Source organism: Lathyrus oleraceus, chromosome 1 (assembly GCF_024323335.1).
Source record: "Lathyrus oleraceus cultivar Zhongwan6 chromosome 1, CAAS_Psat_ZW6_1.0, whole genome shotgun sequence".
Lineage (NCBI taxonomy): Eukaryota > Viridiplantae > Streptophyta > Magnoliopsida > Fabales > Fabaceae > Lathyrus > Lathyrus oleraceus.
In genome coordinates this window covers 28,911,821-28,983,909 of record NC_066579.1, presented here as the reverse complement: position 1 = coordinate 28,983,909, position 72,089 = coordinate 28,911,821, and the positions used below count along the sequence as shown (strand labels likewise).

Sequence of the window (72,089 nt, the reverse complement as noted above, 5' to 3'; positions counted from 1 at the left end):
CAGATCGCTCAAGAATGTTATCAGACTAGCTTGACGACAAAGAGGGAATAGTTCGCCCTTGTGGGTGCCCCCTTCCTATAGCCTCAAATGAAGATATCGATCATCGATATCCTAGGTTGGGCATAGACAATGAGAGACTAACACCAATAGAGGACTGGAAGGAAGTCAAAATAGACTTTTAAGCCTATTAGGTGACGAAGATAGGTATTTCACTTACTGAGGAAAAAGAACATGAGCTAGAGAACCAACTCATTAAAAACGTCGACTTATTCGCATGTGTCCCCTATGAGATGCTCATAATAGACACTAAGATGGTGAGTCATCACCTCTCTATCCAACTCTTTACCAAGTCAGTGGTTTAGAGGAAGCGAAAAGTTGACGAGGAAAATAGGGTTGCTATTGACGAGAAAATAGGCAAGTTATTTGACGCTAGTTTTAGTACAAAAATTAAAAAGCCTACGTAGCTAGCCAACATGGTGTTGGTAAGGAAAGAAAATAACAGATGAAACTTGAGTGCATACTTCACCGACATGAACGTCGCTTGTAATAAGGATCTGTATCCACTACCAGAAATTGATCGCCTTATCGACAAGTCCTCAAGCTACCACAAGTTAAGCTTCATGGATTCCTACTCGGGGTAAAGTTAAATTTAGAAGGATCTCCTGGAAGCCCCCCAAAACCGCCTTCATGTCGAACCACATCAACTACTACTACAATATCATGCCTTTCAGCCTTAAGAATGCTAGCGCCACCTACCAGTGACTCATAAACGCCATGTTCTCCCACCAAATAGGGTTGAACCTATAGGTTTATGTTGATGATATGGTAGTGAAGACTACCGAGGGGCGCAATCATGTTGAAGATTTAGAGGATATCTTGCAATCAGTTAAAAAGTATAATATGCTCTTGAGGGAAAATTTCTAGGGCTCATGCTGACAAAAAGAGGCATTAAAGATAATCTAGACAAATTTTATGTCTTCATCGATATGAGAAGCCCCACCAACGTCAAGGAAGTGCCATCTCACTAGTCGCCTCACTGCCCTATCTCACTCCTTATCATGTGCAGAAACAAGGCTTTCCTTTTCTTTTCTGCCCTGAAGAAGAAAGATAGATTCGAGTGGACAATAATGTGCAAGAGGAATTCTCAAAGTTAAATGACATTCTCACATCGCCTCCCATTCTCATTCTCTTAAGGGAGTAATCACCATTACCCATCTACCTCTCAATCACAAATCAAGGATGAGTTCAGTACTCATCCAGGAAATAGATAAATATGAAAGGCCCGTGTATTTCGTAAGCAAGGTGTTTAGAGGTGAAAGAATGTGTTACCATAAAATTGAAAAGCTAGCATTAGTCATCATCTTCACAACTAGAAAGATGAGACCTTATTTCAAAGACCACAAAATCCTTGATAAAACTAATTATCTTAGAGATGAGAGCCTCTAGAGATGAGAGCCTTAGAGATGAGAGCCTCTAGATTGAAAACCAAAAGCACTCTGAATTAGTCAATACTAGATAAAAGATCCCTAGGTGACAATATATCTACAAAAGTTATGAAGTTTATCCTCTCATTTTACTTCTCTTGAGATATAACATGTTCCTCGTGAACAGAAGCTTTGAACATACCTTTTGTCCAAACTCGCAAACTCGCCAACCACATGGTTTAACATAATAGTGAGCCAATAGACTCTCACCTCCCCTAACATTGAGGATGGTAAAGTTTACTCCATAGAAGTTGTCCTTGAGTTTAGATGGAGGTTGCCAATATTGTGCTACTAGTAGTGGATAAAGGCGATAGTTGTCGCCAAAGTCACAGTAGAAAGGGTTCGTCACTTTTATTGGCAGAAAATTATGTACATCTTTGGGCTTCCTAGAGCCATTGTCTCTGACAACAAGACCAATTTCTCTAGCACTATGATCATAGAGTTTTGTCGAGATTTATGAGTACAAACAAAGTTCACATATGTTGTACATCCACAAGTCAATGGGAAAACTAAATCGGCAAATGAAGTAATTCTTAAGGGACTCAAGAAGAAGCTTAATAATTCCAAAATCTTATGGACAAAACTGTTCCACGAAATATTATAGTCATATCGCATCATCCCTCACTTTATCACCAAGGAAACTATATTCTCCATGGTATATGGAACAGACACCATGTTGCTCATGGAGATTGACACCCCCTCGTGGTGACGCTCCTAGTTTGATCAATGGGTAAACAAGGTGGGATTAAAATACGGGGAAAACTTGATTGATGAGTTTAGAGAAGTAGGTCATGTCCGAGAGCTCGTTGCCAAGCATAGACCTGCCAGAAGGTACAACTCCATAGTCAAACCAAGGGAGATACCATAATGCGATCTGGTCTTAAAGTAAGTCGTTTTTCCCTCACAACAGAAAAAATTACAAGCCAACTAAGAAATGATATATCACATATTCTATAAGCTCCCTCACTTAACATACAAGTCACAAGAATTAGACGGGCAACTCCTACCCAGAACTTGGAGCACCATTCATCTTAAGTATTATTATAGCTAAATTATTTGTATTTTCTTAAGAGACATAAGTATTTACATGTGAACAATTTCTTGAATGTTTATGCTAATACATTTTCTAATAATTTTTATGATGGACTTCATGGCAAAGATCTTTGTCGCCTTTTAAGGTAATATTTTGTATGTTGGACTTCACAATGAAGATTCTTGCTTCCTCTTAAAACAATAATTTGTATGTTGGACTTTATGGCGAAAATCCTTGTCGCTTATTAATGGAATATTTTGTATGTTGGACTTCATAGAGAAGATTGTTGTCACCTCTTAAGGCAATATTTTGTTTGTTGGACTTCATGGTAAAGATCATTGCAACATTTTAAGGCAATATTTTATATGCTGGACTTCTTGATGAAGATCCTTATCGCCTCTTATGGTAATATTTTATATTTTGGACTTCATGGTGAAGATCTTTGTCGCATCTTAAGGAAATATTTTGTATAATAAGATTCATGACAAAGATCATTTCCGCCTCTTAAGGCAATATTTTGTATGATAAACTTCTTGACGAAGATCTTTTCCGCCTCTTAGGGCAATATTTTGTGTGATGGATTCCCTGATTGAGATCCTTGTCGCCCTTCAGGGAAATACGAGTAAACTATTTAAACTTCTCACCTAAGAGACCTGAAGTTTCCTCGCCTGAGATCAACTATGTAAATCTCACTCAAGAGGTGAGATTGAAGTCTAGCCTAAGAGACTTAATCTCAAGTATTGTCTGATGGTTTGATAGAAGTCACGCCGAAGAGTTCCAATGCCTTGCATGTGGGACTTACAAGTCTCACCATCTAAGCTCCTTACAAAATTTCCGAAGGGACCAATATTTCCCAGGCTATGTGAACTTCTCGCCAAAGAGATCTGGATATTCCTCGGGGGGGACCAAACATGCAAATCTTGCCCGAGAGGCGCGACTAAAGTCTATCCCAAGAGAGTTAATCTTAAGTCTTGTCCGAGGGCTTGATAGAAGTTCCACCAAAGAGGTCTAACACCTCGCTTGAGGAACTTACAAGTCTTATCATCCAAACTCCATATAACTTCGCCTAAGGGATTAATATTTCCCAGGCTCTCTAAACTTATCATCCGAGAGACCTAGAGTTTCCTCAGACGGGATCAAATGTGTAAATCTCACCCAAGAGCTGAAGTGTAACCCAAGAGACTTAATCTTAGGTCTTGTATAAAGGCTAGATATAAGACCCGTCCAATAGGTCTAATGCCTCACCTAAGGGACTTACAAGTTTCATCAGTCATACTCCATATAACTTTGCCAGAGGAACTGATATTTCCCAGGCTATCTTAACTTCTCAACTGAGAGACCCGAAGTTTCATCAGGAGGGACTAAACATGTAAATATTACCCAAGAGACACGACAAAAGTATAACTTGAGAGACTTAATTTCAAGTCTTATTTAAGGGCTTGATAGAAGTCCCATCGAGAGGTCCAACGCCTTGCCCGAGGGACCTACAAGTCTCATTAGCCAGGCTTCATGTAATTTTGCTAGAGGGGCTTATAAGTCTCATCATCCAGACTTAACGTGATTTCACTAGAGAACCTAAAGCATATAGGTCTGGTTTGTTACATATAACACTAAAAAGCCTAAGGCCTCAGAATTCTCTAACTCTCTATGGCATAAAAAACACTTCGCCCTTTAGGAGGTATCACCTCGTCCTAAGTACCTTCCACTCGCCCTTATTATGGGAAATATGGGAAAAGACATTTATTGGTTAGAGAGAAATTAGGGTCAACAAATAATTCACATTTCCTTAAGAATATGGATTCAACGTTATAACATTGACTAAGTGGGTGGCGATGCTTCCCAAGGAAACTTAATGACATGTTGTTGTTACACGTCATTTAGCAAGAAAAATCAAACAAATTAGATAAAAATGAGCAAGTTAGAGGCAAAAGTGTGAAAAAAGTATGGAAAAGTCACAAAGGGTGAAGAAAAGGACTTACTGTGAAAAATGGTGAAAAAAAGGACCAAAAACACGCTGAAACTTCTAGAATTCGCACGCTCGCGTCACCTCATAACGTGATCACGTTTCTGACATCATTGCTCAATGCACCCGCGTTGCTCCTTAACGCAATCGCGTTAGGATACTTCTCGATACGTTTTTTAGGACTTTAAAAGGAAAAGATGGGGAGAAAAAAAGGGTTTGACTCTACAGAAAGAAAAGGGACGTATTTAGCCGATTTTGAATATTTTGGAGGTCCTTTGAGCCATTGGAGAGATTTTTCTTTAATGATTCTTCATGATCTACGAGTCTACACTTATGGTATTGATTAATTTTAACATGAGTAGCCATATTTCTCTTAGGTTAGGTCTTATTTGATGATGAACCTATTTGTATTTGATTGGGATATATGATTGGATGACGTTAATGTAATTATCTTGATTATTTATTATTATTCAGTTATGGACTATGCTCATTGCCTATTATTTGTTACGATATTCGATTTGATTTTGATAAGTAGTGACTACGGACCCTGGGGCTCTTTATCTGAACTACTATAACTATTGAATTCACTAATTGACAAGGGATAAGATAATTAGGATTTAGGACTTAGGGATTAGCGTGCTCTATTATCTGATTTGATGAGATAATTGGCCCAATGGATTAAAGAATTGACACCTAGATTAATGAGGTACATACCAAAGGATTAGGTGTAGCAGTAGGTTGGTATGTTGTGTAACTTTGTAGTCATTACATGTTTGTTAATGCGCGTTTCATCAATCAAGTAGAAATGGGGTATTTTTAATAATAAGACCTGACTTCTTTTATCATTATTGTTATAAACACTTATCTCTTGTGTTTCGAGTAAAAACAACCTAAAAAAAATTCATTTACTGTTTTTACTTACATCACACAATGAACCTTGTTCTAAATTTTATATCCCTGTGGAGACAAAATTATTTTATTACTTCGATTACAACGCCATTACACTTGCTAGTAAAATTGTCATCAATTTTTGGCGTTATTAACGGGGATTATTTATATTTGAGACAAGGAAATAGTGTGCGATGTTCGAAAGTTTTATATTTGGTTATTTTTAGTTTTTGATTTTTTGTAAATAGTTTTCCTTCTTTTCATTTTAGTTTAGTTTCCAAATTGTTGTTCTTATCTAGTTTGATCAATTAGTGCAGTGTTACTAAGGTATTTGTATTTTGATTGTGTATGTTAGGTAAAAATGGAATGTACAATGGAAAGGATCTTCTACATGTGCTGTTAGTACGGATTGAAACCTTAAAAAAGAAAATTGCAGCCTCGACTCTGAGTTCGACAAATGTTAATTCTCTCTGAGTGTTATAATGTGATTTCTTTTAGTGTATTAGGAATTAATTACTTGATATTTCCTTCTTATTTGCTAGCCTTAGGATTTAATTACCTATTATTTCTTTCCTTTTTCTAGCCTTATTCTCCTTCCTATTTAGGCCCTCCTAATATAGCTGTTGGAGAATATTCTATCATAATTCTCTCATGTAATCAGCTATAAGTTCATGTAATCATTCACCTTTTGATCAATAAGAAATATACAATTATTTCTCTAATATGGTATCAGTGATATCATAACAAATTAACACCCTTTTTTTTTCCCAATGGCCGATGAAGAAAATTCTTCATCTTCCTCTGATGAAAACAATAATTCAACTACTCATCACATCAAAGATTCCTCCCAATCACACTCATCACCTTATTACATTCATCCGGGTGAAAATCCAGGATTGGTTTTGGTCTCTCCACAATTAAACAACAACAACTACCATACTTGGAGTCGTGGAATGAAGCGAGCCCTCCTTGCCAAGAACAAACTACAATTCATCAATGGAAAGTTACCTCCTTTACCAGAACTTGATCCTCTTTTTGATGCCTGGGAACGGTGTAATGGTCTTGTTATCTCGTGGATAACTCGATCTCTCACACCTTCGATTGCTCAAAGTGTCGCTTACGTCGAAAACGCTAAGGTTCTTTGGGAAGAATTGAAAGAACGATTCACCAAAGGAAATCACTTCCGCTTCTCTGATCTTTTGCAAGAAATTCACTCCACAAAACAAGGTGAACGATCAATTTCAGAATTTTTCAATTTTATGAAAACTTCTTGGGAAGATCTTGAAGATCTTCGTCCCTTTCCTTCTTGTACCTGTCACACACCTTGCAATTGTGCCGCTTTCAAAATCATCAAACAACAACGTGATTCTGAATTGGTTATTTGTTTCTTAAAAGGATTAAGTGACAATTATAACACAGTTCGTTCTCAAATTCTTCTCATGGATCCACTGCCTTCCATTAACAAAGTTTTTTCTTTGGTTCTTCAACAAGAATCAAGTCCTGCAAATATTGCTATTCCAAGTTCAAAAATTCTTTACAATGCCTCTGATAATGGTAACCGCTTTCAAAGTCGCGGTTACAACAACGGAGGACGTGGTCGAGGTCGAAGTTCGTCTGGCGTTCGTGGTCCACCCAAACAATGCACCTTTTGCACACGTCTCGGCCATACCATTGACACTTGCTACTTCAAACACGGATTTCCACCTGGGTACCAGCCAAAAACTCAATCGACCGTCAATAACACTACTTCCTCTAATGACAGTTCCTTTCCAACTTCTTCCAATGTTGCTGCAAATGATTCATCCATTCCACAATTGAGTGCTGAGACAATTCAACAACTTCTCTCATTATTACCAAATTCTTCCAAATCTACTGCAGCATCTGCTCACAATGTCAATACTGCATACACCGCTCCACTCCATTCCTCGATGAGTCATCAAAATACATCCATTGAGCCAGGTACAATTGATCCTGCAAAAGATTATTGGATTCTTGATAGTGGGGCAACTGATCATGTTACCCATTCCAAGAAATACTTTACTTCTTTTCGCAGAATCAATCCTATTAATGTTTCTTTACCCGATGGGTCGATTGTTGTAGCAAATTTTTCTGGCACAATTGAATTCTCTCCTTTTTTTAAATTATATAATGTTCTTTATTTACCTACATTCAAATTGAATATAGTCTCTGTTCATCTTCTTATTTTCAATTCTAATTGCAAATTAACCTTTAATGATTCTATTTGCAATATTCAGGAAGCTACAAGTTTGAAGATGATTGGTCTTGCTAGACTTCACAATGGACTTTACTATATTAAAGATCCTTTGCCCCAAGCTTCATCTGTTTTTCATGATATTACTATTAAAAGTATTATTTCATCTTTTGATACTTGGCATTTTCGTTTGGGACATCCCTCAAATAAGGTCCTTGAACAAGTGTGTACTGTTTTTCCTTATATCAAATATGATAATAAAAGAATTTGTGACTCGTGTCACTATGCTAAACAATGCAAATTACCTTTTCCTTTAAGCTCTTCTGTTAGTTTACACGCCTTTGATTTATTACATGTTGATATTTGGGGACCACTCTCTATTCCATCTTTACATGGCCATAAGTATTTCTTAACTATCGTTGATGATCATACTAGGCATACTTGGATTTTTTTAATGACTGCTAAGTCTGAAACAAGAAGTCTATTGCAAAATTTTGTTATTTTTGTCAAAACTCAGTTTAACAAATCTGTCAAATCTATTAGGTCGGACAATGGATCGGAATTTCTCTATCAAGAATTTTATGATAAATTTGGCATCTTATACCAAACCTCTTGTGTTGCTACTCCTCAACAAAATTCTATTGTTGAAAGGAAGCATGGTCACATACTTAATGTCACTAGGAACCTTCTTTTTCACGCCAAACTTCCCAAATGTTTTTGGTCTTATGCTGTTCTTCATGCCGTTTATCTGATCAATAGATTTCCTAGTCCTATTCTGCAAAATAAGTCTCCCTTTGAATTACTTTATAATAAACCTCCTACTTTTCTTGACCTCAAAGTTTTCGGTTCATTATGCTATGTTTCTACCTTAGAACAACATCGCACCAAACTTGATCCACGAGCTAAAAAATGTATCTTCCTAGGTTTCAAAGTTGGCATCAAAGGTTATGTTGTTTTTGACCTCTCTACTAGAGAAATATTCGTTTCTCGCAATGCTGTTTTTTATGAATCTACTTTTCCCTATGCTGAAATTACTGATTCTTCTCTTAGTATTGACTTTGTAGATCAAGATTATTCCATTTTTCTATTTGATGATCCTGATGACTCTACAAAGTATGACAGATCGCAACCTCATATCCAACCAACATCAATACAACCTATCTCCATTCCATCAACTCCATCCCTAAACTTGCCATGTGATTCTTCATCCTCCATTGTTCCTCCACCCAATCCACATCCATCTTTTGACACCACCAACCTAAGAAGATCAACTAGAACCACCAAAGCCCCTGGCTACCTCAGAGACTTTCATTGTAATGCTAAACTTCCACCTTCCTCATCTACCACTAACTCACTATATCCTTTGCATTCTGTATTATCTTATCACAAATTATCACCATCTCATCTTCATTACACACTTTCAATTACCAATGCTATTGAACCACAAACCTATAAACAAGCTATCAAATCCCAACAATGGATTGATGCCATGAACAATGAACTTCAAGCACTCGCAACTAACAATACTTGGTCCCTCACCACCTTACCCAAAGACAAGGTTGCTATTGGTTGCAGATGGGTGTACCGTATTAAACACAAAGCTGATGGCACTCTAGAACGCTACAAAGCCCGTCTTGTAGCCAAAGGCTACACTCAACAAGAAGGGGTAGATTTTCTTGATACTTTTTCCCCCGTTGCTAAACTAACTACTATTCGTCTTTTACTTTCTATTGCAGCAAGTGAAAAATGGATCATTCAACAATTGGATGTGGACAACGCATTCCTTCATGGTGATTTACATGAAGAAGTGTACATGGAGTTTCCACCCGGCATCATTCCTACCTCTCCTAATCAAGTGTGTCGTCTCAACAAATCCCTTTACGGTCTTCGTCAAGCTAGTAGGCAATGGTTCAGCAAACTGTCTTCCGCTCTCATTAGTCTCGGCTATCATCATTCAAAATATGATTATTCATCAAGTCATCTCTCAACACTTTCACTGCTCTCCTAGTATACGTAGACGACATTGTCCTCACCGGAAATGCATCAACAGAAATAAATCACGTTAAAAGCTTTCTTCATTCTACTTTCCGCATCAAAGATTTAGGTAATCTCAAATATTTTCTTGGCCTTGAAGTTTCTCGCACCAACAAAGGAATTCACTTAAGCCAACGTAAATATGCATTAGATATTCTTGCTGATACAGGGATGCTTGCAGCCAAACCTTCTACCACTCCAATGATGAAAGACACAAAACCTTTCTACGATACTACTTCTCCTCCTCATGATCCAACTGCCTTCCGACGTCTCATTGGTCGTCTTCTCTACTTGACTAATACTCGCCCCGACATCAGTTTTGTCGTTCAACGTTTAAGTCAATTTATGCAAAATCCAACCGCAAATCACTACGAAGCTGCTCTTAGAATTATTCGTTACATTAAAAATGCCCCTGGACATGGTTTATATTTTTCTTCTGATTCACCGATTCATCTCAAGGCCTTCAGTGACTCAGATTGGGCAACTTGCCCTATGTCTCGCAGATCCACCACCGGTTTCTGCATTTTCATGGGTTCTTCACTAATTTCTTGGCGATCAAAGAAGCAAACAACGGTATCTCGTTCCTCATCTGAAGCTGAATACAAAGCTCTAGCTTCTACCACTTGTGAACTTCAATGTCTTACATACTTACTTCAAGACCTACACATCCCATTCACAAAACCGGCTCTTTTATATTGTGACAGCAACTCTGCTCGACATATTGCTATGAATCCAACATTCCATGAGCGAACCAAACATATTGATATTGATTGTCACGTTGTCCGTCAACAACTACAAGCCGACCTTTTTCATTTACTTCCAATTACTTCTAACAATCAACTGGCAGACTTGTTCACCAAACCGCTGGAACCGCAACCATTTTCTGCTATTTTTGCTAAGCTGGGACTGTTAAACATACATTCTCCAGCTTAAAAGGGGGCTATTAGGAATTAATTACTTGATATTTCCTTCTTATTTGCTAGCCTTAGGATTTAATTACCTATTATTTCTTTCCTTTTTCTAGCCTTATTCTCCTTCCTATTTAGGCCCTCCTAATATAGCTGTTGGAGAATATTCTATCATAATTCTCTCATGTAATCAGCTATAAGTTCATGTAATCATTCACCTTTTGATCAATAATAAATATACAATTATTTCTCTAATATAGTGTTATAATGTGATTTCTTTTAGTGTTACGATGTGATTTCTTTGGTGAATGTCACAAAAATGGTTACTGTACACTAGAGAGTTATGTTGTAGATGCGCGGTATGCAAGAAACTATCATGAGCCAAACGTTTTCTTTAATACCTATCCAAGGTGGGACAAACATTTGAATTGTAACTGGGACAATATTCACATTCAAAGTTTCAGCCAAAAAGCACCTCAAGATCCAACGTTAAGGATATCATCTCAATTAGAAGAAGCCTTGGAGAGTTTTGTGCAAGCCATACAAGTAGGTTTTGATAGATTAAAAGATAATCATGAAGAGATGAAAAAGAAACAAATGACAATGAGCAAGAAAACTTAGGCCTCTATTAATATTTTAGACTTACAAATTGGTTAGTTGTCACGACAGATGGTGGCTCAGGCTAGTTCGAGCAGTGGATTTGTCGGTAATATGCTTAATAACCCAAAGAACGAGAATCATAGCTCCATTAAGTTGAGAAGTGGAGTGACGAGTTCTACCCAAAAGACTAATGGGGAGAGAAAATAAGACACGTGCACACCACTAAATGAAATGACTGAATCAAGAATTGAAAATTCTGAGGTGAAGAATAGCCTTAGGAAAAAAGCAAGAAGGCCAAGAGAAATTTTAAAGGCAAGAGTTTTCTTAGACATAGATATCCAACTTGAACATCTTCGACAACGTGTCTCGAGACCTATTTTGGCAACAAAGCATATGTAAGCGAAGAAAGTGATAAAGTATTGGACTTCATCTATGCTTTGTTCGCTATTACTAGGCCATATAAGATTTGAGAACCACATCATTGATTCCTTAAGTTCATGGGAATCCTACAAAACAAGAGGAAGAATAAGGACGGTGTCTTCTTTGAATAATTCATGCCTCCCAAATAGATGAGCAAATAGTCAAGCTAAAAACCTTAGATAAGCGTTGCGTGGGAGGCAACCCACAAATTGGTTTGCAGTTTTTAGTTTTTTCCAATTATTTCCCTTTTGTATTAGTGTCTTAGAAGTGGAGAACTAGCTTGGAAATTGTTCTTTCCCTCTTTTTTACTACTTATAGTTTTTAATTAATGAACTTGTTTTCTGTTGTTTATTCTTTTTCGGTTTAAATTGCTACCTTACCAGTGAATGAAAAGAAAATTCACAAGAAAAAAAACATAAAGTGATCGTGATTGAAGTACCTGGGCCGAGTGATGATTGATGAAGAAAAGGGACACCACTGCTTGTACTCGACCTCCATATATCTAAGCAAGTGAGGTTTCAACCCTAATAATTCCATTATTGACTTGTTTCTTTTTCTAAGAAAATTCATGCATTTGTAATATCTAGATTTCATATTATAATATTTTAATCAGTTGATCTAATAAACAAACATAGAAGGAGTTGTTTGTGAAAACTTTGTGGCCTTGTAAACCACCATTGCATGATAATTTATATCCCTTGTTAACCAGTTTGAGCCTTAACCTTTCCTTCGGTGACTTATCCAATTGTGAGTCTTTGACTTGAAACATAAAATCTTTCCACCCTCTTTAGAGTTAGGTAGATAGGTTTCATTTCCAGTATATGCTAATCACTAAGTTTTAGGCTGCTCTTGGAAGTTAGCAACATTTAAGTTTGGGATTGGGGGTACTAGAGAAATTGGTCAAATAAAAAGAAAAAGAAAGAGAGAAATAAGATGTCAAAACAAGACATTTAAAAACAAATGAGAAAGAAAAAATATGACCAAAAATAAGAAAAATCTATAGTACCCACGAATATTAAAGAAAAAGTTATATGAAAGGAAGAAGATAATAGAAGTACAAAGTGGTACCTAACTCCAAGGTTTAAGCCGATTATCCCAAAATTATTCTACGCTCACATAAGCCAAGTTACAACATCAAAAGTCCTTAAATATGTGTGTTTAATTATGATCTGACTGATTTTGCAGATGACTTAAAAATTCATTAAATTTTACTCTTGTATGTTATTTGAGTGAACACCTTTGCAATTGTGTGCATAATTGTCAGTAGAGAGATAAGTTGAGTATTTGTGTTGGAAGAACTAATGTGAGTTAATTGGATCAAAGTAGGGAACATGTGTCTCGATCTGCAAAAGTAAATGACATTCCATTGGTAAGGTTTACGATTTATTTTTGACAAAGTTTCAGTGTGCAGACAGGTTACTTGAGGACAAGAAACATAACAAGTTTGGGGTTGCGATGACATGCTGTCATTGCACGTCATATAGCAAGAAAAATCGAGCAAATTGGACTAAAATGAGAAAGTTATAAGCAAAAACGTGAAAAAAAAACATGGAAAAGTCACAAAGGATGAATGAAAGGATTTAGTGTGAAAATTGGTGAAAAAAGGAGCAAAAACACGTTGAAGCTTATAGAATACGTGTGCCCGTGTCACCTCATAACGCGATTGTGTTTCTAACAACATTTATTAATACGACTGTGTTGCTCATCAGCATGGTCATGTTAAGATACTTTCCTGACATACTTTTGAGAAATTTTAAAGGAAAGTGTGGATAGAAAAAGATGTTCAATTCCCTAGAGAGAAAAATTACATATTTTGGAAGTTTTAGAGTTTTTGAAGGCCACCAGAGCTATTGGAGAGCTTTTTCTTCGGTGATTCTTCATGACCTTCGAGTATACACTTATGGTATTGATTAATTTCAACATTAGTAGCTAGATTTTTCTTAGGTTAGGTCTTATTTGATGATGAATTATATTTGATTAGAAGATATGATCCGGTGACATTTATGTAATTGTCTTGACTTTCCATAATAAACAAACTTATTCCCATAAAAATAAAAATAAAAATTATATAGTTAACAAATGAGAGTATGAATCTCGCCAACATGAATATTAATTCTTCTTTATATCTTTGCTTCAAAGCTTTCTCGGTGAAGTAGTTGAAGTACTCTTATTTGACCTACAATTTCAAAATAATCAAAAATGAATGTACAAGTTTCTTTTTCAATACATTGTTTTGTATTAGAAAGAAACTAATATAACAAAAAGTGACATCAAAGTACAAGATGAACAAATATATATACATTTTCAAAACTCTTTGTTGCACAAAAATACTAGTTCAACTACTCTTAGAGTAATAACGGTATTCCCAACTTTTTACATAAAACACAATTAACATCCCATGACACTATATATCAATAGCAATCATGAAGAACACTTGTATAATGCATTATCATAAATATATAACTATTATAACAAATAAGCTACACTTAAAATATTCATACTACATATGCAAGAAGTTATAAAATCCTACTTACAATTTTTCTGTAGTCACGTTATTAACTTTGTGATCAGGTTCAGAAGTTATATTCGGTGTACTAGAAGATTGTCCACCATGTAAAAATATTCAAAATAACACTAATGACGTATTCAATATAATAAGTTAAAAGATTATATAAAAGCTACTAATTTACTATATAAAATCTCCAGTTTATTGTTTTTACTTACATCGCACAACGTACCTTGTTCTAAATTCACACAACCCCCAGTTTATTGTTTATTACTTCGATTATAGTGCTAGTACAATTGCTAGTAAAATTATCGTCAAAATCTTATGCACAAAAACCTTTATAAATACCTCTCCCTTAACGGATGAGACATTTTATACATACTAAAAATACCTAAATCACCATGCTTGTATCCGTAGTCTTTCATCTCACATAAACTTACCTCTCATATCATTGTAAGCATTATAACACCATCATATAGGGCATTTCGCCACTGCGGGCAAGTCCTAACTTCCCCAAACTGTTATAATCCTACTAAGTCCTCTAAGTATCTTCTATCCTTGTAGGGATACCACACACACTTGTATTGTTTGACTAGTATAAAATTGGAAAAATAATTTGATATTATCATATCAATTTATTTAAACTTATAATTAGTTATTTATAATATATAAATATTAACAACTAAAATATATAACAAATGTATTTAAGTTGTTTGAAATTTTATATAAATTATCATCATGATAATATAAGATAATTAAATGGTTGGATTGATTTAATTTAAATTTTAAAAAGATTTATTGAAGGTATAAATATGTTAAATTTGACATCTGATGTCAACGGGTCCTGACTCATATATCTTAATAACTTATAATCTCAAATGAATAAAATCAATCTGATTGTTAAATTGAGAGATATTATCAAGTAAATCGAGTATATGAAATTTACAGAATTTAAAAAAAAATTGACATTCTATCACATCAATTTATCGCAACATATAAAGAGTTATTTAAAATATATGTAAATATTAACTACATGTATATATGGCAACATGTATTTAAATTTTTCGAAATTTTATATTGATTTAAAGATAAAAATCTGAAAAATTAAATTATTCTTGAAAAACAACTTAAACGATGCACTATTTTTCGAATTGCATGCATCTCATAATTAATCCCTCGCTCTTTAACCTACAAAATTTGGTTCAATGCCCTAAGTTATTCAAAGAAACAGTTACTTCTCTTCTAATTTATTATGAAAAACAACAATTTGTTGACTAATTCAGATTCATCATCATCATTATCTAAAATGATGATGAAGATTATTATGATCATAATTAATAGAAATTTCTCAATAAATTTGATATTTTGTAAAATAAAATAGAAGAGAAGAGTCGTTGCTTTGAAAGACTTGGAGCATTGAACCAAATTCTATATGTTAAAGAGCGAGAGATGAATTGTAAGATGCATGCAACTTAAAAAAAATGATTGATTTAAGTTGGTTTTGAAAAATAACTTAATTTTTAGGTTATCATTTTCTAAATCAATTTAAATGAATGCATATGTTCAGTGAGGGGATAGTGAAACAAGAAATCTACATACAATATAATAAACTCAACTAGAATTGGAGTCGAACCAAATCACATATAGATGCACAATACAAGTTTGTTCTAAGACATACAAAAACATGACGATATAAAATATTTCATAAACGTACTTTTTATTGAAAAGATTCGTGGAGATTAAAGATAAAGATATGATCTATTTGTCTTGGAAGGACATCCACAATGAAAGAAGGATGAAAGTGAATTGAGAGGTGCAAACTTGTGTTAAATTTAAAAGGATATCATTTTGGGTCTTTTACACAAGTTTGCACTTTTCACTTCCGCTTTATCCTCCTTGTATTTTTTCTTCATAGCAACACAAATATTTTGTGAACCACACTTATATTGTGCATTTTATTTACTCTTTTCATCCATATTCCCTACAGGTCAAAATGTATTAGCATGGTATTGTAATCCTACAAACAACATGTTAACCAAATTTAATAACATAAACTAGCATAACATTATAATCCGAAAAACAACATGTTAACGGGATTTGGTAACATAAACTAACATAACATTGTAATCCTACACACAACATGTTAACCAGATTTGAAAACATAAATTAGCATGACATTATAATCCTATAGATAACATGTTAAACATAAACGGAAACATAAACGAGATTTGGAAAGTTTGAAAGAAAAAATTAAGAAAAACACATTTGGAAAGTTTGAAACATAAACGGAATTATTTGATGTTTGGGGGATTGACTTTATGGGGCCATTCCCACCCTCATTCGGGAAGAATTATATTCTGGTGGTTGTGGACTACGTCTCAAAATGGGTGGAAGTTGTTGCCCTCCCTACTAATGATGCGAGAGTAGTGGTAAACTTTCTCAAGCAAAATATCTTCTCAAGGTTTGGTGTGCCAAGGGCACTTATCAGTGATGAAGGGACACATTTCTTAAATAAGCTCATGGAGAACTTATTGAAGAAATATAATGTGAAGCACAAGATTGCCACTCCGTATCATCCTCAAACGAGTGGGCAAGTTGAAATGTCCAATGGATAAATAAAACAGATTTTGGACCGCACTATGGGCGTATCGAACCGCCTTCAAGACCCCAATTGGCATGTCTCCGTATCAACTGATTTATGGTAAGGATTGTCATCTCCCTCTGGAATTAGAGCACAAAGACTTTTTGGCATTCAAGTTCTTGAATTGTGATCTTGCAAAAGCCGGTGAATCCCGAATTCTTCAACTTCACGAGTTAGAAGAATTTCGTAATCAGGCCTATGAGAATGCGAAGATGTACAAGGAACAAACACGGAAGTGGCATGATCAGAGAATCATCAAGAAAGATTTATGGGAAGGACAACTGGTGTTGTTGTTTAATTCGAGGCTCAAGTTGTTTCCTGGCAAATTGAAATCAAGATGGTCCGGGCCATTTGTGGTGCACAAGGTATCTCCCCACGGAGCGATAGAAATCAAGAATCAAACCAATGGAGATATATTCAAGGTGAATGGCCAGAGGTTAAAACCCTATTACATAGGCCAAGAGTCTGGATTGATTGACCATGTGGGCCTCACCTAATGAGGTGGACGACCGTCGAGCCATGCGACGTTAAACGAAGCGCTGCGTGGGAGGCAACCCACGCGTTTGATTTCTAACTTATTTCATTTTTCTTTTTCTTTGTGTGTGTTAAAATTTGGTTGAATGTGAGGAGGAGAACTGAAAGGGTAAAGTCACAAACACCTCTAAATGGAAGGATACCACACAAAATGCAGCAAAACAACAAAACAAATTTCAAAAATTGAGGAAAACAGACCATTTACACGGGCACCCGTGTGTAGGAACACAGCCCGTGTTGAGTGCCATAAACCAGGGAAATGGGCGTGTGCAAGAGGAAGAAAACATATCATTTACATGGGCACCCGTGTGTCAGAACACGACCCGTGTTGTTGGCCCTGAACCAAATAAAGAAAAGAACAAAAACAGAGCATTTACACGGGCGCCCGTGTGTAGGAACACGACCCGTGTTGTTTCGTACGGGTTGGACTTCGATTTTTTTTGAATTTTGTTGTTTTTAATGGTGGGACCCCCTTGGCTTTTATCTCATCTCCACCACTTATTCTTCATTATTCTGATTGTGCAAGCTTCTCACTCTCTCTTCCTCAATTGTTAACCTAGCCTCCACCACCTAAAGCTCCATTTTTCACCAAGTTCCACTCCTTAAAACCTCATCTCCCTTTCATGAAAACTGTTCTACTCTCTGTCCTCTACATAGTGACGGTGACCGTTTTCACTAATCTGTTATTTGGGTTTTGAGAAATTTTTGTAGGTACCCATTATGCCCTCGAAGAGAGCAAGCAAAGGAAAGATTGTGGCCACATCTTCCAGGCCAAAGCAACTTGCGAGACGCACTCCGAATGCACATGGCATCTTGTTTGAGGAACCGGATCACCATGATAGGTAAAAATGGGTACAACCCGAGTTCGGGCAAGGCTTTTGGGATTCATAACCCTTGTTTCAGGTATGCACAAAAGGGGTTAGCCTACACCTTGTTTGGACGGGGTGATAGCACCAGGGTGGCCGCAAAGAGAGAGTTGTTCTTCTTACACTGCATGGCCAACAATGAGAGAGTCAATGCAGCCGCTTTTGCTGCCAATCATTTGAAACAAGTTGGCCATGCAAGCACAGGAGATATTTCTGTGGGTGGCATGATCACTCATATTACAGACCACTTTGGTTATGGTCAACTCTTGATGGAAGAAGCAACAGTGGCTGGTAAGATAAAGATCGACATGAACACTCTTGTCAATCAGCAGATGATTGCAATCATGCCGAATTATTACTCTCTGGTGATTCATAATGTGGAAGTACTTGCATTACCAGCAACTGGATCCATTAGTATTGCAAATGTTGCTAACTGGCTGTATACAGCTTTAGCCCCATCTGTAGGGGACAATGTTCAATATGACCAGAATTTTTCAGGTGATGAGATGGAGGAAGATGATAGACCAGAAGAGCAATTTGTGCCACCCCCACAGGATTCAAACCTACATGGTGAAGGGTCCTCTTCTATGTCTCAGGACCAGTGGGGTTGGATCCAAACTGAGATGGGTATCCTCCGCACCGAGCAAACCAGACAAGGTGTGGAATTGTCCAGACAAGGTGTGGAATTGTTCCGACAAGGGACGGTCATGGATGACATGCAAGCTATGATGCAACGTCTGATGTTACACTTCCCGCACGATCCTCCGCCTCCTCCACAACAGTAGTCGCTGTAAGTCCCCTTTGTATTTGGATTTAAACATTGAGGTCAATGTTTAGTTCAGGTGTGGGGGGGGGGGGGTCCTTTCATGTTTTATTTCGTTTTCAATTTGTTTATGTTTTTGGCTTTTGTTTTTATTTCTGTTGTCGTAGTATTTTTGTTTTTGTTGTTTACCTGTGTGTACCGAGTGATGAGAAATTGTTGGACGAATCCGGGATCGATTGTAGTGCATGAAAGACACCCCTCATACTTGTTCTGATAAGGTACTCCGGAAGTTGATGCAACCATGAGAAAGTAAAAGTCAGACACAATTTGGTGACACTGGACCAAGAGAGCGGTATGGTAGAACCGAATCAGAAAAGAAACCACATGACACTAGGAGACTTCAAAGCTTGTAAGTTTAACCAACATGGTGAGAATACAAAGGCCAAACACTAAATATCAACATGAGAGTTCAGCCAGGTATGACTCTACCACTCTGATTTTGCGTATGTTCTTTTGACACTTCACAGCATGACAACACACACTGAGGCAAGTTGTTTGTTTAGCCTAGAGCCTTTCTAGCCATCCCTGTTTGTATGTTTACCCTTCATGAACCCCGTTGAGCCTTAGCCTTTTTGTTTCATAATAAACCCCATGTTGACCATTAATCGTTCATTTCTTCCATCACTCAACATGATTGTAGTGAGTTACAAGATGTGCAAAAAGCTAAGTTTGGGGTGGTAATCTTGAAAGAAAGGGCAAGTGCATAATAAGAGATCTAAAAGTAATACAAAAAGAAGAGACATTGTATGTTCAAAAAGAAAAAAAAAAGAGAAAAATGCACTTGCCGAGACTTAAGACTCTAACACCTATAAAATGCTCACAAAGAATTGAGTTGAAAAGAGTCAAAAGTGAATAAACCCCCAAAGTTATGAGTTATGCACGGGAAAAAAAAGAGAAAATCAAACAACATGAATGCCGAGTTCAAAACTATTTGTTATCCATTTCTGTGTCTATCCCACCATACCTAAGCCCCATTCAAACCAAAAAGACCTCATAAAGTGTGTGGAATCTGTTGTTGTAGTGAAATTTGAATGTATTCGAATTTAAGAAGTTTGGTATTGCATGTTGTGCTGTGAGTGTAAACACGCTAACCATGAGAGATATTGTGAGTGTGTGAAAAAGCTTGCAGGTAACGAGGCTTCTGATGTGAAAATGTGGCGAACAGTCTGAGTCGGGAAAACCGGAAACTTTATTGGAAAGGAAGAACACAAGTTGTGAAGGACAAGGTTGCATTGTGGAATATGAATTCGTGGGTGACCTTTGTTTGGACTCAATACATCACTTGAGGACAAGCAATTAGATAAGTTTGGGGTTGTGATCGGTCACCATTTCCATTGAATTCCCACCTTTGATCCGACATATTTGTCATCACTTTGGTAAGATTTGTGGTTGTTTTTAGTTGTTTTATAGTCATTTAATATGTTTCGTGAGTTTACTATCGCATTGCATATTGTTACATGTTTTTGTCAAAAAGTCTCTTTTATGCTTCGATTTGGTTGTGTTATTGTTACAGGTTGTTGCATAGGTTCAAAAGGACTAATAGCTGACTGTTGGATGCTCAGAAAGGCAAAAATATGAAGATAAAGCAGGTCAACACGGGTCGCCGTGTGCATCAACACGGCCCGTGTTGTTTGTCAGGAAAAGATAGCTCAGAGAGTTAAAACAAAGCGTTAACACGGGCACCCGTGTGAATCCACACGACCCGCGTTGATGCCTCTGTAGCTTGCTCTGAAAATACATATGTTGAAGAGCACACACGGGCACCCATGTGAATCCACACGGCCCGTGTTGATGGGCGCGGCTGAGAAACTTTACTTTTTATCGTGTGGGTCTATTCTGCTCATTAAGGGTATTTCAGACTTTTTGCTGGGAGAAAATCCATCTGAAGCTATTAGAAGACTTGGGAGAGAAAGAGGAGGGCATTTTTTGACGTACGAAAGAAAACATTGCATTGGAGAAGATAGCTACTACGGAGGATTTGAAGACGACGATATTCAAGGGCATCCACCATTGAAGATCAAAATCTCCTAATTCTTTGTAATGTTTAATTTCCATATTATGATTTCTTTGAATACTATGAGAGGCTAAACCCCCAATGTTAGGGGGTGGTCCTGATTTGATCGTATGTTATGAATTCGAACAATGGATTTCCTTATTACCATGTGACGTATTTCAATTCAATTGTGTGATGTTATTATGCTTTTGTATCGGACAACTACAATTAGATCTATGACTATCAATAACAGGCTTGTGATTGTTAGGGTTTTCACACAATTGGGTTTATAATTGCATCACCTGGGACTAGGAACTTTTGTAAATCACCATAAACCTTGATATTATTTATGATTAAAACCAATGATTAATTGAATGGATATTTGAGTAAGAATTGGTAGTTTAATAGTTTCTTCTTTAAGGACTTAAGGAAGAACATTATGAGGTTAGGTAATTGAATGTTTCATGTGTATTAAGGAAATCTTGACTGAATTCATAACTGGTTAAATCAACCACTCACCCTAGCATGTTTTATATTAATCAATTATTCTTTACTATATTTTTGTGTTTATTATTATAAATTCACAAAACCAACCAAATCATTGTCTTTTTGTTCAAATAGAATCAGAAGTAAAATAAGTATTTCCTACGCAATCCCTGAGATCGATACTTGGAAATAAAACTCCTTATTACTACATCGGTAAAAATAGTACACTTGCTATTTTTCCGATCAAGAGACAACCCAAAAATCACAAAAATCATGTGAAAACAAAATGGAAGAAAGCGTATGGATGAATGACGTACCTTAGATGTTCTTTAAAAGTATGAATATTAGAACCTATACAAATAAAAAAAAAATCATATGAATAACATGATTACCTTTTAGAAGAAGAAGCTGAAGAAGAAGAAGCTGAAGAAGAAGAAGAAGAAGAAGAAGAAGAAAGATAAAGAATAAATAGTGTTGAACTTGATTACCTTTTAGTATAAAGAAGAAGAAATATGAGATATGTGGAAAAAAAAAAGAGACACATTTGTTGGATGTGGAAGAGAGTGATGTTAGGGTTTTATGTTTTGAGCGAGACGACTATTCTTTGTTAGCTTGATAACTTTGATATATATATATATATATATATATATATATATATATATATATATATATATAACGATTAGTAATAAAAAATATGATAAAACGTTAGTATTATTCACAATGGTTTTTGTATTAATCGTGGTGGTAGATATTTTAATTTTAATACATTTACAAGAGTATACGGACAAGCCACTTTTCTAAGGAAAAAAAATTGTTGGTGTTGGGATTCGAAGCATGTAACTTTTCATGTATCACCACAGTTGTTATTATGAATCATGATGAAATGTCTTTTAATAAAATTAAAATAAATTCAGGCACATTAAGATGAGTTATTACTATGGTTGCTTAAATGGTCATAGTAATATAATGTTACCAAATGTATATTTTGTAGTAGTGGATGACGAGCAACTATCATAAATCCATTTCCACATATCATTTGATATGAGAACTGGCTAAACATTATATGGAGTAATACAATCACCATCAACCCTTATACTCCAAAGTCATCAGGAGCATCAAGAATGTTGAGCACCACAATCAATGTCAACGAATAGCTAGGCCAAAAACAACTTGTTGAATACCCCCATCGATACCAACAAACATAGTGTTGATGACTACCATCAATGCTAACATAACATATTGTTTAGCATCATCATGGATGTTAACACCATCAAGATCTTCCATGGATAGTTAAATTTCCTTGTATACTTAAAGTATACATACACTATGCTTAATTTTTATCAAGTTTTCAAAAAACACACTTAAAGATACAAATTAATTCCTACAAAATAGAGTTTAGGTTTTCATCTTTGGTACCCAAATCTTTTTAGGTCCTGGTTTGCCAGTGGCTCTAAGAGGTTTAGAGTTATTATCTTTAGACCATTTTAGTTTATTATAGCAAAAGACTCCAGATGGCAAAGCTTATTATAAAAAGAACACTTGTAAAAAAGTTGATTAAATTTCTTCCTATTTTTAGTTATCTTTCCAAATGATCTATTTGGGTTAAAGCCTACGCCATTTTATTAATATAAGACCTTTGATTTTATAGGATAAGATTAGGGTTTTCTTTCCCCTTAGTGAATTTACTTAGGTTTTCATGCAAATTTACCTACTTCAATTTTAAATGAGTCGTAGGAATCACATTTAGGTGATTTTAAGTATTTGCTTCTTATGCTAGCAATTTCTTCACAAAATATTCATCTTGCTATTTTATGAGAACTCGACAAAATCCTTGAGATCCATAATGCTTTTCTCTAACTTATCATTCTTCTTATAGAGATTAACATTAAGCTTAAACAATTGATTATGATATAGAGAAGTCACCTTGAATTCATCTTCCTTTAAGGCATTGAGGCATGCATGACCCATCTCTTCTTTTTGAGGATGTGCTTCATAAGAGTCTTCGGATGTATCATCAAGTATATTTTTGAAGACGTTTTTGCAACAATCTCGGTAAGGGGTTATTGATGTTTCAACCATTGATACATCATTTTCTTCTTCACAAGAAACTTGATATGAATGATTTTTTAATATTTTTATAGAAGTTGACTTATCACGACTTCTTATGAATGTTAGCTCTTCATCAACCCTTCTTTCATTATATGAGGTTACTTCAAATACTCCACTGGATGAACCTTCTTTAATATTTATTTTGGAAGTATCTTCCTCATCATACTCATGTATGATGATTCTTTGGATTATCGTTCATCTATTGAAAATGGTTGTTTGAACCAAACAATTGAGTTGATTTTACTTCTTCTTCTTCAAAAGAATTTATTGATGAAGTTGGTGATGATTCTTATACCTTCATCCATTGACAATTTATTTAACTTATTGACCTTTTTAAGTATTTCCTCTTTCTTATATTTTTCTTGAAAATCATAAACATTATCATCTCTCGATTTAGGGATTGGATCAAGTTTATAATTCAAATTCTTAACTCTTAGATGTTTGTCAAAAACAAATGTTATAATATATCTTACACAGTTTCCAATGGATGAGCAACATTTATGAAGATAACCTCCATATTAATTTGATTTTTAACTTCCTAGATTTGTATGTCCATTCCCTCTTGCCTGATAATTGAAGAAACTCCATAAATCATTTCAAGAGTATCCCACACTTCCTTGAAAGACTCATAAGTAAACAAAAATAAAACTCCTTGGAACTTGAAGCATTTATAAAAAAATGTTTAACTTTAAACCCAAGTTTGACTTTTCTCAAATCCTATTTAGTCCAATCAAAATCATATTTATTTACTACCTAAACATTAAAGTAGAAGGTTGGAATAAACAAACCATTGTTTAAAATATCCCACATTTTAAAATCTTTAAGCTTTGATAAAAGGTTCAAATCTCGTTATTCATAAGCAAACCTATCACCACTAGGGGTGTTCATGGGTGTGGGTCGACCCACGAACCCATTGATCCAACACATAAATGACTTAAATCCATTCATTTACGGGTATACCGAATCCAACCCATAACAACCCTTATAGTTTTAGTTCGGATATCGGGTTTGAGTTTTGCAACCCGCAAACACGTTGACCCAACCCATTGATGTGACTTTAGTAATTTTTTATTATTTTTAATTATCATTTTAAATAAAAATATAAAATTAATATCTCACTAATAACCATAATTTTTCCAAAAAAAAATTATTCTCCACCAATAATACTATTAGACCAATGAGTTTACGTAATTCTAAGATTAATTGTTGTTTTTTATTTTCTCTTGTATCATTTCCAACTTATGTATTTTATGGAAATAACATGTCTTGTTGAATTTTATACTAGTATAAGGTGTTATATCGTGTTGATGCGTTTTATTAGACATTATATGACGTGTTTCATTAAATTCGAGTGTTATAAATGAGTATGATTGTATTGAGTTGTGTTATATTTTTTTTAAACCGACAAAAAGATCATAAAAAAATATTTTTTTATTTGAAACACAACCCGCAAATCCAACCCAATCCAACCCATTAATGAACGGGTTGATTCGGGTCAATTTTGACAATGAAATTACGGGTTGGATGACAGACCCAACCCATTGAAGTTTGAACGAGTTGGTAATGAGTTAAGCCAAACTCGGTCTAACCCAACCCGCATACACCACTACTTGAGACTTAAAATTAGAGCTCATATTTTTTTGGGCTATTTTAGCTCTATCCTAAAAAGCATGCTACCCATTAGAGCTAGCCTGTATGAGTCGTGGATAGCCTCTTAGGCTCGTATAACTATAAATTTTAAAAAAATTATATTACTTATATTGTCTTACTTCAGAATAACATATTAATTTGTTTACCTCACTAAATTCTATCTTTATTCTATTCAATGTTTCTCTTTTAAATCTTATACATTAATATAATCAACATTCTTTCCTTGTATTATATTAGTTTCTCTTATGTTAAATAATCGAGTATTATTTTATACAATTTAGACATGTGTTGTATTTAAAAATACATTATAGTATTTATAAAAGATAACATAGTACTTAAAAATTCATTATGTTTAAAATAATATATTTTTTTAATTTTATTATAATATATATTATGTTTTTTTAAAATTTTTTATTTAAAAAAGTCTGTTTAGGATCGGGTATCTCAAAGTCCATCTAGGGTCGTGCTCAAGTAGTAATTTTCGAGCCCATATTATAACATGGTTTATTAGGCTTAACCCTAAAAAGCCCGAGTTCCGCCATGGTTGACCCATTTAGGGTCGAGTAACTCATTTTAACAGCCATAGTCTTAATACCTACAACGTGTTACATATTCTTTCAAAAATCATATGTTATGCTTCACGCATAAAAACTCTCTGATGTACAACTAATAGACTCGTGATCTACTGCAAACTCCATAGAAAAACCATACTTTATGCTTCTTGTAGAATCATGATCTACTGTTGAGGTTGTTGTGAAATAAGATACACTATTATCATTATTGTCACTGTCTATCCGTAATTATGACAACTACTACAAATAATATTTTTCATAATAGTTGGAATAGACATTTAACCGTGTTTAAAGGCCTCTACTAATGTAAAGTGTGGTAGTAAGTGAGATACTTACCACCACCGACCTTTGAACATGGTAATAAATTAGAAAGCACATTACATATCATTATGGTTGAAATAAACAATCATACTGAAAAGTTTATATGTCATTGGTTCGATACCCAACAATACCATTTTTAAGTTGTATTAATCCAAATAGCATGCTACATATTGTTATATATGTGACTTCACACACAATTGGGGGGGGGGGGGGGGGGTGAATTATATGGTTCCAAAAACATGATTTTGAAAAAGTTTGCGGATTAAAATCATAGTTACAATTCATTTTGAAAAATACTTTAGAAATTAAGCAGCAAAATATCAAATTGGCATAATATAAAGAGCGAAAAGTAAAGATTTGAGGGAGAGAGAGAGAACACCAAGAATTATAGAGATTTGATCAAACAAGAAAAATACACACCCCTCTCCCCAAAAAATGATCTTGAGAGTATTCAATAAACTTAAGAGCTTTTAAAAGGTTATACTCACGAACCCTCCTTATATAAGGAAAAATAAATTTTAAGATTAACTCCAACCAAATAGTAAACAACAAAGTGAAGCGATTAGTCTTCCTTCCAAACGGCATATCGAAGCCGTTAGTCTCATTTCTATGAGAATCTTGGAGTGTTTAGTCTTCAAGCTTTTATCATGGAGTGAGCTCACAAACTTTAAAATCTTGGTGTTATCATAGGCTAACCAATAACCTAAGAGATTTTAACATCGAGCTAATCTCGAACCTTAAAACCTTGGTTTAACCACATACTAACCAATAACCTTAGAAATTTTAGCATTGGGCTAATCTCAAACCTTACCAAGCTTTTAATACAAGGCTAAGATTTAACCTAACCTCGGTTTTACCACGGGCAGACGAATAACCTATTGAAAGCTTTTATCACGAGCTGAGCATTCGAACCTAAACAAGGGTTTGATCACACAATCCCCAAACCAAAGCTTTTACAAGTTTAACTTCTAACCCAAACAAATAATTCCTAAATGAATAATATTCAACCAAGATGTAAATACAATTCCATTGGTGAATTTTACAAATACATCATTCTAGAATTACAACTTCTCTATTACAAAAAGGACTTTCTCGAAAAATACTTCGACTAAAAACTTAGTGAGAGAAAGTAAAAGAAAACTTTATATATACAACTTAGTGAGAGAGAGAGAGAGAGAGAGAGAGAGAGAGAGAGAGAGAGAGAGAGAAATATAGAATGAAACTCGGTTATGGATGAGTACCGACACTTGTCAATGTCACTGACCCACTAACAAAGCCTCTTGCGCAGTAGAAGCATGATGGCCATACTCGATCTATGGGTATTAGAGGTATACCAGATTGGCTATAGTGCTAGTGGGAGATTGTTGGTGTAAGCCCTAGATGCCAATAGTTTTATTATAACTTGGTACTTATATCAAATTATTTATTAATAATTAAAAAGTATTTCTTTTATTATTTTTATTTTTATAAAATAATAAAGTACTTAAAATAGCTAGTGTGTTTAATGGAAAATTAAACGTGACTTAATCATGAGATCCCATTAAACATATGGATAAAGAAACAGTCAAAAGGATTCTAAGATACATTAAACAATCTATTGACTGCAGAGTTCTCTTCTTCGCAATGAACAAGGGAGGAAAATGAAATTTACTCAATTTTGTCCAGTTCCAATTAGTGCGGAGATAAAGATTATTGAAAGTCCACAACAGGATACAATTTTATGTTCGGTGAAACACCAATCTCATGGTGTTCGAAGAAGGAACTAGTAGTAGCACTCTCTTCTCGTGAGGCCGAGGACAATGTCGCCTTGTTGTATGCGTGCCAAACCGTGTGATTAATAAATTTGTTGAATGAGTTAGGAATCAAAGAGGTTAACGTTCACAGTTGATAATGTTTACACTATAAACCTTGCTGAGAACCCAATTGCACATGGGATGAGCAAGCATGTTGAGACGAGATTTCACTACTTGATAGAACTTGTTAGTGAAGGAAGATTGAGATTGGGGTATTGTAGAAGTGAAGACCAAGTGACCGATTTGTTAACCAAGGGAGTCACGGTTGAAATGTTCAAGAGATTGAATAAGTTAATGGAAATGGAATACTTGGAGGACTTGAATTAAGGTGGTGTGTTAAGAATACAAAATAATTCAAGTCAGTGCAACATGTTGCAGTTTTATGTCAACAAATTGCACCCCTTTGTAAAATGTCAAACGACAAACAAAAGCAAAGTAGAACCAGTTGCACTAATAGTGCAACCGGTTACACCTGGAGCCTTTTTGGTTAAAATTGAAACAGAAGCAAAGTACAACTGGTTGCACTAATAGTGCAATTGGTTACACATGAGAATTTTCAATTTTATTTGTTAGTTAATTGTACCTCATTTCTTGTATTGTTGTATAAATATCATTGAGGTATCTTGTGAGAAAATTACTATACTTTTCACCCTCAATTACTCTTTCTATCATTCTCTCTCTCTAACTCCCTCTGCACACCCAACTACTCAATTATTTTTCACCAATCTTGTGGTTTCAAGTTCTGACAGTGGTATCATGAGCCTCTGGTTAGAGTCAAAGATTGACTCATTTGTATCGAAAGTCCTCCGCACATGGTGGTGGGTAGGAGGCATGCCCCGTTTGAAAGAATTTAAATAGCGATACAAGTGTATGTGGATGAAAGAGCTTCTGCTTGAGGGAGGACATTGTGTATAGACTCACACTTGAGGGGGAGTATTGAGAAAAAACTGTGAGTTAAAAGTGTTGTGTGAGGAAGTCCCACATTGATTAAAAAATTGGAGACTTCAACATTTATAAGTGAGAGAACCCTTATATCTATTACCTTAAAATTTTAGGTGAGTATGTGTTGTATTTCTCACAAGGTGTGTTACTCATAAAAAAATCCCCAAAAGTATAAATCTCTCTCTCTCTCTCTCTCTCTCTCTCTCTCTCTCCCCCTCTCTCATGTTTAGCACCCAAATTAAAACTCGAACATATTTGTCTAAGAATTTCAATAGCGATACACATGTATATGGATGAAAGAGCTTCCGCTCGAGGGAGAACATTGTAGATAGACTCACACTTAAGGGGGGTGTTGAGAAAAAAAGTGTGAGTTGAAAGTGTTGTGTGACGAAGTCCCACGTTGATTAGAAAAGTGGAGACTTAAACATTTATAAGTTAGAGAACCCTTATATCTATTACCTAAAAATTTTAGGTGAGTATGTGTTGTGTTTCTCACAAGGTGTGTTGCTCATAAAAAATCCCAAAAAATATAAATCTCTTTCTCTCTCTCATGTTTAACACCTGAATTAAAACTCGAACATATTTGTCCAAGTAAACAAAAATGAACCAAAATAAGGGAAAAATACCCTTTTTGGTCCTTTAACTTTACCTCAGCCTCCATTTTGGTCCCTCAATTTTAAAAAGTTTCAAGTTGATCCATTAATTGTTCAAACAAGGTCACGTTAGTTTTTTCCGTTTGCTCTGTTAATCAAAGTCAATATAGAAGATCACTTGGCATACACCTGGCACTGATGTGGCATATGCTCTTATTATTAGATCAAAACCATTCTTTCCCTCCATATCCCCTCATTCTCTCTCATGTTCATGAACATTAATCATATTCATTAATCAACCAAGAACAACAACAACAATTAATCAAAGATCAAACTGAACAAAGCTTAAAGAATAAAAATCATACATGGCGTAGAATACTGTAAGCACAACATCACACAACAACAACAACTTCACCAATATGTGAAGAACAATGAAACCCTAAAAGCTAAATTAAATGGCAATGGTGAGGAATTTGAGGCATGTAAGTATGGGGATATGATTCCGTGTGGTGCAGAAACAATATCGCATCAAGAAACTATAGAAATGATGTGAGTTTCAAGTTCTAACTGATGAAGCTCAAGAGCACGACGAAGATTCCAGTGAAATATGCAGATTCTGACGAGTCTCCGACCAAACTCCGACTAGGTGTTTTTTCAAGTGGTGCTCGACAGATCTTAATGCTGCAATTGAAGAAATTTATTATGCATTACAATGTAACTAGTCACAATGGAGAACGTGGCAAGAAACTAGCAAAAAACACGTCTTTACAAAAGTCGATTCAGTTGTTTATATGATACATCCAATTGTTGTTGTAGTCTGCAAATGAAAGATATAATATTTATATGATACATTCTCCAACAAAAAAGTATTTTAATAAGCAATACTTCTTCCGGTGTCTTGCAAATAAACAAATGAGGTATTTTAATAAGCAAACATATATAATTAAAGATGATTATTATGTAAAGAACAAATTTTATAGGTAAAGAATAAGAATGAGGTTCCCTAAAAAAAAGGATTATGGATTAATGTTATAGTCATAATTCTTGAGCTATAGTGATTCTAGGTTAATGTTTAATTTGAAATGTATTTATTCTTTTTCAATCTTTAAATTTTACATTTATTTCTCAACTATTTGCTTGATCAATTTTAATTGAATGAATTTGATAGAATACATTTGATATGCATCAGTTATGAATATGGTAATATATATTTTATTCGTGAAATAAATAAAAAAATGATATAGTCTAACGGGTACTATATCTTTTTAAGTAATTGTGGTGACCATTTTGGTGACTTGGTGATGAAGATGAAAAAAAAAAAAAAAAAGTAAAGTTAAAGGACTAAATAGGTATTTTGCCCAAAATAAATGTTAACAAAAGAAATAAAAACCAATAGATTTTTGGACGGAAAAACCAATAAAGGAGGAGTAATTACTACAGTACATATTTTAGTCTACTAGTACTAATTACTACTAGTAGTTATCCTTCTAAACTTTAATAAATGTATTTACATATTTAAGGCTGAAGTCACTTATTCTTCTCATCTCATAACTCGCTTTTCCATTCCCGGGCGTTTCCGACAAATTTGTTTTTAAATTTTAAGAACCTACCCCACACTGTCACTTTACTCTTTTGCCTCATTTCCATTTTTCCATCAACCATTGTTTATTGCCTCCAGGTCCTCTGTCCCTCTCAATATCCTTTCCACCTTTTTCATACCCACTCTCTCTCTCTCTCTCAATGCTACTAAAATTCAACTTCAGCTTGAGTTCAATTGTCCTCTTCTTTCACTAGATCTCCTCATTTTCTTACCAGTGCACAAGGTAAACCACTTTTCCTTTACCAACATTAGATCTCACCTATATAATTTCTTCTATGCACTTTAATTTTTTTTTTCTTATTCCCCAACTTTGAATTATTTCTATTTTTGTTTTTATATATTTTTTTTCAGGTTGAAATGGAAGTACCGTCGGAGTCCGAAAAGAAAAAATCTTCAGAAGCTGTGAAAACCGCTTCAATTGGTTCGGTTTCTTCGAGAAAGAGAGTCGAGGCTCGGAACATAACGGATTCAGGTTCGGTTACAAAGAGATCAGGTTCGGGTCCAGTTAGTTCGAGTTCAGTACCGAGAAGAAACAGTACTGGAGGGTTAGCACAACGGTCTTCGCTATCGTTATCATCAGATGGAAGAACTAGAGCTACTATTAGAGATAAAACTGTTTCTTCTTCTTCAGCTTCAACTTCTTCGGTTACTGAACAAGTCCGAAGATCTCTCCCGGAGATTCGCCGGAGTTCGATTTCTGCTTTGCATGCTGGCAAGCCGGTTGCCGCCTCGCCTGTGGGTTCGAGTAAGACGGAAGTTGTTAAGAGGCCGTTAAGCAAGCCAGCATTGTCGGTTTCTGCTTTCTCCTCGTCGAGGAGAGTTGGTTCTTCGACTGGTGATGTTAGTGGCGGTGGTACCGGTGGTTCTGTTAGGAAGAGTGTGGCGAAGGTTTCATCACCGTCAATGTCAGCACGGTCGCCAACTGTGTCTGGCGGGTTGAGAGCGGGATCTTTGTCATCTTCTTCTGATAGAAGTTCTAGTTTGTCCGGAAGGAGGAAATTGGGGACTCCTGATAGCCGTAATTCACGGTTTATTATTCTTCCGCAGATTGAGGTTAAGGCTAATGATGATTTGGTAAGGTTTGTTGTGATTAATGCAATGATGTTTACTTTTAGGTTACTGTTAAAAATCTTATTAGTGAAATATTTAGAGTGTTTCATTGATGGATGGAAATTCCGATTCCGGGAATATCATTTCTAGGAATTTCTACGAAAGGTTATATTGCCTGAAATTTTATTCCCATGAATTTGTTCGGGAAGTTATTAACATTTCTAGGAATATTTTTAAAATTTGTTTTATTTCTAAATTTGAAAATTTAAAATAAAAAATAAATGTATTAAAATAATGTAGAATTAGGTAATTATAATTGGTTATTTTTTATTCTCATGGGAATGTAAGATTTTCACCATTTAATATGGGAAGAAACATTAAAATTTACATGAGTAAATTAAATTCCTTGGAATAAAAAGTATCTAGGCATAATTTGTTAAAACTCGAAAAGAACATGAAAATATGAGATTTCCAACTTCACACCCCTATGTTAAACTCCTACCATTAATTTTGGAATATTGCTAAAAAGGAGGGGGATTATATGTATGTGATGTTGTGCATTATTAGATGTAGGTGCTTTTGTCTTTGAAAATAATTAGTGGTTGTTGGGTGATTTATTTTTAATTTTAGGAAAGAAAAAGCTCTATTATTAAGTTTTAACTTAATAGCTTGCATTTGTGAAAAGAAAAATATAATAATGGTGTGCGCAGTTAGATTGATTGTGTATTTTGTGAACTGTTTAACAACTAATACTAGTAATGTTTGGCACATTAGAGTGCTTTAGCTGTCACTAAAAGGATCCACCACTTCGTCTTCTTACTTATTTTGGGGGGATATTGAGGAAATTTGCTGTAAAAAACATGGCTGTCTGTATAGACATGGTTGCTGTCGTTATGACATATGAAACTGCGGCCATAATCGAGGTCGCAGTTTTTTTTTCCTTCGAAACCTCGTTTAAATTATATTGTAATCTTTCAGCCCCTTTTACTATCTAATTCTGAATCATATTGATGTTTTATCAGAGATTGGATCTTAGGGGACACAGGGTTCGCAGTCTCACTTCTGGTGGATTAAACTTATCCTCAAATTTGGAGGTAAGTGTGTCTTCTGTCTAGCACATTATGTTAGATAATATGTTCACAGTTGTTTTTGGCAATTTTGAAATGAAATGAAATTTATGGCAGGGGAGGATTTCATTTTATTTATTGAGTCCTATAACAGACGAGCATATGAGTAAATTCATATCAATGTGTCCTTTAATTTTATCCTCCACTCATTCCATAAAAACATGAGTTAGCTTCTTTGTCCATGTTCATTTACTAATTATTTTTAGGAAAGAGAATAGTTTGCTATGGTTGAACACACGCAGTAGTCTGTAAGAAATAGTTGGGAAATCTTTTCATTTGCAAGACAGAAAAGATAGTTGGAAAATCCTTTCATTTGCAAGAGAGAAAAGTTAGTAAATGCAGCTCTTTATTTGTGCTTGCTTTTGTATTACTCATATTTTAGCGAATTGCTAGATTGGTGTAGGCTTACTGTTTTCCTAAAGGGGCTGAGATGCATATTGTCCAGTTGCTGCTGTGCGAAATACCATGACAAGACTAGTGAGCTGATGTTGATTTAATTTCTGTTGTCTCTTCAATGGCTTTAGGTTTTGTTATTTAAGATTATGAAATAAAATATCTTATTTGCCTTTATTTATTCCCACAACTGCATAATGCCTAGGAGAGAATCTCAAGTTGTTTAAATTTTAACATACCATAGTTATTTTGTATTTTGAGGATTTTCATAGCATTTAACTTATGATTCTTATTGGCAGTTTGTCTATCTCCGTGACAATCTCTTGTCTACATTGGAAGGAGTGGAAATATTGACAAGAGTGAAGGTTTTAAATATAATCTGTGCTTGGTTATCATGTTTGAATATCTTCAAGTGGTCTCTCTACTAAACTAATTGAAAAAACCATTTGATTTATCAGGTTCTTGATTTGAGTTTTAATGATTTTAAAGGGCCTGGATTTGAGCCTCTTGAGAGTTGCAAAGTACTGCAGGTATACATATATTTATGTGGGCGCGCTTGCTTTTGCCTTATGTATGCAATATATACAAAATTTTAATGATGACATTATGGAGTTCATAACTTTTATGTAGCAACTCTATCTTGCTGGAAATCAAATCACATCATTGGCAAGTCTCCCGCAACTTCCCAATTTGGAGGCAAGCTTTAAAAAAACCTTGTCAGTTTTCTGAATTTTTATTCAGATTTTATTTTTTTGGTCTTCAACTTAAGTTTTCATAAAACATTTGTATATTCTATGCTTCAATTTTGCAGTTCCTCTCAGTAGCTCAAAATAAGTTGAAATCTCTCACTATGGCAAGTCAACCTCGACTCCAGGTTGTTTTGCTGTATCTAGTATTGACCATATAGTGTGTGTGCTTATTTAACATTTTACTGAGTAACAATAAAGTAATCTGATGCAGGTGTTAGCTGCCAGCAAAAACAGAATTTCTACACTTACAGGTTTTCCATATTTACCAGTTCTTGAGGTTAGTATGATATCATTTTTACTTGGCACAACATAACCTTAAACAGTTCATCATATGTAAAACATTTATTGGAGTAGACTTTTTTCATGGGTATAGTTAATCACTGTGTTATTGTCTGATAAAATTTCTGAGTCATTGGAGACGTCTAGTTATCTATTTGAGAATATAGAGAAGTGTCGCAATTAGTGATTGTTAAATGCTATTGTTTTTGTTTTAATTTTGTAGTTTTAATTGGTTTTTTGAGAAAAGCAGTAAGGATATTGTTTAGGCTGTCATGTGATTTTGCTTCTATCTTCATCATATTTATAGATAATCTTGAATTTTCTAGTATATCTTGGTTATTATTAGTGGGTTTTAGCATTTATACAGTCTAGAAGCAATTGTATCTATGATTGTAGCCATTGCTTAGACCGTACACAAGTTTATTTTACTCGAAGAGTTTTGTTTCCTGTATTGGAAATTTTATTGGCTCCTCTGAACTGAAGGACACACTTCAGAGAGAAACGTGCATATCCCCACAATCTTATCCGTTGGTTTTCTAATCAACAATTTTAATACTGCAATTTTCTCTCTAAAGTGATCCCCTGACCTCAAAGTAGCCAAATCATTGTCATAAAATTATATATTCCTGCTAGACAAGGGGGAAGTAAACCTTTGTATTTAGGCAAAGAGTTAATCTTGCTAACGCTCCCCTTTTCTCAAACACTGCCAAGCATTTGGTTGAAGAGGTCATGGCTGATTAAATGAAAGATAAATGTATAATAATGTGGCTGGCTGCAGTATGAGTTTAGTTTTTAATACTTTTTGTTTCCATTAAATCGAAGTGATATATGTTTTCATTTCTAATTTCTAATCGGGTTTGCACCATATGAAAGTGGACACCAATGGTCTCATTTAGAAACAATTGGTAATTATCAACACAAGGGTACTAGTTAAAAATTTGGATAAGATTCAATAATAATGCAGGAACTTAACCTAAGCAATTTTAAGTAACTTTTGAGTACTATTTAGTGTTGAATTGAATTGTACATGCATGGGTAAATACTTTAGTGTAGACTGATTTATGTTGTTTTCAATGATTTAACTTTAACTTTTTCTGCTTTAAAAAAAGTTGTTTTGAATGATTTATTTTAATGTAGCATTTGCGATTGGAGGAGAACCCTATATTGAAGATGCCTCATTTGGAAGCAGCCTCAATATTGCTTGTTGGGCCTACTTTAAAAAAATATAATGATAGAGGTATGGGCCATCAATTGTTAGCCTTTGGCTTGTTAAAATGTTGGTAGAGCTGATAGAAGAGTACATTCTAATTAAGTACTAGTTATTAGTTAAGGAGTACCCATTTGTTTTCTTTGAGTGATTTGTTTCGGTATCTTCAAATTCTTATGTTCTCATGCATTAAGATAGTTCATTGAATGTGAAAAAGTTTTGTAGATCTTTCTCGCGAAGAAATGGCAATAGCAAGAAGATACCCTGCACATACAGCTTTGTGCATTAGAGATGGTTGGGAGTTTGGTCGCCCTGAGCAAGCTGCAGAGTCAACTTTCCGCTTTCTAGTTGAGAAATGGAAGGATCATCTTCCACCTGGTTTTTTACTCAAAGAAGCCTCAATAGATAAACCTTTGGAAGAAGATGTGTGCCACAGTCACTTCACATTTGTTCATGATGGTGCAATGAGTACAGACCCTCCCTTAGTCTTAAAATATCAATGGTTTTGTGGTGATGTAACACTTTCGAATTTTGTCCCTATTCAAGAGGCCACTGATGAGGTATTTTAGCTGATTGTATGATCATCATTACTTCAAATTTGTTAGTATATTTGTTTAAATTATTTATGTATACGATATTGTATTTTTTTCAGTTTTACTTGCCAAAACACGATGAGATTGGAAAAATTCTGAAAGTGGAATGTATTCCCACTTTAGGAGAGACAGAATATCCTTCTATATTTGCCATCTCTTCTCGTGTTAAACCAGGTATGCTTACCTTGTACCTTATAAATGAACAACTAAATTTTGAGATCTTAGATGTGAAATGAATTTTACTAAATTAAGTGTAGCAAAGATGAGGATGTTGCGTTGGATGTGTGGTAAGATTATACATGATAGAATAAGAAATGACAACATTAAAAAGAGAGTTGGGGTAGCACCTATGGTAAAAGAAAAGATGGTGGAAACTAGACTGTAGTTTGGGTATGTAGAGAGAAGACCTACATGTGGATTCTATAGTATGGAGTGTAGATCAGATGGAGGATTGTCAAACTGCTAGATATAGCGGAATACCTAGAAAAAATATATGAGAAACTATTATAAAAGATCTCAAGGTTAATGAGAAGGATCGAAGTATGGTTTTTGATAAAATATTATGGTGTCGTTTGATACATAGCCGACCCCACTTAGTGATATAAGGCTTGGTTAATGTTGTTGTATAATTATGGTTCATTCTATTGTCTAATTTATCTAACCTATTCTAGGAAAGTAAATTTACAATAAATACCACCATCCATTTCTGATTAACAAAGAGGTTAGTCATTTATTAAGTTGAGTTAGTTAGAAAATATCCTGATTAACAAAGAGGTTAGTCATTTATTCAGTTGAGTTAGTTAGAAAATAAAGAGTAAGATGCATTACTTTTATATAGAAAGGAGGGTGGAAGACACTTCAAGAGCTGGCATTGTTCTGTGTTACCGATCGATATTCACCTTTAAATTGATAATAGTTGAATGACCTGTTAACTTTCTGACTCTGACTGGTTAAAAAAGGAGGCGTCTTACCTGTATTGTATAGATTGTAAATTAATATTAATAGTATATTCTTTCAATAATTTCTTAATGCTTACATAATTCATGTATTGCAAATGATTCTTTTACATTTCTACTTTTCACAAGGGAGCGGAATTCCTAGGGTTATAAATCTTGAAGTCCATGGGGAACTGATAGAAGGAAGTATCATCCGGGGTTGTGCTAAGGTTGCATGGTGTGGTGGGACTCCAGGAAAAGGTGTTGCTAGGTGAGACATCATTCCTTATACTTGTATGTGTCGTTTTGCATTGTGTTTATATGTCCTCAAGTCATATTCAACTAAAAAAGGTGTAATGAAACTATTCCATTTGTTTTTGTATCCGTGCTTTCTTTAGTTGGCTGCGGAGAAAGTGGAACAGTAGTCCAGTGGTTATTGTTGGGGCAGAAGATGACGAGTATCAGCCCACCATTGATGACGTTGATTCAAGTTTAGTTTTCATGTACACACCAGTAACAGAAGAAGGTGCCAAAGGAGAACCTCAATATAAATATACAGATTTTGTAAGAGCTGGTAATGATTGAAATTTGGTCATTTTTAAATTCTTTAATTTTCCCTAGATCCAATTAAAATGCTTGATAACATTTGCAGAATGCTAATCTAGATTTGCCCACAAGTTTAACACTTGTTAGACTATACGGTCAAGTAGTCAACAATAACTACGAAATATTCTGTGTTAGTGAGTTATTTGGCTTTTAGTTTGTCATGAATTTGTTTAATTAGCTCCTTGGTTGATTTGATTCCAGTCATACCTGGATAGGAGATAATTATGCAGCTTAGATACACCCTAGTTCTTCCAAATACTATTTGTTTCAACATGGTATCAGAGTTGTTCTATCCCTTATGATCCAATTCTTTCCCTATTTCTATATCTGAATTTTGAAAGTCTGGAATTACTTTTGTATTCTCCTGTTTCGGCCTCACGGGTCTCTTGCTGTTGGCAGTGTACTTCATTTGGTTAGTGGAATCTTTGATTTCCCTCACAATTGTTACTGCCATATGCCTTTCTAGAAACATGAGTGGCATTTTTACCTTTTAGGTATGTTTCTCCTACCAGCATTGCAAACCTTGCCGCCTTTTCCCTCCTGGTACGGTTGGCAATAATAGCCATAGCAGTTAGTGAACTCTTGAATGCTTATAGATGAGCACTTTGTTGAAGTTATAAGGTTTTAGATAAAGAAAGAAGTGAAAAAAAATAGACTTTCCACTAAATTTTTTATTTTAAAAGTTGTTGATTTATAAATATAACAACTTGTTTACATTAATCCATAAATATAAATAAATGCTGCTGCCATGGATTGAACTCAAAATCAGCAGTTTACACCCATTTAACTCAACTAGCATATACGAGTTGAGCTACCTCACCCGCCCTTTCAACTATGAATATGGTTTGATACAAAAAGGCTAAAAGTTACTTCTTAGTTATACTTATAGAGTTCTGTAAATTCTGTGTGTCTATACTCAGCGTAAATATTTTTTTTTCCTATTCTTATAGAATTCTGTAAATTCCGTGTGTCAGACCAAACATTTTTTATTGGTTTTGTTTCCCTTTGGCTAAAACTGAACCAAACTGACTCTTTTCAGCCTATTCTTATAAAACTGGCTTATTAGGCGAGGATATCTAAGCCTTCATAGTTTCCTTAGAAAGCTTAGGCTGATTGATTTTATTCCGACATGATGGAACCGTGTTTCTCTTTGTTTCCGACATGGTGAAGTGAAATGAGATTCAAATGATTTAATGGCTCATAATCATTAAACTGGCTTATTTGGAAGATTAATGTTGTCAATAAGGAATTAGTTATATTATATCATTGGTGAATAACTTCGCCTTTTTTAAATTCTCTTTATATAATTGTAATCATGTCTAACTCTATAATTTACTTTTTTGTTCATATGGCAGCTCCCCCTTCAGTCAGTAATGTTAGAATAGTTGGAGATCCTGTTGAAGGAATCACCATTAAAGGAGTTGGTGATTATTTTGGTGGACGGGAGGGACCTAGCAAGTTTGAGTGGCTACGAAAGAACAGGGATACTGGGTCAGTATTTTCTTCATCATGCTTTTCCGAAGGGCATGGAAGTATTTATTTAAAAAATAAAGCCTTGTATTCTTGTCTTTGATCTGTGCTTCCACTAATTGGAAAATGAATTGTTGCAATCATTTTGATGCTTTGGTGGATAGTTAACACCTTGTTTTTACCTAAAATTTTCTCTCGTTTATTGTCCCCTTATCTTTCACCACTAATCTATGCAGAGATTTTCTGTTAGTGTCAGCTGGCACATCTGATTATACCTTGACCAAAGAAGATGTTGGTTATTGTCTGATGTTTATATACATACCGATTAATTTTGAAGGTTTGGTATCTGGGCTGAACACAATCAATATATCCATTCTATTTATCTGTCATGTATTTCTATAACATCGTCATTGGTTTCCCTTTCAGGTCAGGAAGGAAAATCGTTGTCAGCGACGTCCTCTGTTGTAAAACAAGGTATCTTAAAGATTATTACCAATGTCTCCTGTACTTGGGTACTTCTGTTATGCATCCTTTCCATTTTATTATGCTTTTGGGGAATGTTTGTTTCTAGTCATGTAATTTAGTTTTTGCGATTTACTTTTCCTTGGAATATAATGTTGAGAATCTTATTTCTGTGTATATTAAAAAAAAAAAGAGTTGGTTTAACATTTATAGCATTTCATTGTATCATTAGTATTATGAGAAGTCAGCTCTTAATTCATAGAGGGAACGTGAGAAGTCAGTTCTTAATCCACAAGACAAAAATATTTACCGTGTTGCTTATTAGTTAGGTGTGTGTATTTAGTTCTTTCCCATTCTTCTCTGAACATGATGAAATGTTTGCTGGGGATGTTTTTAAGAAATAAAATTTCTGCTAATATATACTGAAAATTGGCATATGGTTATAATGCTTTGGTCTCAATTTCAGCTCCACCAAAAGTAACAAATGTCAAAATAATTGGTGATCTACGAGAGAATGGAAAAGTCACTGCGACTGGTATTGTAACTGGAGGAACCGAAGGATCTAGCAGAGTTCAATGGTACAAAACATATTTGTCAACTTTGGATGAAAGCAATCTTGAAGCATTAAGTACTTCTAAAATTGCTAAAGTGAGTGGTTTGTTGTTTTGGCATAGAGTTCGGGTTGTTTTCCATTGCGTTGCACAATTTCCCCCTCTATGCACTACCTTCCATTTTATTGTTTTGTTTTGAATTGGTCAGGCATTTCGTATTCCTCTTGGAGCTGTTGGCTGTTACATTGTTGCAAAATATACACCAATGACTCCTGATGGTGATTCTGGGGAACCAACATTTGTAATATCTGATAGAGCAGTTGAGAGTAGGTTTACTTGTCTCTATGCACCCCTTTTGTTCTTTTTCTGTCATATATTACCAAGTATATAAAGTTAATGTATTTGTGTGTTTGAGTTGGCGTTGGGAGAGGTCAAACAACTCTTTGAGTTCACAAAAACTTTGTTGCATTGACATCGGACGTGCTTTGGGATGTGGGTCATTGCTAAACCAAACACACCATATATCAACTGCTTCTTTTAAGTATCAAAATGATTTATTCTCAAATTAGAAGTCTATCTGAAGTTTGAAATAAAATCTTTTTGCATCTCATTTGCAGCACTTCCCCCAAGCTTAAATTTCTTATCAATCATTGGAGATTACTGCGAGGATGGAATATTGACAGCTTCATATGGATATGTTGGAGGTCATGAAGGAAAAAGTATATACAATTGGTATTTTCACGAGGTATGCACTTGCATCAAAGTTCTGCAAAATATGCTTATTTTTATTTTCTAAATGTGATGAGAACCTAATCCCTACGATGTGTCATGTCGGTGTCCTATATTTTTTACATTAGTAATGTCGACATGTCATGTTAGGTGTCTCTGCTTCCTAGCTATAACATTGAGGCTTTTGTCTTCTTCCCTACTTCATGTATTAGCAATGTTGACATGTAATGTTAGGTGTCTCTGCTTCATAGCTGTAATGTTGAGGAGATTTTTTTTGTCTTCTTCCCTACTTCATGTATTTTGGCATATTTTTGATGTAGTTATCGGAAAACAAGAAAATGTATCGAGAAATTTATCAAATGGGTTGGAAAACAGTAGTACTTTGCGCTACTAGCAACAAATATGAAAAGCAGCATTCCAATCTATGAAAACTGTCCTTCAGATAGAGAACTTAATCTCTTAAATATCATCTAAATTTCCAGGTTGAAAGTGATTTTGGTTCTCAGATACCGGGAGTTTCTGGATTTCTGCAGTACCATATTACCAAAGAAGCTATTGGAAAATTCATCTCATTCCAGTGTACTCCTGTTCGGGATGATGGTGTTGTGGGTGACAAAAGAATTTGCATGAGCCAGGAGCGCATTCGCCCAGGTAATACATTTTATAAGGTCTATGTGGCAAAAATTGTTTTATTTTTTTGTTGTTTTATACAAAAATGAAATTTACATTAATAACATGCAAGCTAGAAATTTCTGATGTTAGAAGTATTTATTCGTATAAAAGTTAAAAAATGGAGAATCAAGAAGCTTATTACATTAAATATGAAGGTCTCTATAATTTTGTGTATTTTCAATGAGTCTTTATTTTGCACACTGGTTTTTAATCTTTGCAATAGCAACTATCCCTCTATCTGCTATACCATTATAACATTTTAGGGAGCCGGTTCTACACGACGCTATCTGATATAAACAACATTGATGAAAATCTCTGAAAATAAGAAAAATAGGACTATCTAAGTAAACTAACAGTATCAAATGTAACGAGAAATATTAATCCTAATTATGATTTTAATTAACATAATCTGAAGTCATAGCACAAGGATACATGAGATTCAATGTCCAAGAGTGGCAAACAAGGAAACAAGATTGAAAGCCTCGTGATCATTCTGATCTGATATAAATAAGTTTCCATAAATTGGGTCCATACTAAATAGTTAAAAATGAAAGATTAGAGCATTGTGCAAGTTAGCAATGCCATACAAGCTTGTACATAAATCCAACTGGTAAATTTTGCAAATTTCTCTTCCCTCCAAGACTAGAAATTAGAATCATTTCCTACTTGAGGAGAACACAAAGCAATACAATTACAGTTATTAGTTTTAATCATATCTATAGTGAGCACTATTAGGTGTTAGGGATTCCGGTGAGAAGTTTGATCACCTGCAATTTAGTAGATGATTGCTTTGTTAGTAATTACTTTACATGAAATAAATACATACTTGTGTTGACCGATTAAATCATAGTTTTAACTCATACTTTCAAATTTTAAATAAGATACCATTATTGATACAAGCCCACCAAAAGGTCTCGTCTACACTGAATTACCAACAATGGACATGCATTGCCTATTTTTTCAATCATGCAATTTATTCCTTTTGCTTTATCTAAGATCATCCTGGATTTTGTATTGTGTTTCTTATGGTGGAGTTGTTTAATGATGATCAGGAAGCCCAAGATTGCTTTCTTTACGCACAGTTGGAAATGCGGTTGAAGGAACAACACTAAGAATTGAAAAAACGTATTGGGGTGGTGAAGAGGGAGATTCAGTTTACCGCTGGCTTAGGGTACTTTTTCTTTGAACCTTTTGCGCTGTGAATGTCTTTGTTTGGAACTCCAATTTTGATTTAAATTGGCATTGGCCTATTTTGTTTGACAACATTTTGTTTTCATTTCCTATTTTGAAATTTAATTACAAAACATCACTTTTTATTTTTAATTTGTTTTTGTTTTCAAATATTTGTAAGGAAAAAATTAAAAGATGTTTTTTGTTGTTTCCTATACAAATGCTAAACATTTGGGGTGGATTGAGCTTAACCTAATCCCACACTTGCTGATACGGAAAGGGTTGGCCTCACTGAACATTTACAGTGTGATTTAAGTTGCCTAAAATCACGATAAGAATTGGCCCAGCAGATCTACTATAGGCTATGTTATTGTAAATATGTTATTTTACAACAAAATAATATATGTAATTATTAGGAGAATAACATAACATATGTAATTATGGTTTTTTGTTTGTTTGTATTTCCTTATGTCTTGATTAGCATTTGTTAAGACTAGTCTATCTATACATTTAAATTAAAGCTTGTACAAGGTGATCCAATTGTATCTCAAAATATCATTTATGAAAGTTGACAATACCTGTATTCTAAATTCTAAATTTGAGGACACAGAGAACCCCAAAGGTCATAATGGACAATATCAAAGGGAGACATTGATCTTTTATTGACACTACTAGAAAAAGACATTGATCTTTTATTGACACTACTAGAAAAAGACACTATAGCATATTTGCAAAGCTAACGTGATTACAATCCTAGGAATTCAAATGTGAAAGATGAGGAATCAACACCTTTAACTTATCCAAACTTTGATGACCCCAACAAAGATGAATAACATCTAGAGATACAAAAGCAATGGATACACTGGACGAAAGTAATAGAGACACCCCATGATTCAGTTCGTGTTCTAACCATCTGTCCTATGCTGTAGTCTTGTATAAATAAAAGATCAGAAATAAATGTTGCAGAACAATTGAGAGAGAGTGTAAGTTGTTTAATTGTACCAGAACAGATAAGACATCATTTAGAGACAAGGATGGAATAAGTGTAGCTTGACCAATACCAGTAGTCTATGCCTCAGAATAATTTGAAAGCATAATGGGATGAGGTGTTTTAGGAGGTAATAGATTATGAAATGAAAGAGGAATTACCAACTATATGGTCATAAGCACCATAATCTAAAATTCAGGATCCTACATTAAGATAGACGAACAGATTAACAACCAAAACAAACTAGTGTAGATGAAAAGGAAGCCTAATGCACTGACATGAAACTGTGAAGAGTACCTTGAAGGGTGTCAGTGTCAAGTCGGCAACCTGAGAAACCAACCACAGCTTTACGAAGAAAATAAACAGGGCTTTAAATAGCATGTAAAAACACTTAAACATCAGCTTGAGCTAAACGAGGATGAACGGAGATCCCACAGGGAAGCCTTCATGGCAGATGAACCTGAAGATGTAGGATTTCATAATTAGTCCTCACTTTACAAACAGTTTTGTGGTATTCAGTTCAACCGTAAGCTAAGTTTACAAAATATTCTATGATGATTTCAGATTCATTGTCGTATACATTATAGCTTCATAGGATTTTGCCACTTAACAAACTTTGATGTTTGGTTCGAACATAACTGAAGGATTAGGCGGAGTGGCTAACAAAGGAGGGTGGAAACACTTGTATCCTTTCAAAGTGGAAGAAAACCTATTAGAAAGATATCTTAAGAGCTCTTGGTTAGAGTTTCCACGTCCTAACTATGAATATGAACAAATAATACAAACCCAAATTGGTGGTCCTACTTCTTGTGGTGTATTTTGACACAGGCTTGTGAGTTATGGACTATTTTTCACAAATTGGTGCAACATGATTAAAATAGTTATTAGCTTTGTCAAACACGAGTCTTTCAGTATTCTCATCAAGTTGGTACTCTTTCAATTCCGTTTTACATGTATTGTTTGTATAAGAATTTTGTTTTTATAGTTTTTGTTTTCAAAGTTCAATGTAATATTAATTATTGATTTGTCAATAATATCCTTGATTATTTATCGAAGAGATACAGGTGAAATGAGATAATAAATCGCTAAGGTATTATAGGAAAAAGACATTATTTCATCGGAAGTAACATTTATTGGTATGAACCTAAAACAATGCTAACTGACATGCCTAAACTATTGTAAGAATGGTGAATTAAGCATTAGCTAAACTCTTTTGATAATAAAGCAGGGATGGAGACTAACTTCCCTTTGTGATTGCCATATGCACTGAATAATGGCATAAATAGCGCAGTCGGTTTCACTTTCTTTCATTATCCTCTGTTAAATATTTGGTGGACTAACTTATTATCTATGGCTTTATGTAGACCAGTTCTGAGGGTGTCCAAAGTGAAATTATGGGAGCCACCACATCATCATATATGCTCTCAATTGATGATATTGGTTTCTTTATTTCTGTTTCTTGTGAGCCTGTCAGAAGTGATTGGGCCCGTGGACCCATTGTTCTCTCTGAACAGATTGGACCTATAATAGCTGGTATTGATCAGTTCTTGTTTTCTTAATATGCTCTGCCAGCTTTAAAATGTTCATCTAAAATGGAGATTTTTTAAAGCAATTTTTTTTTTGCACTTGTGCTGCAAATTAGGTCCACCAACTTGTCAAACTTTGGAAATTATTGGATCAATAATAGAAGGGCAGCGATTGAATTTCAATGCTGTGTATAACGGAGGGTCAGGCTTCTACATCCAATGCTTATAAATTCATGTCTCTACTTATTATTTTATCAGTGGTTTCTTCTCCTGACATGGAGTCTGTTGATCACCTTTCAGGGAGAGGGGAGAATGCACCCACCAATGGTTTAGGGTAAAAGACAAAGGTCTACGAGAGAAGATAAGTACTCAAGGTGAGTTTCGTGTAGTTGTGTTCTCAAAGAAGCGGTGTTTATCTATTATATACAATATAGAATTATGGAGTTGTTATTGTTATTATTATTAATACTACTACTATATATATATATATATATATATATATATATATATATATATATATATATATATATATATATATATATATATATATACCCAATAATAAAGACGAGTGAAGTAGAGAGCGACCAAGGGGACACCTGGGCCAAGAAGAAATAAATGGATACGCTCCCCCCCCCCCCCCCCCCCCCATAATTTTGGGTTTTTCACGCTTATTATTTAATACTATTTATTAATTAAGAATGGTAGTATAAATTAAAGTATGATTTTTCCACATAAAGGAATATTCCAAGTGTTTCACAACATTAAACTAAGTTAATTAATAATTCATAACCATCATTCCAAAAGTTCATAACAACCCAGTACTAAGTTCATAAAGTTACTCAAAGACTATGTTTAAAATAAGTAGGTCAAAAGACATAATCCATAGAAACAAGTCTAGATATCTAAGAAATTATCCAATCCCATATCATGATAGTTATTGAGATCGTCATTCTCTTCCACTTCAATGGCATCATCTTCAACAATAGAAGGAACACCCAAATCATCACCAAGAACATTACCAATACCACTGGCATCTTTTTCAACATCAAGTGAGATGTCATCTTCATTCTCATTATCCTCCACTTGGATCGTTTGTATGTCTAAGTGTAGTGATTCTTCCTTACATGCTATCTCCCCTTGGCTCTTTCTTTTTCCACTTGAATCAGCAACATAAGCGTCATTAGCTTCAATGTCAAATACATTTGACTTTTTTAGCAACATTTTTTGCAAGTTATAAACAATATCCATCATGTCTTTCTTGACATACTCAGGAACAACTTTACAAGGCTTAGCATCTCACTGGTTCCAGCCAAATGATGCTTCAAACGACAAACACCTCCTGTAAACTCACTCTCACAAAATTTACACTTGATTCTTCTTGTAGCTGCATCAATCGTAACACAATGTTTTCATGCTGAGTTACTCTTCATTCCAAGGGCATTTATCAGCAGGAACATTATGGGCATTTATCAGCAGGAACATTATGAGACTCACTCCCTGTAGATGGCTGTAGCAGCAGGAACATTATGAGACCGACTTCATGCAGATAGTTGAGCACTCTGAGACCCACCTGAAGCCATTACATCAATTGTCAAAGAAAAAAAGAAGAAACAGATTGTAAATTTCTGAAATAGAGTGTTAAGAAGAATTAAGAGGCTTAAGAAAGAGTTGAAGAGTAATTTATGAAGAAGAGTCTAGGGGAAACTGTTGCAGGGAAGAGGAGCTGGCAGCACGAACAGAGGAGACACCAATGCAGTATCACATGGAGGCGAGACCGACGTTCGAAGGTAGGGAACGACACTTGGCGTTTTTCGTTCGTGGGTAGCAAGTGAGTGAGGAGGGAGATTGAACTCGAAGGGTTCTGTTTGTTATACAAAACTGCTAATTATTTTAAAAAATCCAACCTGAGGATGGAAGGCCCAAACGAAACTGTGGCTCTGCACGGAGGTGTTACGATCTTGCTGCAAAACACGCGATCTGGACCATAATCCCTTCCGGCGATCTTAATTGAATTGAGGCACAATTCCATGTTGGAGGATGAAAGATCGTATGGTCCTACAACCTAACACTCAAGCACTCAATCTGGACTGCCTTGACTTTTTAGTTCTTTCTCATGTGATATGACTTTGTGACCGAATGGAATGAAATATAATGAAATAGAGTGGAATAGAGCGAAATCGAACAAAGATTTCATTATTTGGGAATAGAGCGAAATCAAACTATCTCATTTCTTTGCATACATCCAAAATGAGAGGAATGAAAATAGGAGGATTGGATTCCCTTCATCCATTATTTACAAATCTAAACAATGAGATCTAATTATTTACCACTCTATTTCATTCCATCACACAACGTCAATCCAAGCATAGCTTTATTTTTTTCATTATTTGTGTTCTCATTTTATATATGATGATAAACATTTCCCATAAAAATATGTAGATATCTAATACAAAATCGTTAGTATTTAAGTTTAGACCCAAAATATATTATAAGAAGATTAAATATTTTACTCAATAATGGCAACACACGAATTACCATAATTTAATGTATACATATATATTAAAAAGAATGGTATTAAATTTACATATTTTGAATATAAATCGTGTGCATCAAGTGCCAATCATATAATAAACTGATGTGTAATACTAAGTGTAGTATTCATTTAATCTTTTGATTAGTAATTATTCAAAAGTGCTAGATATTTTTAAAAATGTAAATTTAACGTATACCCGTGTATGGCACGGGTCACTGCACTTGTTATGGAAAACTGAAATGCTTGATATTTGTGATTAGCAGAGTTTTTGGATTTGACTCTTGATGATGTTGGTGCCTGCATTGAGCTTGTCTTCACACCTGTGTGCAAAGATGGAACTAAAGGCAACCAAAAGAATGTGGTATCTGATATGATTTCTCCTGGTAAGATTGTTTTTTGCACGATATTCGAAAAATAATGTGAATTTTATGTAACATGGTCCTAATTTTGTAGCTGGAGTCCATGATACATTCTGTGATAGCTTTTCTGATAATTACTTTAACCAAGTATATTACTAATTTACTTTAACTAAATAAAAATTAATTTTTATTAATTCAATAGGGTAAATCTTTGACAAAATAATATCTTCGCTACTTAATGAGTAATTAATAAAAAAGTTACTGAGTTTGAATATCGTCATAGTCATACGTCTAAAACCTGTAGGCTTTGTTTGGGATTTGGAGGCGAGGAACAGATGATTAGAGAGGAAAATAGGTAAATCTTTAACTATTTTTGAAAGAGAGCTTCTTAGTAAAATGATAAATGAATATTTGTTATTAATATATTTTTAATATTTAGGTTATTATAACAATATAGATTAGATTTGAAGAGTAAATCTAACCTGTCAAAAACCCTTCAAACCCCCCTCCAATATAATTTTTAGTTCCTCCAAATTAGGTGGATCTTATGTTTTGAAGAAAAGTAAGTCCTCCAAAGCTCTCCCCTCTCAAATCCTTCAATTCTCTCCACTTCATCATTCCTTTTCTTCAAAGCCCTGCCTCCCTTCCCCTTCAAACTCCCAAACAAAACCTAAATATATTTTAATAAATATATATTTTTTCTAACTGTAGTACCAAGTACACTGATTTCTCTGTCATCATATTTTTGACGAGCTCTTGCAGTATACAAAAATGTTTGAAAGTTCTGAATGATTGTCATCTGTGCCTATATATTCCGGTTAATGGATGATTTTTTATTTGTTTTTGTCGCTTGTGTGTATGTTTGTATGCATGTATCAATTCTGTAATATTGTGTAATGGGTATATACATCTCCTATGTAATTAATTTGTTCTTTTTCTATTCTGAGCTCAGCGGATCCTAAGGGAATAGAGCTCTTAATTCCTGACTGTTGCGAAGACAGACAGGTTACCCCATTTAGGATATATTTTGGTGGACATGAAGGAGTTGGAGAATATATTTGGTACAGGACAAAGATTAAGCTTGAAGGATCTGCACTACTAAATATATCTAATGCTTCTGACATTGAGATATGCGGGACAGAGCTGTAAGTACCAACATATTGTATTGTAATTGTATATGAAAAATTATATCTACATGAAATTGAAGATTAATTTTCATTGTCATGGCAGAACGTATAAACCAACTCTTAAAGATGTTGGATCTTTTTTGGCCTTGTATTGGGTGCCAACTCGCGTGGATAGCACTTGTGGAGAGCCTTTGGTTGCAATTTGCAACACCCCAGTTTCCCCTGGTATAATTGTAGCTCTAGCTTGAAGTTCTTTATTAACTATCTCTGATGCTTTTAAAGTGGGTTCTGTTTAATCACATCTGATGTAGAGTGTGATATTTAGTAGTTTTTGTTGTCTTACTCCTATATTAATTTGCAGCACCTCCGGTAGTTGCTAATGTACGTGTGAAAGAGTTATCTTTGGGAATTTACTCTGGCGAAGGTGAATATTTTGGTGGATATGAAGGAGAAAGTCTTCTTAGCTGGCACAGAAAAGATAGTGAGGGGACTGTTGAGCTGATTAATGGAGCAAGTTCTAGAACCTACAATGTTACTGATTCAGATTACACTTTTCGTTTGTTGTTTGGGTAATGTTTCTAGATTTTTCTTTAGCTTTTCATGTTTTACCATGAAGAATGTCAATGATATGGCATGATAAACATAACAACTTTGTAAAACTCTCAGATTCAGAATGTGGAAGAAGAGATAGCTTTTTTTAATGCTATTTCTCCCTCACTTCAGATTTGAAGATCTATTTAGCGAATTGCTTTTGGAAGGAATTGATTTTGAATGTGTAAATTTTTTTGTTAAAACCACCTTTTAAAATTTTAATTACAAGTGTAAGGCATCATAATTTTGCTCTCATGTGCAATGGTCAGTAAGTGATTCAAACTTCCAACATATGTTAGTCCAGTTGGTAAGTTTCAACTCATCTCACAAGGTCGTGGGGTTTGAATCCTAGTGTCGATGTAAAGATCTCGTTGGTCGGTAATATATAAGTACCTCTTATAAGTGCTCTTTGAGCCGTTGGCCTTTTCTTAACTGTGCTCTGACCCTGGGATCTAGCTCTCCCAAAGTATTTATTTTTAAAATAAAAGAATAAGTGATTCAAAATAGTATAAAATAATGCTATAAAATGACCATGCAGCAATGTAAGAACTAATTTTATTTTTATAGGGGTGAAGTTGAATTATCTGTGCAAACATCCTTGTACACTGAATTTTTACGCATGCGCACTGCTGTGATAGTCCATGACATCTTATTTTAGTGTTTGAACTTTAATATCTACCACTACATAATATGTGATTTGTGCTATTTTTGTGTTATAATATCTCAGAATATTGTAAACCTTGTATATCTTTACAATTAATTTAAAATATTTGGAATCAATTATCTTGCAATTAAGGAAGCAATCATAGGAGTTATTCCCCAATTTGTTTTATTATGTTTGTTAGCAGGCTTAAGCTTGTACTGCATTTATAGACTAGTGCACGACCAAATCATCTGCATAAAGAGGTTGCTTATAATAGTATTGTTTCAGATCATGCATCACATCAACCGAATATCATTTGAGAAACTCCTCCCCTTTACTCTCTTTACACGTAAACCCTGTAATTCCAACAAGATAAAGAATTAAGATCTATTTTGTTCATAATATCATGTTGGTACTTGTTGAGAGTCCCACATCAATTTGTTTTATTATTTTTGTTAGCAGGCTTAAGCTTGTACTGCATTTATAGACTAGTGCATGACCAAATCATCTGCATAAAGAGGTTGCTTATAATAGTATTGTTTCAAATCATGCATCACATCAACCGAATATCATTTGAGAAACTCCTCCCCTTTACTCTCTTTACACGTCAACCCTGTAATTTCAACAAGATAAACAATTAAGATCTATTTTGTTGATAATATCATGTTGGTACTTGTTGAGAGTCCCACATCAATTAGAGATATGGTCTAGTTAGTGCATAGAAAGCTTGAGCAGTCCTCGTACAAGTCAGTTTTTTGTGTCCCAACCCAAATTCTATGATATTGGACCCTATCATAGATCTGTTACTGGGCTGTCCAAATTATCTATGTACCAAGCCCAACAACATTGAGCATATGGTGGTTTATCAGAAAGAAAAATTCAGGACCCACATTAATTATAGTGTATACTGCCTAGTAAGAGCTAGTAAAAGCTTGGACAGTCCTCACTTTAGAAGACGTTTTTGTAGGGTTGAGTTAGGCCTATAATATAAGATGGTATTAAAGACTATTTTAGTCTCTTATTGGGTCAAGATTTCTATTATTGCACCAACATTTGTTGACATTCTCGATATTCCATCTGTATTAATCCACACTTAAGGTGTTTAGCCCTAAGAGTGAAGGAGTGTGTTTAAAGTCTTACGTTAAATAGATATATGGTCTAGGTAGTGATTATAAGTCTTGGGAAGTCCTAAACTTACTAGCTGATATTGTGGGGCTGAGTTATGCTTGGAACCTTAATTCTACTATGTGCTAATTTTTTTTCTTCCTTTCAGATATACTCCAGTTCGTTCAGATTCAGTTGTGGGTGAACTTAAGTTATCTGATCCAACTGACATTGTTTTCCCAGGTAACCACTGTGCAAATACGTGATTTTTTAAAATGATAAAACACTATTCACCTTCAAAATTTTAAGTTGTTCTTGGTAAGTAATTGGGGTTCTTGCATTGTCCTCTAGAGCTTCCATATGCAGAGATGCTTGCTCTGACCGGAAAGGCAGTTGAAGGTGACTTACTTACAGCTGTTGAAGTGATTCCAAATAGTGAGATGCAGCAACATGTCTGGAGCAAGTACAAGAAAGATATAAGATACCAATGGTATGGTCTTATACTTTACATTGATGCAGAACTACAATATTTCTCATTGAACAATTTACTTTTTAATTTATTCCCTGGTGTCAAATACAGTAATAGCTGGTAGTCTCTCACTCCTACTAGCTGTATAATTACCATTTTCATTTGAGCTCACAAACCTAGGTTGAAGTCTGCAAATTTATCTTTATATCGGGTAATAATAAATATATTATACCATGTAAATAAATAATAAAATTTCCTACAATACTAAGATTCCAACACAACTTGGATTTGTTTTATTTATTTAAGAACTATAATTCACCTACATTGTTTCTCAAGCTGATACATTTGTTTCGCAAAAGATTCTTCTGAGGGGTATTGTTTATTAATAAATAAAGATCATGCACTAGTAACATGCCAAGGTGGCTTTCAAAAGTGATTCAATAAAAAAATTACCAAATCCTAATATATTGTATGGAGCAGTTGTGAGCTCAGATGAAAATGATGGTTATGCAGAGATAGCAGTTACAATTATATTTGTGATGATACTTTTTCCATGTGGTTCAATATTTCTTGTAAGTAACAATTATATTTGTAGTTGTATTTATATCTATATTATGATGAGAACAACAATTGCAAACTTGCGATGATTTTAATCAAAGCCCTTATTTGTATAACATTAATATTATTGCAGGTTTTGTTCATCAGAAGTGGGAGACAGTTTTTCATATGAGCCATTACCCAATAAAAGTTCTTGCTCATATAGGGTGCGGTTTGAGGATATTGGCCGTTGTTTGAAATGTGAATGCGTTGTAACTGATGTGTTTGGACGGTCGAGTGAGGTGGTATACATTGAGACAACTTCTGTATTGCCAGGTAATTTCCTTGAGTGCACACGTCTTCTTGCTTTACCATTATACCCATTTTGCAGATTGTACCCTAAAAAAATAGTTTCCCTATTTAGTTAGGTCATGGTTGTTTATGAGATGTGGAGAACAACTAAAAAAAGTTGTGTACAGAGAAATGTAGAGAGAAAGGGTGCCTAAAAAGAGAATAGAATTTACTAACTAGACATTTGTCAGGCTTCGTGTGTTTGTATCTATATGGGAAGAATAAGGATAGGTAACTAGTGTAGGGAAAACAACCCTACACAAGTAAGCTCAATTATGAGAGCTGTGTAGTTTTGACACAGAAATTTGACAACAATTTATAGGGTTAACGCAGATCAAATGCGATTAATTTCATTATGTGGATGGTTAATGTTTAATAAATTGTCACAACTCATTAACCATCTACTAAACATAATTAACATTTTCGAACATCATTAACTAGGATTATCATGTGTAAACTTGAACACAAGTTATGGTTAATGGATATGATGTATATTTGAACATTTGAAAATCATGTATATTTGACCACAATTTGGATGGTTAGTAGATATAATGTATTTGAACATCAATTCGTAGTTAAATAACTTCATCCCCTAAATTAAATTACTTTCTTTAGAGGCGTCAAGTGCACGGTATTATGGAATGTCATTTGTTTCATGCACTCAACCACAACTAGTAAGAAACTTATTTTTTGATGTACTCGGGCTGCTATGCTATTGTTAATATCTGGAATGAGACTTGCGCGACGCGCGGGCTTAGATGAGTTATTTAAGTAGTATTGGTTTTGATAGGATTTTGTTTTTATAGTATTGAATTTTTGTTATTAAGACAATAGAATGAAGAGAATAAAACATTAAAATTAAAATTGAAAATGTAAAATAAGTGCATAAAATTTTGTCTTTATTTATACTCTCTAAGAATGTTTCTTCGCCATTGTGTGGATTGAAGACAATTTAAATTCTAAAATTCAAACATCATATAAATAATCATCATGGTAGACATTAAAATTTAAAATGAAAGTCTTGATATTCTAATATATTTTGGTAGTAAAAAAAATTGAGTATGACTTTTAAACCAAATACAATGATATTGTTTGTGTCTATTTGAGTATGTCATTTATTTTCAACATATATAAAAGTTATTTAATTTAATTGAATTTTTTATAATGTTAATTAAATATAATTTATTAATATATTATAGAAAATTTATATGTAAAAGATTATATATATTATAGCTGAAAAATGATTGTCTAATTTTTTATTTTTTTTGTAACATGTAATTGTAGATATAATTAAGAATTATATTTTAGAAAGAATTTAAAATATTTGTATGTGTATTTAAAAAAGTTATAATTAAACTTAAAAATATTGTATTTGAAATATTAGTATGTCTATTTAAAAGTTATAATTAAACTTAAAAATATTGTATGACTATTTTATTTTAAGCATTGTCATAAGATTTTTTTTTACTCTAGTTTTAAAACGGTTAAATATGAATTATTATTCATTCACTTAAAAAATTTATTTAAAATTTTAGTGGAATATAAAAATGTAATTTTTTTTATAAATTTTATGAATGGAACGTTACATATTATAGTGAAATAAATATTAGAAGTTTTAGATGGTTATATTTTGAATAGTTCCACATCAGATTTTAATTGATGTGGCAAGTTAGATGATGATTTGTCAATAAAATAAATTGTGGCTTAGATTTAATAGATTATAATAGATAGATAATTGTATGACCATTTTATTTTAAGCATTGTCATAAGATCTTTTTACTATAGTTTTAAAACGGTTAAATATGAATTATTATTCATTCACTTAAAAAATTTATTTAAAATTTTAATGGAATATAAAAATGTAGTTTTTTTTATAGATTTTATGAATGGAACGTTACACATTATAGTGAAATAAATATTAGAAGTTTTAGATGGTTATATTTTGAATAGTGCCACATCAGATTTTAATTGATGTGGCAAGTTAGATGATGATTTGTCATTAAAAAATAATTTTTGGTTTAGATTTAATATATTATAATAGATAATAGATGATAGATAATAGATATAATAGATGCTTAGTGTATCACAAATATACTTAACCTGATTACAAACAAGAGCTTTTAGTCTGACATGTCTGCCAGCAGCTCTCCAGTTTAGTCCCTGCTATAATTATTTTATAATAGTATGATCGACGGCCTCTGTATGCTTTGCATATCATTTAATAGGGAATTTAGAGACTGGCAAGATGCTTGATTATTAGGTGTATGTGGATGACACACTGATCACAGACAATGGTTATAATGTATCAGTTGTTTTTACTTTGGTGCTCTGAAGTACTTTATAGGCAATCAAGCTGCACATTTAAGGAAGTGTCTCTCTTTTCTCAGAGGAATGACACAATGAATTTACCATTTGAAAAATGTAATTGAATTGACTCTTTTATCTGGCAAAATTGGAGGTCTTGTGCTATCTAAATACAAAATTAGTGTTTTAACATTATGACATTTATTTTATGATTGATTCTCCCTTGCATTTTTGTCATGATTTATGCTTTGCTATAAGTATTACATGTGCATTCTCTTAGGGATTCCTAGAATACACAAGCTGGAGATTGAGGGAAGGGGATTCCATACCAATCTTTATTCTGTTCGTGGCACTTATAGTGGTGGGAAGGAAGGCAAAAGCAGAGTCCAGTGGCTTAGATCAATGGTTGGAAGTCCCGATCTGATCTCTATACCAGGTATGCTAAATCCTTTAGATCACTAAAAAGAGTTAGTATTTCCAGTTAAAGCTGTAGATAAGTACTGTGATTGAATTTCAATACATAAACCAGATGAACTAAGTTGCATTTTCTTTTCTTTAGAAACATGAATAAATTGACCTTAAAATAACAATGATGAATTAGGATTACTATAAAACATGCCTGTATTTTATCTGTTACTTTTTTAATACTACTACTACTACTATTACCAATTTTGAATCTAAACTCAAATTAAAAAGGGATTGGCATTTTTTTCTGAAAAAATACGATAATCCTATTGAGGATGTTGCGATGTAAGAAAAAAGATAATAAGTGAAAAAGAATACTTTTTTCTTTTAACGTGCTTGTTTATTTTTTAGATAACTTTGACATATGAGTTCTATTTTATCATGCAAATCTCTTTTATTTCTCTTTGGCATGAAATGGCTTAAAATGTTTTTAGTCATGCAAAATAGGATTGTTATTTCTTGAATTGGTCCCCCTCCCGACTCATTTTGAGTCTTGCAAACTTAAGTCTTTGAAAGTTTTTCGTTTTCCTGCATTTAATTGGAATTTGTAATAGAACAAAGGATCAAAGATGACATCACTTTGTTACGAGATTGTTTGGTTATATGTTAGTGAATTTCATGATTGACTGGGAAGTTTTTAATCTTTAGGTGCATGGATGGCCATAAAACTTAAATTGAACTGTCTTTCTTTTCATTTATTTTTCTATCTAGATAGAACTGCCCCGTAATTTTGTCTTTTTCAAGTCTTTCGCCTAGAATCCACAACATTCCATCAATCTTTGTAGGATAAATAAATCCTTTTAAAGTGGTACTCTTAATAATTCAAAAGAAGCTTCACTTAGTTGGGATGAAGCAGATTCTGAAAAAAATCTATTAGTTGAGTATTGCAATGAAGCTAAACAGACATCACAGACACAACAAGGTCCTTTCCCTCGACAAATGCATCCTTGATTTGAGTGAGCAGACTGTCATCGGTTGGAAGCTTGAGATCATCCTTAGTGTTACCATTTTCTGTAAGCAGATTATCCTTAGTGTTACCATTTTCTGTAAGCAGATTATCCTTAGTGTTACCATTTTCTGTAACCAGACTCACAAATCCATGCTTAGAGATATCAATGAGCTGGTAGTCAGTACGATTCATATGGGGAATGTCACAATAATGGGAAGAAGGCAACAATATCTTTAAGTTTCTTCCCAGTGAAGATATCAATAGCAACAAAATGACACTTCACATGACCGTGCTTTCCAGTCTTGGATGTGGGCACCGGCGGTACCGGCCTGCCGAGGTAAGTTTTGGAGGCACTGGCGTTGACCTTGGATTCGAATTGATGCTCTTCGTCCGACATGGTGATGAGTTAGAGAAGTGTTGTGGCGGTGACAGATAAGAACAATTAGAAGAGAGAAGGTTTTTTTATTCCTTCGGCTTCAACGATATTGAACACTGATTTTGCAAGAGGACCACTGATTTTGAAAAACAAAGCACCTAAATGGCATGAACAACTTCAATGTTGGTGCTTGAATTTCAAGGGACAGGTTATAGTGGCTTTAGTTAAGAATGTCCATCTGTGATGTGATCGGAAAGAACCTTCAATTTCTGGAGTCAATTTGAAATGGGATTGGAAAGAACCCTAAGCCCTAGTTCGATTTGAGGAGAAATTGCAGAATCAGAACGAAGAAGAAAGTGGAAACCAAAGAAGACGAAGGTACTTTGCCAACTCAGCTGCGATGAGTACAAACATTAATGTTGTTTGATGAAAATGGACGGACATGACTCATATGACGCTGTTTTAAGAGTTAAAGGATCAGGTCGTACTTTTTAAAACTTAAGGGACCAAATGGAACCCTGAGGTAAAGTTAAGGGACTAAAAACGGTATTTTGCCTAAATTCTGTATTCTAACTCCATGATTAACTATTTATTAGAAATGGAAAACTATAAAATGCTGCCAAAGAATTTCTGTCCTCATCCTAAATTCAATTAATAGAAAATGCTCCAGGCTGTTAGTTGAGACCCAACATTCATTGAAAATCATGTATAATCTATACCTAAAATACCTAGTAACCTTGGAAAATAACCTGTAAACCGCACATAAGGGGAGAGAGTTCTGTGGTCAGCGACCTTGATATGAATTATTTGTACTGTTTGATTTATTACTTTCCAAATAAAGGACCACAGGAACCTGTGTCTGTAAGAGCCTCAGCAGGAAGGAATTTCTGCTTATTTGAGTGAGTTAAAGATTGGAAAACTAATCTACAATTATGAAGAGAATTCAAAGGCCAAATACATTCACATTGCTGAAGTGAGATATGGGGTTTTGCCCAAGAATTGCACGTATTTATTTTAAACATTATCCCCAACACAAATACATTTATAACATGAAGGATAATATTATCACATGATCCTAAAACACAATATCTTCTCTAATCTATCCCTAATTTTCACAAACAATATCATGAACAATATTCTCTTCTAATCTATCCGTAAGCTGTACCCATGCTTTCTGGATTAACCTTACATGAACAATATTCTCTTCTATTGTGTATCTAAGTTAATTAAACTGTTTTTTTATTGAACTTCAGGAGAAACAGGCAGAATGTATGAAGCAAACGTTGATGATGTCGGCTATAGGTTGGTGGCCATATACACTCCTATCAGAGAGGATGGAGTAGAGGGCCAATCAGTTTCTGTATCCACAGATCCAATTGCAGTTGGTAAGTTGAAAGTCTTTATCTAAATGATAACATGATTTGATGCTCTTGAAATACAAGAGATTAAGAGATATTTGAATAAATCATATGTTTTGAAAAGTACTATGGAGACTTTATTATATATAGAGAGATTACAACTAATTATATGATATAAGCTATTTGAGACTATTCTATATACAAATATTCTTAACGCTGTATATTTATAAATATCAACATTCCCCTCAGGTTTGAGCATATAAGTCAAATGCACCAAGCTTGTTACATATATAATTAATTCTGGGGCTTCGTAGGGATTTTGTAAACACGTCTGCCAATTGATCATTAGAGTTGACAAAGCTTGTGACGATGTCACTTGACTCGATCTTCTCTCTGACAAAGTGACAGTATATCTCAATATGTTTGGTCCTCTCATGGAAGACTGGATTTGAAGCAATGTGCAATGCAGCTTGATTATCACAAATAAGATTCATTGATCTTGCTTCTTCAATTTGAAGTTCCTTGAGCAACTGTTTTAATCAAATAAGTTCACATGTTGCCATTGTCATGGCCCTATACTCTGCCTCGGCGCTTGATCTTGCAACTTTATTTTGTTTCTTACTTTTTCAAGATATAAGGTTTCCTCCAACAAGTACACATTACCTAAAGGTGGATCGTCTATCAATAGGTGATCCTGTCCAATCATCATTAGAGTATCCAACTATCTGAGTATGTCCTTTATCTTCACACACTAGACCTTTTTCTGGAGCACATTTGATGTATCTCAGAATCCGGATAACAACATCCCTGTGTTCCTGACAAGGGGAATTTAAGAACTGACTTACCACACTAACTGCAAAAGAAATGTCTGAAAAATTGACTGTGAGATAATTCAACTTTCCAACCAATCTCTTATACTTTCTTGAGTCAGATAGAGGCTCCCCCTGATTGGGTAGTAGTTTGACACTTGGATCCATAGGAGTATAAGTTGGTTTAACATTCAACAAACATGTTTCTTCCAAAATATCCATAGCATATTTCCGCTGAGAAATCACCATATCATCTTTAGATTGGGCTACCACAATACCCAAGAAATAGCGGAGTTTACCAAGATCTTTTATCTGAAATTGATTTGAGAGATGTTGTTTTAACTGGAGTATACCCTGTTGATCACTACCAGTTATGACAATATCATCTACATAGACAATAAGATAAATACACCTTTGGGCTGAGTAACGATAAAAAACAGAATGGTTTGACCTAACTCAACCCTACAAAACCGTTTGGTAGAGTGAGGGTTGTCCCCACTTATAAATTCATGTTCAGGCCATATATTATCCGATGTGGGACTCTTAACAACCATAAAGAGACCTGTGTAAAAAAGGTGACAATGTGAAAAACCATCAATAAAGGTATCACCAAAATGACATCTGTTAGACTTCTTTACATTGTTCAAAAATAGAAAATAATTCAGATCTATTCTTCATTAAAAATAACCACGTGCAACGTGAAAAATCATCAATAAAGATGACAAAATACCTAGACTTAAGAGTAGAGACAATACGCGGGGGACCCCAAACATCGGTGTGAACTAAAGTAAAAGGGAACGAAGCTCGTTTATTGACACGACTCACAATGTAAATTAAATACCTTTGATAAATTTGACACCAATTTATGTAGTTTCGAAAGTCTGGGATGACCTAACTAAGCATGAATAGAGAGTGGAGAATCTTTGGCTGAGCATGTTAGAGATGACACTGAGAGATAATAAAGGCCTTGAGACTCGCATCTGACGACAATTGTCAGTCCCAAACTTCGATCCTGCACGGTAACATTATTGTTAGTGAAGGTGACATTACAATCAAGAGAACCAGTGTGTGCTACCGAAACAGTAGAATCTAAGTTCGGATGATTCTGAGAAAATCATCGTAGTTTGGCGTAAAGTTATGAGGAGTATCCATGAGTATCTGAAGAGAGAAAATATCACGCGAATCAGGTGAAAAAGGTTTTGTTTGAACTGGATCACAATTTTCCACAAATGGAAAATAAAATCTGAGACCAAATCTGAAACAGTTGCACTATGGAGAGTGGGGTGGCTAGATCGGAGGTGGCGCTTCTGCCGATAGGGTTAGTTTGTTGGAAGGTCGCCGGGAACAATAGCGACAGTGCGGTGGTGACCGTAGAATTTTGAAAACTGATGTCGGAATGAGTGACGACAGTGTATGGAAGGCAAATCAGAATTATGACACGGTTTGCCAAAAATTTCTCACTGGAAGACAGTGAGTCAACCGGGTAAGGTACGTTGAAGGGTTGTCTCTCAGTAGGCTCTGGATACCATGTTGAAATACAAGAGACTAAAAGACATATGAATAAACTGTGTGTTTTGAAAAGAACTACGGAGACTTTATTATATATAGAAAGATTATAAGTAATTACATGATATAATCGATGTGATCGATGTGAGACTATTTTATGTACAAATATTCTTAATACTATATATTTATAAATATCAACATATATAATAGGAAATTGTCATTTGATATTATATAGTACACTAAGGCGAGTTGCCAAAAATTTATTGGTGGCTAGTTTTTATATACGACTACAAATTCATTAATATGACAGATTATGTATGTATTTTTACAATACACCAATCTCTGATCACTGCATGTGGTAGCCAGCCCCTAAAATAGTTGGGTGGTATATCATTATTTGCCGTTGAAGCAAAGTGTTATTCGTAATTATATGATTGAATTAGTGGTTAAACAATGCTAGAAATATAAAAAAGAGATCAAAATGAGGTCGAATAGAATAATTGTGAAGTGTGATCGCGTTATGATATAAGGGAGTTAGAGAACGGTTAAGGTATTTAAATTATTAGAGGGGATATCTTGTATGAATATGATAAATAAGAAGAGAGGGTGGGCATTCTTTATTTTGGAGACTTAATGAGTGGAGTAATCCTTTGTAGAAGTGGGAAACAGTTGGAGTAAAGGTCCCTTTATGTTAAGAGTCCCACATTGGACAATATATGACATGAACATGTCTTTATAAGTGAGGGCAATCCTCATCCTACATGCTGGTTTTGTAGGGTTGAGTTAGATCCAACTACATTTCTTAACATGGTATCAAAGTTTGGTTTGGTTTTCGCTATCAGACCACCCGTCATTTATTTTCATGCTTCAGATATTCAGTCCTGGGCGTGAAGGGGTGTGTTAAGTGTCCCACATTGGACAATATATGGCAGGAACATGTCTTTATAAATGGGGACAATCCTTGGACGTGAAGGGGTGTGTTAAGTGTCCCACATTGGACAATATATGGCAGGAACATGTCTTTATAAGTGGGGACACCCTACAAGCCGGTTTTGTAGGGTTGATTTAGGTCCAACCACATTTCTTAACACTTTTATGTATTAAATCACTCAATAAATCTTTCTTTGTAAATGTTTCTATAATATTTAACCAAAAATGAAATTGGACTATGTGTTCAGTTTCTTGATTAGATGGTTGGAATAAGGAAATCAATTTCTTGGGTGATAATCCTAGTGTTGTGAGTGAGATATGGAAATTCCAAGGAATCGGAATGTAAACTGTGGTCTGATCTTTAGTTGTAGTTGCAAACTTTTCAAAACGTGGTGGTGTTTTGTTCTGTGCATGCCTTTTCTTTTAAATAAAAGTGTTTGTAAAATCAGGCTCTAAAACAATGCACTTCCTATATTAATCATTATTGTGAGGCCTTTACATGCCTTTTTTTGTTTAAAATGAAAGAAGTTTTCATCTTAATATAGTAGGATTTATATCTGACCCCTAATTCCATGCAGAGCCCGATGTTCTTAAAGAAGTGAAGCAGAACCTTGATCTGGGATCAGTGAAATTTGAGGTAGGTTATATCTATTTGACATAAGTGTGGCAATGCATTAAGTTAAATATCCCATGCCCTAGTTCTGCTGGTGTTATGATATTGGTGTCTAGGAACATTTAAATTTTAGTTCACAAGAGAATATGACATGTTGGTAAAACCAAATTGTGTAAGTAACTGAAATATGCTAAATCTACTTCTGTGGCAGGTATTGTGTGACAAAGACCAAACCTCGAAAAAGGTATCTTTAATAATAGTCATAATAGTCTTATGATGTTTTCATTTGAATTGGATGGATTCATTTTAAAAGTACTGGAAAAGCAAAAAGGACTATTCCTATTTTTGACATAATAATTTCTATTTCAGATTTCATCAGTGGGCACATATGAAAGACGAGTTCTTGAGATTAACAGGAAGAGGGTAAAGGTGGTAAAGCCTGCCACCAAGACTTCCTTTCCAACAACAGAAATCCGTGGTAGTTATGCCCCTCCCTTTCATGTAAGTTTGGGTGATGACACGTGAAACACATTTACCTTCATCGGCCATGCAATGTCATTGCTAGATTATTATTTCCTTGATTTACCTGTGTTGACATTTGAATGTATCAGGTGGAGCTTTTCAGGAATGATCCACACCGTCTAAAAATTGTAGTGGACAGTGAGAATGAGGCTCACTTGATGGTGCAGTCCCGACACATTCGGGATGTTATTGTTCTTGTGATTAGAGGACTTGCTCAACGATTCAACAGCACTTCCCTCAATTCTCTTCTCAAGATAGAGACATGATTGTTTTTTACTTGTTGAAACATTGTATAGTCAGTCGCATTTGATTTGGGAAACCAAGTTTCTGAAACCAGTTATCTCAAGGTTTGCCTGTCATGTTTTGAAACGAGGTTTGCTTGTTCTGAGTGCAAAGTATTGTTTTGAGAGAACAGTTATTGATGCCATAATTATTGAAGATGTGCGGAACATGAGATAATTATTACGAGTTTCACATCAGATTTTATTTCATCTATTCCATGACCGGAATAGGGGGTATTTGTTACATTGAGATTTTCAATTAGAAGAGTGATTTTAAGAAATGACAAATCTATTCAATCTCTCAATAATTAAGCCGGATCTGATGTATTGTAATGGATTCTCTTTTTTTATTGATTTTTCTGGATTTGATCAAAAATAATTCGTATATGAGATATTCAACCTAAGGGACGAATCAAAAAGGAAATCAATATTGGTTCAGCTTCGACTTTTTTTACAATGTGAATGAATCTTTTTATCCAAAGATCATAAAAAATGGATTCAGACCTCTCATGGGAATTATATTCTAGATCATATACCTATAAAATGATATTCTAGATCATATACCTATAAGGAAACACATGATCAATAAATGTTTCTCAAATTTGAAAAGGAGTCAAAACAAATGCTTTGATCTTCTTATTTTTATTTATCAAACTATGAGATATGTAAATAAGGATCTAAATACATATAAATATAAATGGTCTAAGGGGAATGTTGTGGTGCGAAAAATACTCGAGCGTAATGAACGTTCGAAATTAACAAGAGTCGCTACCGAAATTTTATTTTTTAATAGGGAAACCTTAGATAAAAAGATGGTTGTTGCAATCAAATTTAGGTTCGGGAGTTGGTTATGCGCGGGAAAGGTATAAGCATCTTGCACATCCATTGATCAATATATGTAATGGACTATTGCGCCAATGGTTATTGGACTTTCGGGGTATGTATGTCAAGTAAGGTTTGAGTTTTTCTTAAAGGGTCAAGCGATGTTGGCCTTTGGGCTTTTTAGATGTGTCGAGTGAGGTCGGGGTTTTGTCTTTAGAGGTGACGACTAAGATCGGCCTCTTTGATTGTAAATGTTTGATTTTGCTGCCATGAAACTTTTAGGTCTTTGACATATATGTGATGCCATGAAGCACAAGATGAGATGCATGGTTTGATGTCAGAGGAATGCAAAAATGGTTTATGCAAGGGTAATGATAATGCATGATATATGTAAACATGAATGATAAGCTTACAATGCATGATGATTTAGATGTTTTATCTAGTGTCCATGTAGCGTGCAATGGATAGTTAAAAATTGAACAAAATGATTACTTTCCAGCAAAGCTTCTTATCAACAAGTTATTTTATAGGATGTTGTGCTAGCATGACCTCCTGAAACTCATTTTAAACTCAATAGTCGTTGATGTATGATAGGGTTTTGCTTGAACAACTTAAAGTATGGAGAAAAGTTGTCACTTTGTAGCTTATATTGCCCTAGTCGGATGAGTCTTTGAAAAAAATTGCTTCAAAAGGAGTTTGAAAGCAGCTTCCCATAATATGACCTTGATATGGCTTGCCCCAATATTTTAAACCTTGAAGTGGTCTGCACCTAACTAACCTATTCTTGGAACAGTTTACCGAGTCTTGAAGTGATTTGCCCTAGATTTACCAAGTCTTAAAATGATTTACCTCAAATTGATCAATCTTTAGAGAGATTTGCCTCTGACCAACAGTGTCTTTAGGCGATTTACCCCTGATCAATAGAGTCCTGAGGTGGTTTGCCCCATATTGGATACTTTACGAAAGTTTGAATTCCTCGTTGATTGCTCATTGATTTCTCATTGTTGGAACTTCCTTGATGTTAACTGTTGACTTGCAGATAAAAATGTTCCTTCAAAATGGTAATTCTAATGTGATGCTCATGCAAGTTTTGAAATTAAAATTATTATTGAAATGATATTGTGGTGTATAGTGAATGGATCACTTATTATTGAAATGATATTGTGGTGTATAGTGAATGGATCATTGGTTAGCATGCAATGTTGATTTAGACATTCCAGGTGTGAAAGATGATGCGAGAACATGATACCGATACAGATGATTAGCAAATATATTTGGATTCAGGTTAACGCAACCTTGTTGTGGTATGCTTTCAAAATAAACCTTACTTCAATTAGGTCTTTTGCGGGTTGTAATATGACATGGTTCACGATTATTAAGAAAAGGATATAACACTCAAAAAAATTAATTTTAACCCTCTCATTCTCCTTTTAATGATCATCGGTCTTATGTTCAGTTAATTCTACACACACATTCAACATCCAAGAGAATTTTGCAGGTGAAGCAGTGATGGTTTGATAACCAATGAGTTTTTTTTTCTTGATGTGACAATCACCCACTTTTGTTTCTTTCCTTTTTCTTTTGGGTATGGTGGTCACATCCTCTTGCTATTTTTCAATAAGGATTTTGGTGACCCCTTTCGATTTTTTTTTTCTTTTTGCCTATTTTTTCCTTTGAATTTTTTTTTAGAACTATTTGTATGAAGTTTATTCTTTTGATTTGAAAAGGGTTGTGACTATCGTGTTAATGGTTGTGAGGAACAACGATTGTGAAATTTTTGGATTTTCATGACTTCTTCAATACTTCATGACGTGTATGAGGAAGAAAATATGGTTGAACCTCAGATTAGATGTTTTCTCTTGAAATTTTCATGCATAATCAAATTAACCAAAAAACTACTCTGCCCCTCGTTAGGATTAAGGGTTTTTGAAACTAGAAGAAACACCAACTTCTAGACACAAAAATGTTGAGTAGGGATTAACTCTGTTACTCCTTAGTATTTGGGAAGTGAAACAATACCTTACTTCGTTAGCAAGGTTTTATTTAAAACCATACTTTAGCAATTTTAGGTATTTTGTTAAAATTATCCTTCATCCAAACTTTGCTTAAACACAAATTGACAAAGGAAATAGGTGAAATGAAGAAACACTAATTTTTTTGCGAGTAAAAAATGATGGTACACAAAAGAGTGAACACGAAGGAATTGATTCCAAAGATTCATGATTATTTTATTAATGTTACCATTCAAAAGCATCAAGTTTAAAAATAAATAGCACTTAGCAAACAAGGAAATTAAAAACGAAAATGATAAAATGATCTAATGATCATCAACTTCGAGGATGAGTTTTTCTGTCTGAGTCACCGAATTTAGGAGGTGCTTCCTGAAGTCTTCGCACTCACCCGGGTGAGGGGTTGTTCATCACACTAGGATCTTCTTCGTTGAAGGTTAACAACTTTTTGTCAATAAGTTCTTATACCTTAATTTTGAAAACCCTGCAACTCTCAACAGTATGTTCAACTAATTCGTCATGGAATTCACACTTAGAATTTACATTAACCTCATGTGGGTATGGTGGCGTCAAAGGCCTGAGTGATTTGGGCTCAACCATTTCCTTATGGATCAAATAGGATAACAAGTATCCGTAGGACATATGTATGGGATAAACATGAGGATTCATACTTTCCTGATTGTTTTGAGGTTTGACCTGATCCTGATTCTGATAATTCTAATTCTGAATTTAAGGAGGACTAGACCAAGGTTATTGGTACGAAGGCCTTGGAAGCAAAGGTTGGGGAGGATATCCAAGAGGAGGACCATACACCAGATAATGAGTGTTCGGTGCATGGGACTATCGTTGATCTGGGGTGAAACCGACTATGTATTGAGGGGTAACCATTTCTGCTACAGCAATTGGTGAGGGGTTTCCTTTGCTCCTTAATAAAGTTTGCAGGGTTTCCATGACCAGCCTTATGTGACTTTTCAATTGGTTGACCTCATCTCTTAACAATTCCTGGCCTCGTTGAAGTTCATCCGTAATTCTTTTGAAGGTGTTCCAAATTCCAAGCGAGTGTCTAGAGATCAACTTGTTGTTTATGGAAAAAATATGGGATGATATATTCTTCTTCTTTTTTTGCAGAAAAATGTGTATGCATAAAATTTTTTTGTCACTGTTGACTGTGAAATTTGGTAAACAAATACATAAAACATTCCCGCCGGGTGTGCCAATTTGTTTACTGCGAAATTTGGTAAGCAAATACACAAAACAGTCTCGTCGGGCGTGCCAATTTGTTTACTATGAAATTTGGTAAACAAATACAAGTTTATATCAATACTTAAGGGATCAAACTCGAAAATCTCTCTGACATATTTGTGTGTTTTTAAGTTTGTGAAAAACCATAATTGCTGGAAAATGTTTGTTATGATTGCTTGTAATGAGGAATAAAAGAACTGCAAGTAGAATGCAAGTAAAGTAAAGGCTTTGAAATCAAAAAGGAAAAGAAAGGGCAGAAATTAAAGTGCAAGTTAATGTAAATTGACAGGAAAAGTAAAGGAAATCGAAAAGCAAGTTAATGCATAAAAATGACTTTTAATGTAAAGTTGCTTAAAATGTATAAAACGGTGGAATGCATACGCACATCTTTCCTCACTCGTTTCTCAACACGCAGGTACTTTGAGTTAGCAGAAATGGGTACAATTGCGAACCCTTTACAAAATAAACTTAAGTATCCTTATATACTACTATATGATAATTGTCTAAGAATGGTAAACTACTAATCTGATGACACATCCTAAGTTCATGTAGCGTTTTTCCTCGACGTTCCCCCGCGTTTTTCTGAATAACTGTCTATGCCAACTCAATTCCCTCCTTGTGACATCATTTGAATTTTCTAACTGCTTTTCTGGGCTCCAAAACTGACTACCCTCGTCGAAGTTTTTGATGTCGACTATGTTAAGTTAACATATTTTATTGCATTATCCATTGTAATGATGAACTCCACATATGGTGATTGAGTCAACATTACTTTTATTATAATGATGAAATCCAATCTTAGCCAACATAGCACAATTTCACTAAGTCCCCAAGTTTCTCACAGCGTCTTTCGACCTTGCCACCTTCGACCAGTATCACTCTTTGTGACTTCCAACCTTGAGTAATATTAGTCATGTGGACCCACTTTATATTTGACCTTCCACGTGGCATATTCATAGCTTTCCTCATTAGTAGTTTCCACTTATGGTCAGGTCGAAAAATCTAGTGTAACAGTCACGCAAAATGTTTTTTTTTAATTTAATGCCATGTCATGTATGGATGCAATCCAATGTCACATGTGGGCTTTAAAAAGTATGGATTATGGATAGTATGGGTGATTGTACGCCAGAACAAACTATTTAGGAAGGCTCCTTACGGTAAGATAGTTCTAGGTCTCTAGCCAACCCAATCACAAGGGTTAACTCTAGGTTTTTGATAAAGATACCTATATTCCCGGATCCAATTTGGAATTTTGGCATAGTAATAAGCTAGCGATTATACGACAACATTCATAAAAGGAATCTCTTCTAGGTGGAGTCTTCACACTAATCTCGTAAGCCAACATTCTACAATCTCCAAACTTAATAACAAGTTCTAGACATGGTACCTAGAGTCATGAATTCTAATCAGAGTTTTGCCAAAGTAACGGGCTGACCGTTATACGAAAAACTTTGCAAAAAGAATCTCCTCTATGTGGGGTCTTCGTACTAACCAAGCGAGATGTATATCCCAAAGGCCAATACTACACAACTACCCAACTTAAGCTTAAGTTTTTTCTCAAAGCTCGAGCGTAGAGATTCACTCAAAAGTGCAAGTGAAAGCGACCAGAAAGTCCACCCATAACATATAAGAATCATATAGTAGATGAATAATCAATAAAATAAAGCATAAGAATAAAAGATGGTAGAAGAAAGCAAATAATCAATGATAACACTCATCACAAGACTGACTAAACTAGGCTTAACTTTCTAAACTCCCTAGTCAAGCCATCAAAAGTCGCAACGCGAAAAAATACCCGAGCATAATGAACGCTCGAAATTAACAAGAGTCGCCCCCGAAGTTTTATTTTGTAAAAGGAATCGCCAATAAAACCCTAGAAGAACATAAAAATGCTCCTCGCAACCAAATTCAGGTTTAGTAGTCATTTATACGCAGGGAAGGTATTAGCACCTGGCATATTGGTTGCATCCAACGGGAACCGTTTAGTTAGTTTTGAGAATAAGAGTGTTAGCTTAAAATATTTTGATTTCTTCTAATTATTACGATTTACATAAAGAGAGAGGGGCAAAAAATTAAATTTTTATTAGCGTACTTGACGAGACATTAAACCTCGCTCATACGTATCCTCATATATGATGGAGAACTCAAAGCTACGTAGTTCTAAGTGTTGCGGTGCAAAAAATAAACACGAGCGTTCGCATGCTCGAGATAATAAAAGAGTCGCCACCAAACTTTATTTTTCCCAAAAGGAATTTGAAATATCGATAAAACACTTAAAATAAAAAGAAAATGGTCATCGCAACCAAATTCGAATTCAGGAGTCGGTTATGCGAGGGGAAGATATTAACACCCCTCACATCTGTTATACTAAACGGGAATCATACAGTTAGATTTGCAAATGGAATGTTAGCTTTCATTATTTGTTTTCTTATTATTATTAAAAGTTTGAAAGCTAAGAGAAATGTCTCAAAAGAAGTTGTTATTAGGGTGTTTGACAAGATTGCGAGTCTTGCTCCTACGTATCCTCATGTGAAATGAGGAATTCAAAGCTACGTAGTTCTGGTCAAGGTAGATATATTTTTGGATTTTTGTTATAGTGCTTGACGATACGTTGAATCTCACTCAAATGTATACCTAGGTACGATGAAGAACTAAAAGCTACATAGTTCTTGGTAGAAAACCATGTATTTGTTGGTTGATTTTTAGAGAATGAATGTTTAGGTTGCATTATAGTGGTTAAATGTTGTTTGTATGCTCGCGGGAGTGGGGGGTCTTAAGCGTTTGTTTGTATCGGTAGAATGGATAAAACATTATTCGTTTGTGAAAAGGTTTTTGATCATGCGGGAGCGAGAAAAGATAAGTTTGATTGGTGATAACATGAAATTATATCATATTTTAGGACTTAATTCAATTAAATTTTATTATTATTTATTTCAATTTATTGCATTTTATCAGATATTACGCGGTATTTCCTTTCTATTTGTCTCAGGTGTCTTATTTGAAGCACAAGTAAAAAAGGGAAGAAAAGGAGGTGCAAAAAGGAATGAAAAGGCCCAAATAGCAAAAGCCAAGCCCAGCCCAAAGAAGACACAGGCGGCGTGCCTGTGACGACCGCCACGGATGCTGTGACGAACGTCACGCTGCATACACTTATGTGACGAGCGTCACACATGGTGTGACGGACGTCACACCATCCCCCTACATTTCTGCCTTCAGAGACGTTGAGAGTCCACGTTTACACGCTGAATCCTATTTCCACGGCGATGCATCCGTTACGTGAAGACTCCTTTACGCGGACTGCTTTGAAAACCGTTACGGAGAGCATCATTATAAATAGCAACTTTGCAAACCCTGCAGAGGTTCCACACTTCCACGTTTCCACGCTTTTTCCAGATTTCGGCATTTTCCAATTTTATTTTCTTCAGCAGTTTGAGCATACCTTTTACATACCGCTTTGGCAATTTTTATTGTTTTCTCTTGCAACTCTATTTTCCTCTCTAGCACTTAATTTATTTTCACATAATAGTTTCCACACCGGAAACTATTGTGTAACTTTTTCACCGGATCTAACCTTACGTTAGAATCTAGTTTTTTTATTCCTTCGTTTTAATTTGTTGGTTAGTTGAAGAATTCAAGAACAAATCCTACCGGCTTGTGGTGGAGTGTTCAAGACTACTGTTTAAATTATTCAGGTTCATTATTGTTTAATGCTTTGTTTTATTATTTATTTATATTATTTGCTTGAGATGAGTCTGTTTATGCATGACAATTATTTAAGTTCGTTTAGCATGTCTGGCTAATTCGCCTAGATATCGGTATGTAGAGTAAGCGGAATAAGGGATCAAAACTAAGTCGGTTTAATTAAATTTGAAATTAAAATCACTCTTTTTACGGTCTCAGTTTACAGGTTTAATAACAAAGTTTTTATACGAGAGTAAAGGACATAAAGAGGTTAAAATCAATAGAGCGAAAGTTTGAGGTTTTAACTGGACAGTGTAAATTGGATATTAATTCTAGATCAGGGCGAGAGCAATTTTTAGAGTTAATTAAATTCTAATATTTTCCAAAAAGTATTTTTAAAGATTGAATGTGAGGACGAGAGTTAAGCATTCGAATTTAATTGTATAACCTAAATCAACAGAGCGAGAGTTTGAGATAAGGGTGTTTAAACGAGTAGTGTTTTCTTAAAAAGAGTTTCTACGGACTTTATTGCTTTCAAAAAATGGTTTTTGACTTAATTATAAGTGACAGCTACGTTAACATAAAATCATGGTTTATTCAACAGAGCAAGAGTTTGAGATAGAACTTTTAATCAATAAAGTCAACTGAAATGATTTATTTTAAAACCAAGAAACCGACAAAGAATTGATTCCCTAATTACGACGAACTACATACCGATATCCGTTTATTTGATATTTAATTTAGATTCTATTTTTTTAGTTTTAACTTTTCCCCAAACAATCAAACATTATCCACCTTAGCTTTACGAAGTAACCTTAGATAACGGTATATCGATTCATAAGTCCCTGTGGGATCGATATCTTTTAAAACTACGCGATAGAACTGTGCACTTGCAGTTTGTACCCCAAATTCGACTCATAAAGTCGCGATCAATTGGTTGAGTATGTTTTTAGAGGATGAAGAGTGCTCGGTAGGACCAAGAGGGGTCTGAAGGGATGACTGGTCATCTAGATGACAAAGATGAAAACTC

General features: G+C 34.5%; 1 protein-coding gene across 2 annotated transcripts; it reads left to right on the top strand.

Moving 5' to 3' along the window:
- The first annotated feature begins 30,963 nt into the window (after nt 1–30,963).
- On the top strand, nt 30,964–63,659 carry LOC127075273 (187-kDa microtubule-associated protein AIR9). Of its 2 annotated transcripts, none has more exons than XM_051016786.1 (37): nt 30,964–31,194; nt 31,323–32,045; nt 33,044–33,115; nt 33,841–33,906; nt 34,000–34,071; nt 34,172–34,237; nt 34,353–34,415; nt 34,502–34,567; nt 35,707–35,806; nt 36,002–36,336; nt 36,429–36,543; nt 37,455–37,575; nt 37,703–37,878; nt 39,266–39,401; nt 39,617–39,717; nt 39,807–39,854; nt 40,309–40,490; nt 40,602–40,719; nt 41,011–41,138; nt 41,605–41,773; nt 42,847–42,965; nt 45,317–45,485; nt 45,595–45,679; nt 45,779–45,852; nt 48,272–48,394; nt 49,323–49,515; nt 49,601–49,722; nt 49,859–50,066; nt 52,005–52,078; nt 52,187–52,325; nt 52,996–53,177; nt 55,777–55,932; nt 58,540–58,671; nt 62,468–62,526; nt 62,714–62,746; nt 62,872–63,003; nt 63,114–63,659. In XM_051016786.1, exons 2-37 carry the CDS (start codon nt 31,329–31,331, stop codon nt 63,288–63,290), a joined length of 5,028 nt encoding a protein of 1,675 aa, XP_050872743.1. In that variant the 5' UTR covers nt 30,964–31,194; nt 31,323–31,328; the 3' UTR covers nt 63,291–63,659. The 2 variants fall into 2 exon arrangements, with proteins under 2 accessions (XP_050872743.1, XP_050872799.1); XM_051016842.1 differs by having other exon boundaries at nt 30,965–31,194; nt 48,275–48,394.
- Nucleotides 63,660–72,089: the final 8,430 nt, after the last annotated feature.

Coding starts and splice junctions, on each gene's coding strand:
- LOC127075273 (XM_051016786.1), top strand. CDS start 31,329: ATGGAAGTACCGTCGGAGTCCGAAAAGAAAAAATCTTCAGAAGCTGTG. Junction 33,907..33,999: donor AAATATTGACAAGAGTGAAG/GTTTTAAATATA, acceptor TTGATTTATCAG/GTTCTTGATTTGAGTTTTAA. Junction 63,004..63,113: donor GTTATGCCCCTCCCTTTCAT/GTAAGTTTGGGT, acceptor TGAATGTATCAG/GTGGAGCTTTTCAGGAATGA.